This window comes from Enoplosus armatus, chromosome 14, assembly GCF_043641665.1.
Source record: "Enoplosus armatus isolate fEnoArm2 chromosome 14, fEnoArm2.hap1, whole genome shotgun sequence".
Classification (NCBI taxonomy): Eukaryota; Metazoa; Chordata; class Actinopteri; order Centrarchiformes; family Enoplosidae; genus Enoplosus; species Enoplosus armatus.
Window position 1 is genome coordinate 27,501 of NC_092193.1, and position 62,467 is coordinate 89,967.

The 62,467-nt window shown below is 41.5% G+C and overlaps 2 protein-coding genes across 3 annotated transcripts; one reads left to right on the plus strand and one right to left on the minus strand.

The window, feature by feature from the left end:
* Positions 1 to 8,551: 8,551 nt before the first annotated feature.
* On the minus strand, positions 8,552 to 28,548 carry amph (amphiphysin). The gene is made up of 23 exons (XM_070918276.1): positions 28,423 to 28,548; positions 26,405 to 26,485; positions 25,767 to 25,821; positions 25,238 to 25,332; positions 24,376 to 24,471; positions 24,186 to 24,293; positions 23,959 to 24,044; positions 23,427 to 23,502; positions 23,194 to 23,276; positions 21,825 to 21,963; positions 19,961 to 20,080; positions 19,759 to 19,842; positions 19,324 to 19,350; positions 19,021 to 19,044; positions 18,036 to 18,245; positions 16,000 to 16,029; positions 15,161 to 15,202; positions 13,982 to 14,332; positions 13,201 to 13,236; positions 12,245 to 12,295; positions 9,438 to 9,626; positions 9,200 to 9,301; positions 8,552 to 8,842 (listed from the first exon to the last, which is right to left on the minus strand). The coding sequence occupies exons 1-23, from the start codon at positions 28,489 to 28,491 to the stop codon at positions 8,738 to 8,740; spliced, it is 2,259 nt and encodes a 752-aa protein (XP_070774377.1). The 5' UTR covers positions 28,492 to 28,548; the 3' UTR covers positions 8,552 to 8,737.
* inhbab (inhibin subunit beta Ab) lies at positions 25,009 to 36,983 on the plus strand. Of its 2 annotated transcripts, XM_070918278.1 has the most exons (4): positions 25,009 to 25,063; positions 27,175 to 27,191; positions 32,287 to 32,596; positions 36,190 to 36,983. In XM_070918278.1, exons 3-4 carry the CDS (start codon positions 32,332 to 32,334, stop codon positions 36,981 to 36,983), a joined length of 1,059 nt encoding a protein of 352 aa, XP_070774379.1. In that variant the 5' UTR covers positions 25,009 to 25,063; positions 27,175 to 27,191; positions 32,287 to 32,331. The 2 variants fall into 2 exon arrangements, with proteins under 2 accessions (XP_070774379.1, XP_070774378.1); XM_070918277.1 differs by lacking the exons at positions 25,009 to 25,063; positions 27,175 to 27,191 and having other exon boundaries at positions 32,179 to 32,596.
* Positions 36,984 to 62,467: the final 25,484 nt, after the last annotated feature.

Below are 62,467 nucleotides of genomic sequence, written 5' to 3' on the forward strand. Positions count from 1 at the left end.
ATCAAATCCACTCCAAATTGCCTGAAACGTGCTCCTAACCACTTTCTGGGAACACCATTTAGTTAGGCATTTTTCACCTCCCTCCACACTTAGACAATTTTCGCTCCAAAATTCACTCCATTCATTCTCTATGGAGAATAGCACACACTTGTATCTCCGGACAGGAACGTCCTACAGACTCGTGGCTGCTACCGTTGGAACGGCAATAGTCCATATATGCTAGACGAATGAGGGTTGCAAGTCTCTAGCACCTTCCCTTCAAAAGTTATTCAACAAAAACCACTCGGCCAATCACAATCAATCACAAAACACACTTTGGCCAATATCTCCCGAACCGAACCTCGTACACTCTCCAAACCACCTTCCGTATACACTAATTACACCACGCTGAACACGTAGGAAGTGTCCCCAGCTCTCTACGACCTTCCCAAGCTGAGATACACACAATTTCCGGCCAAAAAATGACGTAGCTCCGCACCGGAAGCTCGTACAGACTCGGGGGTGCTACCGTTGGAACGGCCGTAGTCGATATAGGGGGGACGTATCTTGGTTTCAAGTGTCTACGACCTTCCTATCACAAGTTATTCAAGAATATATCATCCTCAAATATATCATCGTGGTTTTTACCCCTATTCCTAACCCTAACCCTAACCCTAACCCTAACCCCCTGACCTTCCGTTCAAAAGTTATTCACCAAAAAGTAAGTGAGCCCAGGCTCACTTTGGGTAAAACCCCCTAATCCTAACCCTAACCCTAACCCCTAACCCTAACCCTAACCCTAACCCTAACCCTAACCCTAACCAACCACCAACCCAAACACCAACCCAAACACTAACCCTCACCTCTCCTCTATCCTTACCCTAACCAACACAGGGGGAGGCAAGCTCAAGGTTGGGCTTAGGCAACACATCTCACACTGGTTAAGGTCAGGGAAAGGGGCCAGGCTAGTGCGTCGTCACCTACCAATCCACCAAAATGCTCAAAAGTACAGTCAAATCAAATCCACTCCAAATTGCCTGAAACGTGCTCCTAACCACTTTCTGGGAACACCATTTAGTTAGGCATTTTTCACCTCCCTCCATACTTAGAGAATTTTCGCTACAAAATTACCTCCATTCATTCTCTATGGAGAATAGCACACACTTGTATCTCCGGACAGGAACGTCCTACAGACTCGTGGCTGCTACCGTTGGAACGGCAATAGTCCATATATGCTAGACGAATGGGGGTTGCAAGTCTCTAGCACCTTCCCTTCAAAAGTTATTCAACAAAAACCACTCGGCCAATCACAATCAATCACAAAACACACTTTGGCGAATATCTCCCGAACCGAACCTCGTACACTCTCCAAACCACCTTCCGTATACACTAATTACACCACGCTGAACACGTAGCAAGTGTCCCCAGCTCTCTACGACCTTCCCAAGCTGAGATACACAAAATCATGACCAAAGGAAGTGACGTATCTCCGCAACGGAAGCTCGTACAGACTCGGGGGTGCTACCGTTGGAAAGGCCGGCCCACTATTTCAATTCAAGGACCTTGGTTTCAAGTCTCTACGACCTTCCGTTCAAAAGTTATTCACCAAAAAGTAAGTGAGCCCAGGCTCACTTTGGGTAAAACCCCCTAATCCTAACCCTAACCCTAACCCCTAACCCTAACCCTAACCCTAACCCTAACCCCAACCCTAACCCTAACCCCTAACCCTAACCCTAACCCTAACCCTAACCCTAACCCTAACCCCCTAACCCCTAACCCTAACCCAAACACTAACCCTCACCTCTCCTCTATCCTTACCCTAACCAACACAGGGGGAGGCAAGCTCAAGGTTGGGCTTAGGCAACACATCTCACACTGGTTAAGGTCAGGGAAAGGGGCCAGGCTAGTGCGTCGTCACCTACCAATCCACCAAAATGCTCAAAAGTACAGTCAAATCAAATCCACTCCAAATTGCCTGAAACGTGCTCCTAACCACTTTCTGGGAACACCATTTAGTTAGGCATTTTTCACCTCCCTCCACACTTAGGCATTTTTCCAGAAAAATTCACTCCATTCATTCTCTATGGAGAATAGCACACACTTGTATCTCCGGACAGGAACGTCCTACAGACTCGTGGCTGCTACCGTTGGAACGGCAATAGTCCATATATGCTAGACGAATGAGGGTTGCAAGTCTCTAGCACCTTCCCTTCAAAAGTTATTCAACAAAAACCACTCGGCCAATCACAATCAATCACAAAACACACTTTGGCCAATATCTCCCGAACCGAACCTCGTACACTCTCCAAACCACCTTCCGTATACACTAATTACACCACGCTGAACACGTAGCAAGTGTCCCCAGCTCTCTACGACCTTCCCAAGCTGAGATACACAAAATCATGACCAAAGGAAGTGACGTATCTCCGCAACGGAAGCTCGTACAGACTCGGGGGTGCTACCGTTGGAAAGGCCGGCCCACTATTTCAATTCAAGGACCTTGGTTTCAAGTCTCTACGACCTTCCGTTCAAAAGTTATTCACCAAAAAGTAAGTGAGCCCAGGCTCACTTTGGGTAAAACCCCCTAATCCTAGCTCGTACACACTCGGGGGTGCTACCGTTGGAAAGGCCGGCCCACTATTTCAATTCAAGGACCTTGGTTTCAAGTCTCTACGACCTTCCGTTCAAAAGTTATTCACCAAAAAGTAAGTGAGCCCAGGCTCACTTTGGGTAAAACCCCCTAATCCTAACCCTAACCCTAACCCTAACCCTAACCCTAACCCTAACCCCCCATCCTAACCCCTAACCCTAACCCACAACCAACAACCAACCACCAACCCAAACACCAACCCAAACACTAACCCTCACCTCTCCTCTATCCTTACCCTAACCAACACAGGGGGAGGCAAGCTCAAGGTTGGGCTTAGGCAACACATCTCACACTGGTTAAGGTCAGGGAAAGGGGCCAGGCTAGTGCGTCGTCACCTACCAATCCACCAAAATGCTCAAAAGTACAGTCAAATCAAATCCACTCCAAATTGCCTGAAACGTGCTCCTAACCACTTTCTGGGAACACCATTTAGTTAGGCATTTTTCACCTCCCTCCACACTTAGACAATTTTCGCTCCAAAATTCACTCCATTCATTCTCTATGGAGAATAGCACACACTTGTATCTCCGGACAGGAACGTCCTACAGACTCGTGGCTGCTACCGTTGGAACGGCAATAGTCCATATATGCTAGACGAATGAGGGTTGCAAGTCTCTAGCACCTTCCCTTCAAAAGTTATTCAACAAAAACCACTCGGCCAATCACAATCAATCACAAAACACACTTTGGCCAATATCTCCCGAACCGAACCTCGTACACTCTCCAAACCACCTTCCGTATACACTAATTACACCACGCTGAACACGTAGGAAGTGTCCCCAGCTCTCTACGACCTTCCCAAGCTGAGATACACAAAATCATGACCAAAGGAAGTGACGTATCTCCGCAACGGAAGCTCGTACAGACTCGGGGGTGCTACCGTTGGAAAGGCCGGCCCACTATTTCAATTCAAGGACCTTGGTTTCAAGTCTCTACGACCTTCCGTTCAAAAGTTATTCACCAAAAAGTAAGTGAGCCCAGGCTCACTTTGGGTAAAACCCCCTAATCCTAACCCTAACCCTAACCCTAACCCTAACCCTAACCCTAACCCTAACCCCTAACCCTAACCCTAACCCTAACCCTAACCCTAACCCTAACCCCTAACCCTAACCCTAACCCTAACCCTAACCCTAACCCTAACCCCCTAACCCCTAACCCTAACCCAAACACTAACCCTCACCTCTCCTCTATCCTTACCCTAACCAACACAGGGGGAGGCAAGCTCAAGGTTGGGCTTAGGCAACACATCTCACACTGGTTAAGGTCAGGGAAAGGGGCCAGGCTAGTGCGTCGTCACCTACCAATCCACCAAAATGCTCAAAAGTACAGTCAAATCAAATCCACTCCAAATTGCCTGAAACGTGCTCCTAACCACTTTCTGGGAACACCATTTAGTTAGGCATTTTTCACCTCCCTCCACACTTAGGCATTTTTCCAGAAAAATTCACTCCATTCATTCTCTATGGAGAATAGCACACACTTGTATCTCCGGACAGGAACGTCCTACAGACTCGTGGCTGCTACCGTTGGAACGGCAATAGTCCATATATGCTAGACGAATGAGGGTTGCAAGTCTCTAGCACCTTCCCTTCAAAAGTTATTCAACAAAAACCACTCGGCCAATCACAATCAATCACAAAACACACTTTGGCCAATATCTCCCGAACCGAACCTCGTACACTCTCCAAACCACCTTCCGTATACACTAATTACACCACGCTGAACACGTAGCAAGTGTCCCCAGCTCTCTACGACCTTCCCAAGCTGAGATACACAAAATCATGACCAAAGGAAGTGACGTATCTCCGCAACGGAAGCTCGTACAGACTCGGGGGTGCTACCGTTGGAAAGGCCGGCCCACTATTTCAATTCAAGGACCTTGGTTTCAAGTCTCTACGACCTTCCGTTCAAAAGTTATTCACCAAAAAGTAAGTGAGCCCAGGCTCACTTTGGGTAAAACCCCCTAATCCTAGCTCGTACACACTCGGGGGTGCTACCGTTGGAAAGGCCGGCCCACTATTTCAATTCAAGGACCTTGGTTTCAAGTCTCTACGACCTTCCGTTCAAAAGTTATTCACCAAAAAGTAAGTGAGCCCAGGCTCACTTTGGGTAAAACCCCCTAATCCTAACCCTAACCCTAACCCTAACCCTAACCCTAACCCTAACCCCCCATCCTAACCCCTAACCCTAACCCACAACCAACAACCAACCACCAACCCAAACACCAACCCAAACACTAACCCTCACCTCTCCTCTATCCTTACCCTAACCAACACAGGGGGAGGCAAGCTCAAGGTTGGGCTTAGGCAACACATCTCACACTGGTTAAGGTCAGGGAAAGGGGCCAGGCTAGTGCGTCGTCACCTACCAATCCACCAAAATGCTCAAAAGTACAGTCAAATCAAATCCACTCCAAATTGCCTGAAACGTGCTCCTAACCACTTTCTGGGAACACCATTTAGTTAGGCATTTTTCACCTCCCTCCACACTTAGACAATTTTCGCTCCAAAATTCACTCCATTCATTCTCTATGGAGAATAGCACACACTTGTATCTCCGGACAGGAACGTCCTACAGACTCGTGGCTGCTACCGTTGGAACGGCAATAGTCCATATATGCTAGACGAATGAGGGTTGCAAGTCTCTAGCACCTTCCCTTCAAAAGTTATTCAACAAAAACCACTCGGCCAATCACAATCAATCACAAAACACACTTTGGCCAATATCTCCCGAACCGAACCTCGTACACTCTCCAAACCACCTTCCGTATACACTAATTACACCACGCTGAACACGTAGGAAGTGTCCCCAGCTCTCTACGACCTTCCCAAGCTGAGATACACAAAATCATGACCAAAGGAAGTGACGTATCTCCGCAACGGAAGCTCGTACAGACTCGGGGGTGCTACCGTTGGAAAGGCCGGCCCACTATTTCAATTCAAGGACCTTGGTTTCAAGTCTCTACGACCTTCCGTTCAAAAGTTATTCACCAAAAAGTAAGTGAGCCCAGGCTCACTTTGGGTAAAACCCCCTAATCCTAACCTAACCCTAACCCTAACCCTAACCCCTAACCCTAACCCTAACCCTAACCCTAACCCTAACCCAACCAACAACCAACAACCAACAACCAACCACCAACCCAAACACCAACCCAAACACTAACCCTCACCTCTCCTCTATCCTTACCCTAACCAACACAGGGGGAGGCAAGCTCAAGGTTGGGCTTAGGCAACACATCTCACACTGGTTAAGGTCAGGGAAAGGGGCCAGGCTAGTGCGTCGTCACCTACCAATCCACCAAAATGCTCAAAAGTACAGTCAAATCAAATCCACTCCAAATTGCCTGAAACGTGCTCCTAACCACTTTCTGGGAACACCATTTAGTTAGGCATTTTTCACCTCCCTCCACACTTAGACAATTTTCGCTTGAATTTCACTCCATTCATTCTCTATGGAGAATAGCACACACTTGTATCTCCGGACAGGAACGTCCTACAGACTCGTGGCTGCTACCGTTGGAACGGCAATAGTCCATATATGCTAGACGAATGAGGGTTGCAAGTCTCTAGCACCTTCCCTTCAAAAGTTATGAACACAAAAACCACTCGGCCAATCACAATCAATCACAAAACACACTTTGGCGAATATCTCCCGAACCGAACCTCGTACACTCTCCAAACCACCTTCCGTATACACTAATTACACCACGCTGAACACGTAGGAAGTGTCCCCAGCGCTCTACGACCTACCGTTCCCGAGATACAGACAATTTCCGGCCAAAAAATGACGTAGCTCCGCACCGGAAGCTCGTACAGACTCGGGGGTGCTACCGTTGGAACGGCCGTAGTCGATATAGGGGGGACGTATCTTGGTTTCAAGTGTCTACGACCTTCCTATCACAAGTTATTCAAGAATAAGTCATCCTCAAATCAGTCATCGTGGTTTTTACCCCTATTCCCTCACTTGCACCTTCTTGCCAGGGTTAGGGTTGACAACCGGACATCATCGAGTTCATGGATTGTTCAGTTCCCCCAACCCGTTCCACCAGGATTAAACTTCTTCATTCCCTCACACATTTTTGTCACTGAAAGAGACAAACTGTGTACTCAACATTTTATTTCATTATTTGTAAGCAGGCTGAATAATAACAACAATAACGATACAGAAATTAATAAGTTTTTATATATCTAACAAGCAGTTCTGGGATCTTCATTGGAAACACTGAGGGCAGAGACCAAAATAATTATGACTTATGGCTCCCTGGTTTTTGACTTTGATTTACACTTTATTCACTGGAACAATAATAACTGTGTAGCTAAACTTATGTCTCCTTTGTGGATTTTAATTTAAAATTAAGCTGACAGTGAACACAAAACAACTGAACTGCTGCTGTTTACATCTTTTATCTTTTTCTTACTTTTGAAGGTGTGAAGTGCCTCCAAGTGCATCACGTAAAATCCAAGCTTAAAAACTTTTTCAGAGATTCAGTTAGACGTCTGGAAAGGTGGAAAGTTAGATCAAATGGATGACGGGAAGTTTTCTCAAGGATATTTATATTTCATTACCTTGTTCATGTTCTGTTTGTCTTTAGTAATAAAAACTGAATTTTCACTGAAGACATTTATGGCATTGTGTGGCTTTACACAAGAAAAAAAAACTACAGAAATGTAATGACTAACAAAATGTCAACATGTGACTGAAAGAACTAACAGCATCAGTAATGTGTTTATTTACATTTACTTTGTTAGGATATTATTACAGTGTAATGTATCATAGGCCCATGTGAGGCTGAAATTGACTGGTTCAAACACAAGTCCATCCCATCCCACCTAATTCCATCCCATCCCACCCAAATCCACCCCACACAAGTCCACCCCATCCCACCCAAGTTCATTCCATCCCTCACAAGCCCACTCCAATCAACACAAGTCCACCCACTTTGGACCATCACACCCTCCCACACTCAATTACACACCCCATCACCAAACCCAGACCAGTCATAATGTCATAATAAGTCTGAACTATAATTGGTCCAAATATGTTTAAATAAATGTTTATGGTATGTACATCACAGAAAGGTCTACATTGAGATTTAAAGTCACTGTTAAAAGGAAGTGACATCATAATTGTTAATCTGCAGAATATTTGTTGATCTGTAATACAGAGACCTGAAATATACAGACAACACATACTGAATATTGCATTTGTTAATACCTTCCCTGTGCTTGTACACAAGATTAAACTGTCTTCTTCCTGGCTCCGTTTCTTGCAAATATAATTTTCATAACACATGTGACTTATACAGCTATAGAATGCTACTTTTTATAGTGGGCAGATTCTTTTTTTTTCATCTTGGAATACTTACTTTGCTAAAAGATTTGACATTTTCATGCTGGATGTGCACTGCTTTGTTTGCCAATGCTAAGATAATTAATGTCAATGTTCTTTTGGCGATAACACAGCAACACTCATTAAAGAGTTAATTCATCATGACATATGCAAAAGAAAAGATCACCACACAAACTCAACCATGATATTACAGAAATACACTAACAGTGAATCGGAGGTAACGGTAATGACAGGTCTGAAAAAACTAAGAAACTCAGGAGTTTCGTGTTACACTCAAGAACATTTAAATAGATCACAACACTACAGATTCTGATATATTCCACAGCAGAGCAACAGAATCAGTACAACACACTTGGTGCAAAGAATATATAGTTTTTCTTTTTTTTTCTTCAGAAACAATTTTCCTGCTTTTTGAAGGTGTCAACATGTGGAGATTGCAACATTCCCAATAAATCTTACGTAATTTTTTTCTTTCAACAACAAAAACAAACATATCTCAATTCCAGAAAAGGATAGACCATACTATCACATCATGCTTATTAATATTCACTTATGCTGGGAATAGTACTAGTTTTTATTAAGATGAGATTTAGTTTCAGTAGAGTTTCATCTACCAGAGAAAGCCTTGTGTTGTCCAACAGACACCTGCAGCAGGTTATGGGTTAGGTTTTTTCAGGGGTTGGCTACATGCTGACTGGACGGCTTAGACACTAATGTCTCAAACATCCACTAATTCTTTCCACCAGCTGAAGAAACCTTTTACTCCAAACGCTGAGTAAAGTTGTCTGGGAAAAGTCCTTTCTGAGCACCAGCTCCAAGTGTTACCCAGTCATTTTCTTTGATCCCTGTAAGCCAGCCAGCATCCTGCAACAACAACCACAAAAAAATCAGCCTGAATTACTGTCGAGATTAAATTTCATTTCATTTCTGGACTTTAATGTAAATGATCCCAAATGGTAACTGGTACTGTACAATTTCCCCCCAGGGATCAATAAAGTATTTCTGATTCTGATTCTGATTCTGAAATAGTCTCACTTATATAGGGCTTTACAGCAAAGTCCCATTCACACATTCACACACCAATGACGACCTAGCTGCCATGCAAGGTGCTGGTCTCCATCGGGAGCAACTTGGGGTTCCGTGTCTTGCTCAAGGACACTTCCTACCCTGCTCTACCTCCCGTGCGACAGTGCTAACCACTGCGCCACCAGGTGTTCTCACCTGATCCTCTACTGAAGCAGTGGGCAGCACTAACACCACATCGCCTCTCTTCAGTTCAAGCTCATCTGAATTTGCAGCCTCAAAGTCATGCATCGTCTCCACCTGCAGAATGGAAAACACCATCAACACCTCTGCTGACAACAGCTTGAGCATGTTAACCATTTATGTAAAAAAAAACAAAATACAAATTCATTTGCAGCTTAAAAATTTACCAGTTAGTATCTGGAGGAAGTCTCACCTTATAGAGAAAGTCATCAGGAAATCCTGACATTCCACCAGATGGACTCATGTGTTTGATGGTCTGGTTTTCAGCTGTCACACCGTTGTCACTGATGGCAGTGGGAGACACGATGTCAGCATCGCGGTCATCATCACCTTCGTTACTGGAGGCAGGCTCAATCACCACAGAGGGGATGGGCATCTTTTCCTACAGTGGACCAGCAGAGCATTTGCCTCTCACACGAATAACCTTTTACTTTCTCTCACAAACACACAACAGAAATAAATGTATGCGCATACAGATAATTATTCAAGTAGTTCATAAATTTAAATTAATTTCATTCTCAGTTAAATTGAGTAAAGGAAAGATGGCGTGGCATGGAGAGGCGGTGGAAAAGGGTCAGGCAGCTCCAGATCAACATGGTTTTTGGGCCCCATGCTATGTGCTATCACTGTATTTGCTGTTTGACTGATTTTCTTACTCATTAAATTACTTTTTGAATGTTCATTTTATTGATTTTGACCATTTTTTTCATATTTATAACTGTCCTTGTAATACTTCCTTTGCTAAATGACACTTTGTCTTGTCTCCCCATGTCTTTTATTGCTTTGCTCTGTTTTATGTTTGTACAGCACTTTGTAACTCTGTAAACTTATTATTATTATCTCTCTTTTTAACATGCTAAAATCTGTGTTACAACATCAGCTAACCATCCAAACAAAGACATGGGAGTATAAGATGTGGAAAGCACCATCACCACAAACAAAGACTGTCCTCAAAAACAACTACTGTGTTTGAGGTAATGAAGTACGGTTAGCTCATCTAGGGTTTGGCAGTAAACATGATGGTACAACAACAAGTACAGGAATGAATATGAGGAAACATAATTTCTTCTCAGAACTGAATTGTGCTCCAGCAGTATTTATTGTTGCAACACTAAGTATTGCCATCAGTTTTCTGTCATTGACTCAATACTTGGAATATCACAAACTGGATCACACAGGAAGAAATGACGATTAATCGTCACAGGTAAGAAAATCCAAACTACAATGTGGTGCATGCTGAACTTGAACACTCCCTCTTTCCACACACACAACAAAACGCTTGCAAGTCACATACGTCATCTCCCATAGCCTACCTGGCGAACGAGAGTATTAAAGTGATAAATACCCAAAAATACACATATATATTTTTGTGGATTAGTGATTTTCCCGGTGGCATATATGCCGACAGCCTTCAAACACAGGCAACAAGTTAGGCTATGGATAGGCCTACTATATAATTAACGGGATGATGATCGTGGAAGTATTAACATTAGCTATAAAATCGACAGACAATATTCTCAAAGTGAAACGCACAAATGGGCTACAACATTTACTACTACTGTGCAAACTGATTGCTCACAGCAGATGGAGCCGGCTGTCAACGCAGCTTTTCGGATGTCGGATGAGGAACCCATACTAGTGAGAGTTGATCAAGGAAATGTGGCTGCCGGTCAGATGCCTGTGACAACTCCTGCTTCGTTGGGTGGGGAAAGGGAAGCCACACAGAGAACTCTGGCTGTCCCACAGTTCTCTCAAACAATTATCTCCAGAAGACGATGGGTGAGTAAACACAAACTTCCCCAAATTTTTACAACTGTGAATCATGCAAAAGTCTTATGGGACAGAGATACTGAACCGAAGACTATATTTGGTATATTTGGCAGAATGTTGATGTTCGCAATTTACTTCCTAAACATGATGAAATTAAAACACTGCTAATAGATTCACCCGAAGTTTTAATTTTTGGTGATTTTAACATTGATTGGTCAAATAAAATCAAGAGAAGATCACTTAAATTGTTGATGACAAAGTTTGACTTTAATCAAATTGTCAAAGGTGCTGCACGAATCTCAAACCTGACTGGCTCTGATCACAACATCATTTAACATCAAGGAAGTTGACTAGAATGTTTCCTAAACTGTCAGTCAATCTAAAACCTATACTACTATTCTAATATGTGATCTTCCAGTTCTGGAGAGTGATCTAAACAAAATGCAGTGGGACAAAGTCATGGATAATGATGATGTACATACTTGTGGTGAATTATTGGGATTATTGACAAATTTCTAAAAAAGCATAAGAACTTCAAAGAAAACCTTCTTTACCTTGGGTAAATGAGACATTTCGAAAACTTAAGAAACAAAGGCCTCTGACTCTACAAACTGCAATGAGAAGTCACTCAAATAATGATATGGCTGTACATAAAGATCTAAGAAATTGTTTTACTAAAGAATTAAGAAATCTAATAAAACCGACAAACCAACAACAATATGTGAACTTCAAAATGGCAGACAGTTGGTCTCTGGCGACAAACAAATTGCTCATGAATTCAATAGTTTTTTTGTTTCCTCTCTTGAGGAGCTTGCCAGTCATTTTAAAGTTCCCAGCGTGAGTTGTCTCTTGTGTATTTGTTGTTGACTTTTATGTATTTCAAAAGACCCATTTAGGAACAGGCATTGAAAATTAGCTTAGGTTATAAATGCTGTGGTATGTGGCCTTGGTTTAAAAAAATGTTTTACATTAAAATGTCAACTGTTATGAAACATTTCAGAATTATCAACAAAAAAGAAAACGATACTGGACATATCCACTGACAAATAATTTTGTGATACGACAGTCTATATGCAAACAAAAAATAATTCTTTAAAATTGTTTTTGAATAAGATATTTATGTATATGCTTAAGCTTAAGCCTTTAAGTGAATAACTGCCAACAAAATGTAACCCAACAACAAAGAAATCAGTGGTTTTGATTAAAGGTCATAATCAAAAAGATAGTTACCGATGAAGCTGCTTCACCTGGAGATGTTGTGGCTTCATCAGCAGGAGGAATCTGTGGACAGACAGAAATGATTTCATTAAACAGGAACAGAACGTTTTTTTTACACATACACACTAAGTTAACACATTCACATTCATGAATATTAGAGGTAAACCATCAGTGTATTTTGGCCAAACAAACAAAGTGTATTTGGGTCAGAAATAAACACAAGCTGTACAATTAATTTTATAAAACACAATTCCCATAGTTTGATGAAATATTGTCTAACTAACCCTAACCAAACTTTTACTCCCAGGGTTCATAAGGAATCTTTGAGCTCAACAATTGTAATAAATTCAGAAAGTCAGACTTCAGTTTTATATAGGGATGTTTTTGTTGTCTTAATTCTGACCTTTTCATCAAAGACTTTTCTTCACATTAATACATCTATAACAATGTTAAACATGTCAGTTATTTACTGATGACAGAGAATGACAACACTCAAATGACTAACCCAAACCCTCAAAGCATCAAACTACAAATTGCAAACAACACGAGTAAAATAATAATATGACTCGTGCAGGTTGCACCAATTAGGATAACTTAAGAAATAAAATGTTAAACTTTAAATTTCAACTTCAAATTTATCAGAACACATTTCTGCTTTTATTTGTGTAGCAGTCATTCTCAAGAGTTATTGTAATTAAACAGATGTATGGAATTTGAAAGTTACAAATGAATGAAACAAAAGTAAAACAGAAACACATGGAGTGGTTAAGGACAGATAGTTGATCAACAAAATCACATATTCACAACTATTTTATTGCTTAATTACTTTCTGTTTGGTCAAAATACAAATTACCAGCAGCATCTTTTCAATTTACTTGTAGGAAAAAAATCTGATCAGTATGAAAATTGTTGATTGATGACAAAGTAGAGAAAAGCCAACAACAAACAAAAACATCGCAGGTACATACCTCACCAAGTTCAGAGCCTGGAGATCCAACAGTCGACTTCAGAGAGAAAATCACAATTTCACAACATTATTCCTTCAAAATAATAAACTCACACTAAGATTAACTTTAAACCTAACCACTTAAACTTAAACCTAAACCTGATTCTAACTGTAATAAAGCTGATTTCAACAATTCATTAAAAATCTATGTGATTTCATGATTTACACTGCTAATGATGATGACGATGATGGTGGTGACAGTGATGGTGATATAATCATGGTGTTGATGGTGATAATGATGATGTGGTGGTGGTGATGATGCTGATGGTGGTGGTGATGGTGATGATGGTGATGATGATGATGGTGGTGATAGTAATGGTGATATAGTGATGTTGATGATGATTATGATGATAGTGATGGTGTTGGTGATGATTATGGTGGTGGTAATGATTAATAATGGTGATGTTGATGATAGTGATGGTGATGATGAAGAAGATGATGATGATGATGACAACGACGACAATGGTGGTGATGATGATGATGGAGGTGGTGATATACCGATGTTGATGATGGTGATGATTATGATGATCATTATGGTGTTGGTGATGACGGTGGTAATGATGATGATGGTGATATAGCGATGTTGGTGATGGTGATGTTGATGATGATGACGAAGATGATAGTGATGATGATGATGACGATGGTAGTGATAATAATGATGGTGATGATAGTGATGGTGATCAGGGGATTACAGATGGCAGCAGTGTCATTAGTGACTTATTGTGATGAACACGTCCACTCACAGCAGGCTTCTCCTCCTTCAGGCTGCCAGAACTTTCTGCTGCATATTCCTCACTAGCAGGGGGAGCTGGAGGTTCCTCATCAGCAGGCGGAGCTGGAGGTTCCTCCATCTCAGCAGCAGGGGGAGCTGGTCGTTCTTCGCCAGCAGGTGGAGCTGGAGGTTCCTCCATTTCAGCACCAAGGCAATCTGGAGGTTCATTGCCAGCAGGTGGTGCTTGAGGTTCCTTCATCTCAGCAGCAGAGCAAGCTAGATGTTCTTCAGCAGCAGGTGGAGCTGGAGGCTTGTTTTGTCCCTCAGCAGCTTCTGTCTCTGAGGTTTCAGGTGCCTCAGTTGATTCTGCATTAACTTCGTTCTTTTGCAAAGAAAGATGGTGGTCAACCCTTAAAGTGTTAAAATGTGGCGCATTGCTACTGACATTTTGCATGAAATTCAGAATTCTTCAGAAGAGCTTCAACATGCCTAAATGGACCATTCCTGAATATGAATCTAGTCTTCAGGTCTGCTCATTTTCCTCATCTCATATTTTATGAAAGTTAAAAGTACCTCCCATATGGTACACACCACACATCTGACGACCCCTCCCACTCTGCATCCCGGTTTGTCTTGCTCTGCTGCTTGTTTTGCAGATAATGGGAGTTGGCTGGTAGGTGGACCTGGAGAGGTTGTCTGCTTGTACCTGCCCATCTGCGTCTCTCTTACATACACGCCCCACCAGTTAGTGAGTATGTTTATTAGTCTGAGTTCCATAAATTACTTATTATATTTCTGTTTGGCCTCCCATTTTGTTGCCAGCCTTGAGCCAGGCAATAACACCGGTGTCAAAATATAAATTACATGGAAAACAAATGACAGCGGAGTGGAACACAGCTGAAATACATTATTAGATAAAAATAATGCAAACATAGAACATAAATGTATTATGTTTCAATACATACCAGCTTTAAATAGTTAGGGTTACAACTACCGAGGAAAACATGTCAGAATATATTATTGAGTTAAAAAAAACAATAGACATTAATAAATAAATATATAAATACAAATATTTACAAAAAGTATAAAACAAACTTAAAGGATAGAACTGTTCAACAGAAAAAGTAAATCAAAAATGAATACACCATTCCAAACATATACATATGTTACCTTCAATAAAATATAGCATATAAAGTACTTTATAACTCACCATCTTATCAAAATCAGCAAAAAATGATGGGGCAGTGGCATCCTTCAGAGTGCACGTGTTAAAAATAGAGAAGAAGAAGAGTCACAACTGAAAATCAGGACCAGAAAATACATTATTATTTAACATTAACCAAAGAAGAAGAATATATAGAGACATTAAGAGACAAGATGTTAAGAGACAGAATGTTAAGAGAAGAGACTTTAAGAGACAGGATGTTAAGAGAAGAGGCATCAAGAGACAGGATGTTAAGAGTACAGACATTAAGAGACAAGACGTTAAGAGGAGAGATATTAAGAGGAGAGACATTAAGAGACAGGATGTTAAGAGCAAAGACATTAAGAGACAGGATGTTAAGAGGAGAGACATTAAGAGGACAGAGATTAAGAGACAGGACATTAAGAGACAGGATGTTAAGAGAAGAGACATTAAGAGGACAGCGATTAAGAGACAGGATGTTAAGAGAAGAGACATTAGACACAATGATGTGGTAATTTATTTGCTTGTCATGTCTTTACTTTGTCTTTGGTTGGTTCAAAGATGAAATAGAAAACTCTTTATAGGTTTATAGGTAGGAAATTAAACTTTGACCAATGAGAGTTAACTCAGATCTGAAAGATTGAAACTTGCAGCTGGAAGGCTGAACAGTAAAATCAACAGCAAACAATGACAATTACATTGAACAAGATAAAATCAAACATCCCTGTGGACTGAATTAGAACGAAACAATCTGTAACTAAAAGATCACTGTACTCAGAACAGCAGATTTCATCTCTGCATACTGCATTTCCATGTTTCATCTGGACAATGGGTGCAAATTTTAGTTTAATTTGAAAAATTACCTGTGAAAATCCATTAAATGCATCGGTCACCTAAATTAAATTGCAAAGACACACATTACTATTAAAAAGCTTCATGTAAAATGAATCTAAATTAGTTGTAAAGATGGATTCAATGTGAAAATTAAAGTATGGAATGAACAAGCAGACAAAGCAAGCAAGAGGAGAGGTGGGAGGAGCTCAGGCTGGGATCCAGGTTTTAGGACAACTATTTTCACTTTTGTTTGTTTCTCAATCTGTGGGAGGGTAAACGGCAGGAAAGGGGTTTTCATTTATTTCTATGTCTACTCTATGCTAATCTACCACACAGAAGAGGGGAGGAAGACAAGTACCTCTTCCTTTTCTGTATCTAGCTCTTGGTACAACTTTCCAAATCTCCGGTTTGCAGCCTCATCTTCGGACATGTCCGAATTTTCTGGTTCTTTGTGTATTCTGGGAACGTTTACATCTTTAATTCCTTGTGCTGCTGTTCCAGAGACATAGGCAGAGTTTCGTTGAGTGACAGAAGAGTCGAGGCCACTGCTGTCACTAACTTCCTGCCAGGATGTAGTGTTGGAGGCAGGACCCTCAGTCCCTGAAGAGGCTGCTGAGAAACTGTTGGCAAAAGGGTCTGTATCCCATCCGCTTCTTCCATCCTCAGTGACCACAACCCCACCTTCTCCTGAGGTCTCAGCAAATGGATCAAATTCAAAACCACCCCCCTTGTCCCCAAACTGTGTGTCAACAAAAGGATCCGAATCAAACGCACCTCCTCTCTGTGTTTCAGCAAAAGGATCCAAATCAAACGCACCTCCTCTCTGTGTTTCAGCAAAAGAATCTGAATCAAACACACCTCCTCCCTGTGTTTCAGCTGAGGGATCTGAATCAAACACACCTCTTCCCTGTGTTTCAGTGAAAGGATCAGAATCAAATGCACCTCCTCCCAGTGTTTCAGCAAAAGGATCTGATTCAAACGTACCTCCTCCCTGTGTTTCAGCGAAGAGATCTGATTCAAACGCACCTCCTCCCTGTGTTTCAGTGAAAGGATCTGATTCAAACACACCTCCTCCCTGTGTCTCAGCTGAGAGATCTGAATCAAATGCACCTCCTTCCTGTGTTTCAGCAAAAGGATCTGAATCAAACAAACCTCCTCCCTGTGTTTCAGCTGGGGGAACTAAATCAAATGCACCTCCTCCCTGTGTTTCAGAAAAAGGATCTGAATCAAACACACCTCCTCCCTGTGTTTCAGCAGGGGGAACTAAATCAAACGCACCTCCTCCCTGTGTTTCAGAAAAAGGATCTGAATCAAACACACCTCCTCCCTGTGTTTCAGCTGGGGGAACTAAATCAAACGCTCCTCCTCCCTGTGTTTCAGCAAAAGGATCTGAATCAAACACACCTCCTCCCTGTGTTTTAGCTGAAAGATCTGAATCAAACGCACCTCCTCCCTGTGTTTGAGCTGAAAGATCTGAATCAAACACACCTCCTTCCTGTGTTTGAGCTGAAAGATCTGAATCAAACACACCTCCTTCCTGTGTTTTAGATGTAAAAACTCTTTTGTCTCCTTCCCCTGGAGTTTCAGAATGATCTATGTAAACTGATGTGAGATCAGTTTGTTCAACTTCAGCTGAATGGTTTCTGCCTGCTATGTCGCTCTCTGGTGAAACTTGTTCTACTCTTTGAGACCAGTCTGCCGCTACACCATCATATCCACCTTCCCTAACCTCTGAGGTGTTCACTGGGAAACGATCTTCATATGAAAGTTCATCATCAGCACTCGCCCAGCCTCCCCCCTGACCTCCATCACCCCACTCCTCAGCAGTCTCATATTCAGACCCAGACCCATCCGGAGACCTGGACCACTTGTCTCCTCTGTCCTCTGTCCTATCCTCAATCTGTTCACCATACTCATTGGTGAATATAAGTCCTGGGGTGGACTTTCTGCGGTCCTCCTGCCATGCTGTATCTTCCCCTAAATCTGCCTGCCTTGTTTCATCTTCATCACCTCTGACTGCAGAGGGATGAAGGTTGGGGTTAGTTTGAGAGTCCCAGCTGCTAACCTCGTCTTCAGCTGCTGTGGTCACTTCACTGTCCTGAGGAGGTGTAGTGTCTCCACCCGGCTGCCAGCCATCTGCCTGGGGCCAGCCCTGAGCCCCTCCCTGTGCCCCCTCGGGCCCTACAGCAGGGGCTTCAGCTCCTGGAGAAGCTTCTCCATTTGCTGAACCGAAGTCAGCAGACCAGTCCACGATGAAGCCGGTGTCTGCAGCCTGCTTGGGAAAGGCAGGCATTGTAGCGTTAAAGTTTGATCCCCCCTGCTCTATACCCACAGTACTGAGTCTGACTGGAGGGCCAGTGCACGAAAATACAGTTTTACAGTTCATGAGTGACAAACATCGTTGATAGGAATGATGTAAGAATCCAAAGACTGGTTCCACAAAGACAGACTGATCTAACAAACGGATGTGTCATGTTCATGTGTGTTTATGTATATTATTTTACTGTATATATTTCTTAGTTTCTACTACATGTTCACAAGCTGTGCACTGCATGTCTTTAATCTTGTTCTCACCTGTCCATAACCTGCCTACATTACAATTTATTCATTTTATCATTACTGTGCAACTGCCTACCACAATATTATATTTAATTGTATTTTATGTCTTAGATTCTCTTTTACTTGCTTACTTGATAATTAAGAATTTCATTGCCAATGACTGCTTCACTGTAATTGTTGTGCATATGACAATAAAGAACTGCTTAACAAACCTGTTCAGTAGGACCCATTCACTGTCACATATTAAAAGACAAAAACACCATCACAGGAAAATGTACTTGTTGATCAGTGTTATCTTTGTGCAAACAGTACTATTGATGTGGTACAGAGTGAACATTATCATTGTCAAATCAGAGTTTACATTAAAATTTCAAACAATTACACTTCTTTGTCTACTTAGTTATTGATCAGGTTGTAGTGACGATAAACAAAACAGATTCTGTGTAACTGTGTATAAGTGTGTGTATAAGTGTGTGACTGTGTGTACTTACAGGCTGAGCTGTTTGGGTGTTTGCCTTTAAAAAAATAAAAGGTGATAAAAGATGGTTCATATCTGCAGAGACAACCACACTGGTCTGTTGTGGTTATTCATTTTGTAAGTATTCATTTATTCATTCATTCATTCATTACTTGACCAACTTCACTTTTTCATTCATCACCTGATCTCCAAACAAGTGACGATTTACCGCCAATAATAATCTGACCATACATTTAGAAGATGAAGTAAATGTTTATGATTACTAACAGAGTAAAACTGTATCTTTAAACAGCTTTAGAGAGAAGACTTTACTCACCGCCCACATATCCCAAGGCACAGCTGTCTGAAAGGTCCAGAGCACATGTTGTTAATGTAAATAAACATATTGCATACAGATAACAGAAGAATATCAATAACAGTTTATAATGGGATTAACAGGGACAGACTTGGAATGATAAAGTGGACTTTTGATCTGACCAGACACTTGCAAATATTTAACAAATATTAATATATTCATGATTATTAAGTTTAACTTATTTTGTATTCTGGTAAAACACCAAGAGAGTACAAATTCAACTCTGAACAGTCACCTATCTACCTGTCAAACAGTTGTCAAACAACACCAATAAAATGTAGTTTTCAGGCGCTTCTTCATTCATTTCAATGAGACCAGTGTGTTGTGTGTGTGGTTTAAACTGCTGCAGGTGAATTGAAATGTTTTTGGTTACGCTTGTCAGTTAATAAAGACAACCTGTGGTATCGGTGAAACACTTTCATCTGCCTGAAAAGCATCAAAGTCCAGGTCGAGAAGAGATTCTCCTGGTCGTTCATTGGGCTGTGGACAACAACAAAACAGATAAGCAGGTTTACACAACACACTGTGCATATTAGTTTTCTCTGTTTGATTTAGGAATTGTTCATGAATACAGTAAATCTGTGAGGACTCCACTGACCTGTGACGGTGAAGGTGCTGGTAAAAATTCTCCTCCAAACAGGTCAATGATCTGCTCCTCTGCCACCTCCTTGGTAGGTGTGACCTTTGGTGGTGGAGGCACCGGCGGTCCCTTTTTAAGCTGCCAAAAAACATAATGAGCCCTTATCAAATCAGCTTAGAGAAGATTTAATTAAGCAGCAGTTCTTTACTTTTACTGATCCATTTTACAGTTTAATGTTGTAAAATGGATGGAGCCACAGAAACGATGACACAGTTCAACACCACACAGTTGGTCTGTTATTATCATAATTAACTATTATTATTTACAATGGTGACACTCGCATGGTTGCCATGGTAAGACCTCATAAAATCCAACAGACGTTCTCTTTTCTGCCACCAGAAGTCTCCCTCATCACTACTCTATGTGGATGCAACAAGGACTCCTGGTGCCAGAAAATAGAACAGCATGTTGAATCTTATGAGGTTGGAGGATACTGGCCGCTAATCTGGGTTTGGTAAGTGCCTATGAGTGTCTATGAGAAGTTACAGTAGCCTGTGTGCAAGAGTGTATAGTAGAAACATGAAGTATAATATATCACATTAATGTACTACACCTTTTTACTGACAGGAAACAGTAAAATTTTGAAACTCAACTTTCAGACATTGAATGAATCTTCATAGACAAGTTGATTACTTTTTACTTTTGATGTTGCAGAGCCATCTCACCACCATCCACATTTTGAGCACATTGTTTCTAGCTGTGAGTAGCTTCACTGTTTCTGCTGCATCATCGGATGACATGACTGGCTGACATTTGTAACTACTACTATTTTCAGTGTAAATCCACTAGACTTAGTCTATGAGTGTTAAACTCATCAACAGTTACCTAACATCAATAATAATATGTTATATTGTTACTACACCCTAATATTGTTAATATACAATAAGTTGAACTGATATAAAGCTGCTGGATGACTCTGTTACAGAAACAACTGGGAACCAGTGTATGACTTCATACACATTACATATGCACATACGTCACATATACACACATACATATACATATTTGTCCAAATTAATTTGACAAACATGTAGACGCTATCAAAGGCTAACACTGAAAGTCAGATCGCATGACCAGAACAGTCAGTCAATAGAAACAAGGTGATATTCTACTTCTCAGGTATCAACTATACTGTATATAACAACACTGGTGTTGTACATTCACTCAACACATACAGTAAAACAGAAAAATGAGAAAAACTGGTGTTACTTGTTCACTCACCAATTAACAGACAAAAGTGTGCAGCAAAGAAAAACAGTCACAGAAAGTTACTGTGAAGTCAACAGAAGCAACAAACAACAAAATATATAGAAAAACTTTGTCTGCTTGTACTAAAGTCCTTTCACTGTTATTTATCAATCACTATTACCTATTAATCACTATTATCTATCAATCACTATTATCTATTGATCACTATTATCTATTAATCCCTATTATATGATCTATCAATCATTATTATATGTTGTATTATATCATATTATATCATCTGAACATTTATATAAACTACTAATTAATTTTGTCCAGACCAATAGCATCTTACATCTTCCTGCAATGGAGATCTGGATCCAGTTTGGATAACATCTACTTGTGATGAGGAACTGGGTCCAGTTAGGGTCACGTCTACCTGTAATAGAGATCTGGATCCAGTTTGGATAACATCTACCTGTGATGAGGAACTGGGTCCAGTTAGGGTCACATCTACCTGTCATAGAGATCTGGATCCAGTTGGATAACATCTACCGTGATGGATATCAGAACCCAGTTCAGATTAGATATACCTCTGTTTTGGATCTGGAGTGATTTAGGATTAGATTAAATCTACCTGTGTAGGGGATTTGGGCCTTGGTGGTCCAGGCGAGACAGGGCGGAGCATGTGGTTGGAGCTGTTGTCTGGACTCTCAGGTGGGCTCTCATCTTCTGGTGGCGACGGGGTTCTAGCAAGTCGCAGTGGTCCTGAATCACTGAAGAACAGGACAAAAACCACCTGATCACAACACATCAGAGTCTTCTGATTAGCTGGCCAGTGTCAGAGGTTACAAACAAACACCTGTACCTCAAGTGTTTAACTTGATGACATAAAGTGGACTTGGTATAACTGGGCTTATTATCTATTTCTCCATTCTGTTGTTTGTGTCATTTCATTTTAATGAACAAATGAACTGGGGAAGGAATTTTTTAAAATCCCACAGAATCTTAACATTGTTTATGGAAACATGACAGAAAACCTTTCTGTGATTTTGTATGTGAGTTTTCAACAGTAAATCAGGCTGGACTCAGTAAATGGTGACTATATATTGTAACGGTCGCTGGCAGTTAGGTTGGGGTGCCAGTCAGAGTGTCAGTCTGACAAAATATAATTTATAAGTGAACAAGTATACTTGTTGTTTCCTGCCAGCAAACCCTACAAAGGATCGGGTTCAGCTACCAACCCTTCAACCCTTTCAGCATACATCCAGCACAAAATACATTGCAAGCAATAAACACACAGCCAAATTCAATGTCCCCATAGTGTATTATACAAAACAGTGATAATGTGACGAAATCCATATACAATGACCCACCCCAAAACTCAGTGTCCAAGACTCATTATTACTAGTCTCTGTCCTAGTCCAAAGGTTCTCTGCTCTATCAAATTGGTGTTTCCCGATTTTTGAAACAGAGTGAAACCTCTCAACGATGTTCCAGCTTTGCAAGGCTACTCCGGATATTCCCAGGGATAGACAGCCAGGGTGAGCCATAGGTTCATATGGAGTGATGAACAGGAGGACTGGGATCCGGACAGTAAGGACAAATGAGACTAACACACGGCTGACTTTATTGAGTGCTGCCAGGGGTTGGCAGACTAGCGGCAGTCACTCACAAACGGACTGACCTCTTCTTGTTGTGTCAGATCTTAAGTGCGCCATATTGCTTTTTTAAACTCATTCATTCCCGTCTAGGGGTGGATGTGTGTATGACGTAGGCGGTGTGTCCTTAAAGGTGCTGATCGCCACAATATACAAAACAACTAAAACTGGTCCCTTTATGACAAAGAAACAGATGAATAACAACATGGATTGGCAAACATAAATGTTTCATCCACACATCGGTGCCATCATTTCACATCATCTCTGATTATTGAACTAACTCTAACCCTAACCCTTTTTTAGATGTATTTAAGACCAATTCCCACAGTGAACATTCGTACTGACCTCGGTGCTCCTTGGATGGTAAACATTTTGTCAGAGTGCTGCTCACCCAGTTTGGTCATCACTTCATACAGCTGCCTACATACCTTGAGGGTTAGTAAGAAAATATTTTTTTAAAAAGTGCTTTTTCAGTTTTGTCATTCTATAATAAAAAATAACAACAACAATCACTCAGTTCACCTTTGTATGAAATGTGAGCTTCACACTTTGCCATCTGCCTCATGCCCTTTACTCACCAGAGAGATCTCACGGTGAAATTTGGCCTCCAGATTTGTGACACTCTTAAAGGTGCTGATGTAGAAGCCAACCCGGCTGAAGAGCAGAAAGAGAAAAGTTAGAGTTGGTGATTGCTGGTGATTCTGTGTCACTTTGTCATTGTTTTTCTCTAGATGATTACACCATTGTTAATAAACTCATCTGATTCTTGAACGTTTATCAGTGGGTCTCCACACTTTTTACAACAGATTAAGTGTCAATAGTATAGACAGAAGCAATGCTGGAAAATTTGTCTTTGGAAAGTCAGTCAGCTCATAAACATCTAACGACAACTAAACATTAAGAGAGAATAAGGAGCCAGAGAAAATGTCTATAGTCAGTATCTGAAGCTTCTGCAGGTTCTGTATATATGTATGTTTTTGTTAAAGAGTATTGGGACATGGGACATTCAGTTACACCCAGTAACACACAGTTGTGGTGATCACTTTCTGTTCAACAGTAACAAAGTGTAATATGCTGCTGTCAGACAGGTGTAGATATGATTGGACTCACCTGTCCCAGAGAGTTGGCAGTTCATCCTGCAAGCCGACATTCAGCTCATCAAACACTTTCTGAGCCTTTTTCAACTCTTCTTCAGCCTGCAAAAAACAAACAAGTCTGTTGAATCTGAACAGGTAACATATAACACCTGAACAGATAACATGTAAAACCCGAACATGTAACATATAACACCTGAACGTTTAACTTCATCATGTTTAATTACAGACATGTAGACTCACCTTCATCATCTTGCGGTCATTCTTCATCCCTGATATCTGCAGAGTTTCAACGTGATGTCGAGCACTGTCGTAGTCAATGAGTTTCCGACTTCTTTTGGCAACACGAGTCTGAAACAGCAGAAAGTTTCAGTTCTTAGTTTCTACATCAACAGTGTAAAATGTGTTTTCATCGAAAGAAAAATGTTTGTACTTTGAGATCTGGAAACTGTTGCAGGTACCCATCCAGGTTCAGCAGTGTTGAGTCCACCACTTTGTTATGGAAGTCTTCCCACATTGCATCACAATCCTGCAGGAAACACACAACAACTCATGTTGTCATTGAAACACATCAAAACTTTAATGGCCTTTGCCTGCCGTTTGGGTAACAATGCCTCAAACCAAAAACTTATCCCTGCAGGAGGTGGGCCCAAAGACCACCGGCTCCATGTAGTTTTATCAGGCTGTGCCCAACCAACCACCAGACACTCGCTGAGGAGCTCCATTCCCAGATCTGGCTCCAGGAGGGGGCTCCAGTCTCCCTATTGGGTTAGGCCTGAGAATCACTGACCCTCCACCACAATAAGTTGGTGATTCTCAGAGTGGAAAATTCTAAAATGTTAATAGTTTTTCATCAGTTAAAAACACAACTTTATTTAGAAATCATCATTTAATAACAGCTGTTCTCTCCCAGCAGTTCAAAAACAACTATCAAACAACAGTTCATCGTGAATGAGCCATGGCTACTGTTGGTGCAAATATGAAAACGTTTAATGTATGTTACCGCTGCAGAAATATCAACAAAATATTACTATGTTTGTGTGCTGTGTTCAGGTGTCATCCTGTCATGTTTGTATGATGCATTCTGTTGTCATCCTGTCATATTTGTGTGATTCGTTCAGGTGTCATCCTGTCATGTTTGTGTGATGAGTTCAAGTGTCATCCTGTCATGTTTGTATGATGTGTTCGGGTGTCCTCCTGTCATGTCTGTGTGATGTGTTCAGGTGTCTTCCTGTCGTGTTCATGTGGTGTGTTCAGGTGTCGTCCTGTCATGTGAGTGTTTTCATGGTTCTGACCTTCCCGATGATCATGACATCATCTTTTCCGTGCCAGTCTGGTTCGTAGACTTCATGCAGAGACTGTGTCAGGTTGATGGAGGCCTGCTGCATCCCTGCGGTAACAAAAACACAGTCAGCCCATTGACATTGGCATGATGACTTTTAATTTTTTTCATGCGTATTTAACCCTTTATCCGGCAAGGAACCATATATGGTAACATCATTGATCTTGATTTTCAACATAAAAACTGAATATTTTTAAAAATGTCACAAAAGTAAAAAAGTCACAAAAGTAAAAAAGTCTTGTTGTGTCTGCAATGACACTCTAGGGTTGAAATTTTGTATTGTAAGTATTTCAATGAGTGCCTGATAAAGGGTTAACCTTTATGAAACAGGTGAAAAATCTACTTTAAAGTACTTAAGAATACCAGCAGTATAAAGAGTTGTGACTCGAATGATATGTAGTTCAACTACATGTTGATGCTTTATATATTTGACGTATGTAGATATGTTTACATGAGACTGAACAATGAAAACTCTTTCTCACCTTTAATGGAAGCCATGTAGGACTTCATCTCTCTCTGCAGCCGAGAACCTTCAGACTGACACACACACAGTACTGGTTAGAAACACACATACACATGAAAATATTGTTCATCAGTTGTTTTACTTTTGTGAAACATGATGACTTCCTGTTGTCCATCTCTCTGATGTTCCTTTTTTAATATTTCTTGAGCAGACATTAACAGCAGTAGGACTATTGGATGGATTGTAAAGAAATGTGGTTAACACATACATGTTCCCCTCAGGAAGAATTGTAACTTTGGTGATCTTCTGACTTTTCATCTAGCGCCATCATCAGGTCAACATTTAATGTGTCCAATACTATGTGTATAATATTTGTAAATGGGTTGCATTATATTCAGTTGGTCAGATAATTGCCTGTCTGAGAGTGTACATGTTTTCCTATATTGGGAGGAAATGGGGACTCTCATTGTGAAAAAACAGGATGTGTCTTTGTTGTTGTTGTTGTTCTTGCAACAACAACAACAAGAGGAAGTGTGTTGTGAACGTGGCTGTCGCCTATGAAGCAGTTGTCAAATACCTTCAAAAGGTACCTTCTTCTTGTCGAGTAACAGTTTACAATAAAACAAACGTCACAGTTAGTCTGTAAACGTCTCTCACCTCTTGTCTCCTGAAGTTGATGACCACCTGTTCAAACTGCTCATCTTTGGTTTCGTCTGCTTTTCCTAGTTTCTGCAGCACCTGAGAAATTAAAAAGTGATAAAGACACATGATTAGACACATAAGACATCTATTTTCTAATTAGACATTTTAGTCACATTTTTACAATTCAATCATCATCATCAACATACATGTGACTGAGTGCAAGATTTAAAATAAAGTTTATTATTATTTCAGAATCAGAAATACTTTATTAATCCCCGGGGGGAAATTGTACAGTACTGGTGCGCCCATTCAAGATTAGAAAGCAGCATACATTTAGAAATAAAAGTATGTACAAAATACAAAAATAAGAAATAGAAAATAAAAATACACACATTTACAATATTTAAGTGAAAAATAGAAGTAAAAAATATATACAACAGCAATGTATATGTATGTCTATATATATATATATATATATATATATATATATATATATATATATATATATGTATGTATTGCATATACATGTGTGTCATTTAAGAATAAATAATAGTGAGGTAGTATATGTAGAAGATTTCCAGTCTGTTTATTGAGTTTTGAGTTGAGTTATTGAGTGTCTGACACTCAGAGGGAGGAGTTGAACAGTTTGATGGCCACAGGCAGGAATGATTTCCTCGCTGTCTAATCACAACCAACTAATGTTTCAGCACCGCGGACAGGTCTCACTGTCCAATCAGAACCAACTAGTGTTTCAGCACCTTGGACAGTCCTCACTGTCCAATCAGAACCAACTGATGGATCAGCACCATAGACAGTCCTTCCAGTCCAATCAGAACCAGGTAATGTTTCAGCACCATAGACAGGTCTCCCTGTCAAATCAGAACCAACTAGTGTTTCAGCACCAGGACAGATCTCACTGTCCAATCAGAACCAGCTAATGTTTAAGCACCGTGGAAAGTCCTCACTGTCCAATCAGAACCAACTAATTTTCAGCACCACTGACAGTGCTTACTGTCCAACCAGAACCAGGTGATGTTTCAGCACCACGGACAGTCCTTACTATCCAATCAGAACCAACTAATGTTTCATCACCATGGACAGTTGTAACTGTTTTTCAACTGAAATCATAATTTACCTTTACATTAAATAATAATATCAAATGATCACAATATTTGATAATAATAATCAAATTGGGTTGATTGGAGCGAGCACATTTTATTTTATTTTGAATTAAATTCTTTTTGATTTTAATTCACTTGATGAAATATGTAACATCAAAGGTTAATTTTTTCATTTCCTTCATTTCAAGGAGCTGTTTTAAGACACTCAAATGACTTCTTGGAAAAAAGAAAATACATATATAGATTATAGATAGACATAAATATTTGTGTGTGCATGTGTGTATTGCTACACAATATATATTCAGTATATCTGTATAAATATAGTTGTAGAGATATACATTATACGTGTATATGTACTGTATATCCTAACATTTATTGACTGCAGCCCTCTCCTATAAATAACGTGCAGGTAGCTGATCTGGCGTCAGAAGTTACGTCATCACGCCACAGACAGGGCATCCCCGCCTCCCCTTCTGTCGACCTTGGAGCAGGAAAACACCTCCTCGCCGTCATTTATTTGAAACATGAAATGCACGCGTGACATGTTTCACCGCACATGTGCCGCCACCACGAAGCGTTACAGTCACTGTTAATATATCGTCGGTCTGCATCAGCCAATGAAAACGCTCTCCTTCAGTTTCTGGTGATTTAACGGTTTTTATGTGCTTATTTTAACGGAAACATCATGACATCACTCGCTCTATGTGGATCAATATCTGATAATCAATAAATAACGGAAATAAAGGATAACACTTCAAAAATATCAGAAATAAAAGCTCCACAGGCCTGCAACCACCAACCAGTTACACATCCATATATCGCTGTCCTCCTCCATCTGTCCTCGACTGCCACCTCCTTCTTCCTCCCTCCATCATCATCATCAGCAGCAGCAGCAGCAATAGTAGCTCTTACCTTCTCCTGCGCTCGATTCAGCCGTTTCTGCACGTTTTTAGCGAATATTCCCGTTTTGATTTCCGCCATGATGACTGCAGGGAGAGAGAGAGAGAGAGAGGCGGATTAACAACGAGGGAGAGAGAGACAGACGTGCTGACAGGAGGGGGAGGTGTGTGTGTGTGTGTGTGTGTGTGTGTGTGTGTGTAGAGGGGGGCGGGGCTTAAAGCGACAACACTCATCAGTCAGCTGATTGGATTGTTTCTGTCAACCTCCTAGGTTCTATCGTTTTAATGAAACAGTATTTAGATCAGTTTCACTATGAATACATGCAGTCTGTAGGCTTACATTCAGTTTACATATAAATATATTCCTCATTTTGTCTCGTTGTGTTTCAGCAGTTAATCTGAAGGTGTTTGTGTGCAGGTGGAGCAGATTATACATGTGCTATTTTTGGGTTCACTTTTTGACTGTGATGTCCAGTAAACAACAGGAAGTGATGTAAAAACTGCTGGATGATCAGATTAACTTCAAATACAAGGAATCAGATAATTAAAGTTGTTTTAGTTTTGAATAAGTTTTGAATAAAGTATGAAATGAAAATTAAAAATCACTTGAAGCTTGGACTTGGACTTTAACACTAGTTACAGGTGACTTCACTTGGACTTTAACCCCTTGACTTGGGATGACCTGATATCCTACCCAAGTCCAAACATTAAGATTAGTGTTATAAAAAAGTGCAACAAATCAACTCCTGGATACAACAAATCAACCCAACAGCAGTTAATCACACTGCACCAGCAGGAGGGAAAGGTGTGTGCGGCACACATTATCACATTAAAACATCCAGGTGTAAGCAGTCCTCTCATTTGTATCTTTCGCCCCTTTGAATGACAAACCTGATGGCACATTATATCAGCTGTATCAGGGCACTCACAGGGAACAGACTAGACTCTGACTAAACTATGTTAATGTTGTTTTCTGGGCCAACACAAAAACAGACCCATTTGCCTTGATGTAAGAGGAACAGATGACAAAAAGCATAACAGCTCCATCAGTAACAAAAACTACAAATTTTCACTTGATGGCTATTAAAACTTTACTAAAGACGAACTGTCAGTTGGTTGTCTGTTGTTGGTCTCAACTTGACATCAGAATCAGAATCAGAAATACTTTATTGATCCCCAAGGGGAAATTGCACAGTTACAGGTGCTCCCATTCAAGAGTAGAAAGTAGCATACATTTAGAAATTAGAAGTATGTAGAATAAGATGTAAAACATAAGAAATATACACATTTACAATATTTAAGTGAAGAATAAAGGTAAAAAAAATATATACAATAACAATGTATATGTATGTATATATATACGTATTGCACTGGTGAGTATATATATAGAATAAAGAATAAATAACGAGGTAAGGACATAGGACTTGATCCTGACCTGGACTTTTCGGACTTGACTTGGGACTTGTTGGTCTTGACTCAGGACATGCTGAACTTAATTGGTGACTTGTTGGTCTTGACTCGAGATTTGACTCGAGACTTATTGTTTTTGATCAGGACTTGCTGATCTTGACTCGGGCCCTGTTGGACTTGAATCGGGACTTGACACAAGACTTGATTCAGGACTTCATTTTTCATTTGGGACCAGTTGAACTTGACTCAAAATTTGTTGTTCCTGACTCAGGGCCTGTTGGACTTGATTCAAGACTTGTTGGTCCTGACTCTGGACCTGTTGGTCTTGACTTGGGACTTGACTTGAGACTTGTTGGTCTTCACTCTGGACTCATTGGACTTGACTTGTTAATGTCTGGTTTCATTCTAAAAAGTGTTTATTTAATTCAACTTTGTTTGAACATTTAAACTGAGCAGCAGAGGAAAATTCCTTTAACTCATTCAGAGTTCTTGAATGCTGGAGGTTGAATGAAGTTGTTGCTGTTTCCAAAAATATTCACCAGAGAGCAGCAGAGCTCCAAACTGTAACTGCAGCTCAAACAGTACGGACATAAAAATACTGCAGACGGACGTGATAACAGTGCAGTACAGACGCGAAAACACTGCAGTACAGAAGAAAGAAACCATCCTTGATCCATCATTCCTTTAAATAAAGATACTTACAGATACAATACAAAATCGTCAACTTGTTTTTTCCATTTCCATCTTCAGTCTGACATTGCCTCCACTCTAACCTATTTACATGGGGTTAGGGTTAGGTTAGGTTATTCGATTTTCCCTAACCAATCACTAGGGACCAACGTATCCACCTGAATCTTGACAATGCTTGACAATGGCGTCAGTTCCGCCCGTGGCACTGATTGGCTAATCGTTAGCTCCCCTGCAGCGCTCATTGGATCGATCACTTTTCAACTGAAAAACCCCTGTTTCATGTTTGACCTTGGTGGAGTGAGCGGATTCAAAGGTCTGGACCCAGGCAATTTCACTACATTCACAGCAGTGAGTGGTTATTAAGGTGAAAAAAAAGGTCTGAGGATGAATTTATTTATGTATATTAATTCATATTGTATTTTCTAATAAATCATCAGGGGGTCTGATTATATCAGATGAACCAGTTTGTCATAATGGGAACTAATAAGTGTCTTCATGTTACTGGGACAGACATGTGACATGATTTGTAGGCTTCATTTACAATGCTTCATTTATAATGGCATGTTGTGACACATTTTAACTTCATCAAAAAATTGCAGCTCCTGCAATTTGGATATTGCCTTTAGTCATTTTGCGATTTTGATAATATTTTTGATTAACTGTTCAGTCCTAGACAGACAGAGAGACAAAAAGTGAGTCAGAGGACACAGCTCAGGTGAGGATACTGAAACACCTTACTCCCACCAGCAGAGGGCGTGCTGAAGTCACAGTGTGTGTGTGTGTGTGTGTGTGTGTGTGTGTGTGACGGTCTGTTCTGAGTGCGCTCCATCTGCTGTGTGCAGGATTATTATAACAAACTCTTTTTTCAGTCTAAAAATTTATTTCACACCGACTGAGTTTCTCCTCCACGTGAGGTGATGATGACGCTGTGCTGAGTCACCAGTGTGTGTGTGTGTGTGTGTGTGTGTGTGTGTGTGTGTGTGGTATAAATGAATCAGGGACACTCTCTCTTCCTCCTCTTCCCTCCTTCCTCCTCCTCTTCTGTCGTGACGTTCATTCAGGAGGAAACACCACAAACAGTCCTGAGATATTCTGAGAGACTTTACTCACAGTGTGTGTGTGTGTGTGTGTGTGTGTGTGTGACTCAGGGAAATACCTCTGTGGATGGAGGGAGGGATTAAACAGGCAGAGAGGTATAATTACAGTAACAGAGCAGAGAGGGAGAGTAGAGTGACCCTGCACACAGTGTTCATACAGCTCAGACCACCAAACCAGCAGGACCAGAGAGGACCAGAACCATCAGGACTGGATCCTTCGGGACCAGACCTACAACACTAATTTGGACCAGATTCAAAGACCAGACTGAGGACCAGACAACCAACCTGCTCTGCGGTCCTCTGTAAACTCTGCTGACAGTCTTTGAGGATTTGCAACTTCTATTGTTTGACTCTACTGACTCCACTGCTGGACTATACTGAGTCTTTGAGGCCTTGATCTGAAGGATCTTGAACTGTTCACCAGCTGCTTCCTGTTTCTGCATCAAGACCTGCTGCATTTATGCTGAGTGTGAGAGACTGACTACTCTACTGAAACTCTACTGTACTGATATTGACTCTACTGTCAGATTCTACTGTCAGTGTTGGAGCATCAGTGTCAGTCAGAACTCAACATGTCCTCTCTGTTTGCTGTGTTTTTCTTCGTGGCTGTCAGTCTTCTCGTTGACGCCTCTCCAACAGTCTCTCCGGCTCCGGTGGTCGACATGTCGTCTCGGCTCCAGGAGGGGGCGCCGGCCTCGGACTGTCCGTCCTGCTCTCTGTCTCAGATGAGAAGGAACTCATCTTCCTTGGGAGGACAGAGCGACATGGTGGAGGCAGTGAAGCGTCATATTCTCAACATGTTGCACCTGAGCACTCGGCCCAACCTGACGCACCCAGTCCCTCGTGCCGCACTGCTCAATGCCATCAAGAAGCTGCACGTCGGCCGTGTGGCCGAAGATGGCAGTGTGGAGATCCAGGAGGAGGGCCAGGGCCCTGGGGTCCCAGCGCCACCTGAACCACCATCTGAAATCATCACTTTTGCAGAGCCAGGTGAGTCTGCCAATCAGAAACATCCACTTTAGTTTTAGTTTCACCAGCTCAGAGTTCATCACAGAGTTACAGTCACAATTACAAGGTTAAAGGGTTACAATTACAGAGATACAGATACAGAGATACAATTAGAGTTACAGAATTACACTTAGAGTTACACAGTTACAGTGTTAGAGTGTTACAGTTACAGTGTAACCGTTACAAGGTCACAGAGCTACAGAGTTACAGAGCTACGGAGTTACAGTTTCAGAATTACACTTATGGAGTTACAGTTAAAAGGTTACAGAGTTACAGTTGCAGTAACAGTTACAGTTACATTGTAACAGTTACATTGTAACAGTCACATAGTTACAGTGTTAGTGTTACAGTTACAGAGTTACAGTTACAGAGATACAATTAGAGTTACAGAATTACAGTTACAAGGTTACGTGGTTACGGTTGCAGTTACAGTTTTCGTTACAGAGTTACAGTTAGTTTCCGTTACAGTGTTACAGAGTTAGTTATAGTGGCAGTTGCAGTTACAGTTACAGAGTAACATAGTCACTGTTACAGAGTAACAGTTACATGGTTACAGTTACAGTTAGAAGGCTACAAGGTCACAGAGTTAGAGTTACAGAATTACAGTTATGGAGTTACAGTTACAGTGTTACAGTTACAGAGATACAATTACAGTTACAAGGTTATATAGTTACAGTGTTACAGTTACAGAGTTGCTAAGTTACAGTTACAATTAGTTACAGTTACAGAGTCACAGAAATACATGGTTACATAGTTATATAGTTCCATAGTTACAGTTACAGTTACAGAGTTACTGAATTACAGTTACAATTAGTTACAGTTACAATTAGTAACAGTTACAGAGTTACAGAAGTACATAGTTACATAGTTACATAGTTACACTTACAGTAACAGAGTTACAGTGTTACAGTATTTCAGAGGTACAGAGTTACAGTTACAGTTACAGAGTTGCTGAGTTACAGTTACAATTAGTTACAGTTATATGGTTACATAGTTATATAGTTCCATAGTTACAGTTACAGTAACAGAGTTACAGTGTTACAGTGTTACAGAGTTACAGTTACAATTAGTTGCAGTTACAGAGTTACAGAAGTACATAGTTGCATAGTTACACTTTTCAGGTAACAGGTTACAGGGTTTCAGAGGTACAGAGTTACAGTTATAGTTACGTGGTTACAGTTTCAGTTACAGTAGTACATAGTTACAGTGTTAGTGATACAGTGTTACAGTTACAGTTAGGTACAGTTACAGAGAGACATAGTTACAGTGTTACAGAGTTATAGTTACAGAGTTGCAGTTATGGAGTTACAGTTAAAAGGTTACAGAGCTACAGAGTTCACTGAGGCTGGACTTATTCTTCTGCTCAGATACATGTTAACGTCTCTATGAACCTGCAGAGGGATATTATGGGTGACTAGATCACAGAGAAGGTGATGCTCTCACCTCCCAAATCTCAGCATTAAGCAATCTGATTGGTTGATCCAACACCTGTGAGGAGGCATGTTTGACACAGAAAACACATCACACACACACACAAACACACACATACACAGTTTTACACCAAATCTCTAAAAAATAGAAAAACAGACACATGAATGTCTCTGGGCTGTTTATCTACAGACAGCCTGAATAAACATGTTCCTGCCTCAACACTGTTCGTATACCTAGTGCATCTCTCCTGGATGTAAATCTGAACACATAAAGTCAGTAGACTCAGACTCTACTGAGGTTAACTGACCATCAGCTGCACTGGAGACAGCTGTCTCTCTGTGTTCTCTGTTATGAGCTCATTCACAAAAATCCCAAAAGTTCAAAGTTTGTTTACAGATTTCCACAGTCAGAATCTATCAGCAGCCACACATACGGATTCTATTGATTCTATTCACCCTGTCTGAGGTGAAGTGAAGTCTGTTTTCTGGTTGTATTTTTCTCTATTTTCTCACACACAGTAAGTCTGGAAGTGAATTACAGACAGATAAAATTATGAGCTGCACTGACAGAAAAAAGTTGTTGGAAATTATCGGAAGATCAAGTATTCTGAATGGGAGTTCAGCTTCATTCACTCATTCATTCATTCATTCATTTATTCATTAATCCATACATGTATTCATGTGTTAATTTATTAATTCATTCATTCATTCATTAATTGATGAATGGTCAGAAATATATGGATCCACAGTATAAGATCCTACTGCAGAAATATTAGAGCAAACTGACTACAGTTTTTAACAACATATGAAATACTATTACTGTGTAAACTAATCGAAATATACAAACTTGTTTATAGATCAGATGATGAGTTACATGTTTGGACATCAGTAAGATGAAGTTGTTGTCTAATATTTGTTTTTCATCACAATGTGCTGAATTATTTTTAATCTACAACTCTGATTTGTTGACAAGAATAGATTTTCTACATAAGGGTCTGTTGGGTCAGTTAAACTTTGCATCATGACAGTTTGTTAAAATGTGTTATTCTAATAACTGAAGTCTGAAGTTTAACAACAACAATATGAAATATGTTCTAGTCAGTTCTAGTCATATATTTAGTCAGTTATAAAATATGTCGATGATAACAAACTGTTTCTGTGAACATGAACCAGCTCGTGATCAGTGTCATTGTCCCGTCGCCTGTTTGCTTACATAAATGTACAGAATGTCTTTGTGCTATAAATAGTTTATTCTTTGAGAGGAATCTTTAATTAAAAATGTCCCTCAAAGGCTTGAAATTAGAGGACAGTAATGGGGGGGGGGGCATACCGAGTGGTCTCAGGCCGTAAATAATCTCCTCATTCACACAAATCTGGGCCTCATTAATTATTCTGCAGCAAAGACAAAGAGTTTGTGTGTGTGTGTGTGTGTGTGTGTGTGTGTGTGTGTGGCCTTATTAACAGCATTCCCCGAAACCAGGCCTTTTCTTTTTTTAGTGTCTCTGCTCATATTGGGTATATTTAGAGGCAGCGGCTCCATTCATGCTTTCATTATTGATGACATTTCCTTTGTTCATTCATTCAAATGACAGGAAGACAAAAGCAAGGGGGCAGTTCAGACATCAGGGTCACAGTTTCTTTATGCTGATAATCATTTACTTCAGTGAAAAAACCATCAGGATCAAATAAAAACGTTTTTCTTCAGATGTTCTACATGTTGTTCTTCAAATTGTTTCCACAAACATCTCCATCATTTATTATCAACCTGTCAGTAAAATGGTTCTCACTATTACTACTACTACTACTAAACATGTGACTAAACACTTCATTTGTACAAAAACTGTTTCTCAGTGAGTGACAAAGAAAAGCTGAAGATCTTTATGTCCTTTATCTTTTCCTGAAGTAAAAAGGTTACAGTTTGTTATCAGGTTTGATTTACACTAATACATCAAAGAGAAATAAAGTCAGAAGAACCTAGAATAGAAGAAAACGTCCAGAGACATTCTGTCAGGTGATGTGTTGACAACAACATTAATGTAAATGTTTCTGTTTATCAACACAGCTGTTCATACTGTTAATACGATAATACAATATGTACAATTTGGCAAAATCCTGCTAACATGCTAAATGTGCTCTCTGCTGCAGGAGCCTCTCTGAACACAGTGACCTTTGACATCTCGAAGGAGAGCGGCAGCTTGTCGGTGGTGGAACAGGCAAACATCTGGATCTTCCTGAAGGTGTCAAAGGGAAACCGAGTGAAAAGCAAAGTGATGCTGCGGCTACTGCTGCTTCATCATGAGGATGATGATGATGAGGAGGAGGAGTGTGTTTCAGAGAAGATGGTGGACACTCGTCGCAGCGGCTGGCACACCCTCATCGTCTCTCGCAGTGTTCAGACTCTGCTGGACTTCGGTGGTAACTCACTCAGCCTGCGGGTTTCCTGCCTGCAATGCACCGAGGCCGGAGCCTCACCCATCCTGGTGCCTGCCGACGGCGAGCGAGTCAGAGAACGAGATCAGTCTCACCGACCATTCCTCATGGTGGTGCTGCGAGCTCTGGAGGAAGCGAGTCAGCGACGAGTCAAACGAGGTCTTGAGTGTGACGGAAAAATACGCATCTGCTGTAAACGACAGTTTTACGTGAACTTCAAAGACATCGGCTGGAACGACTGGATTATTGCTCCGTCCGGTTACCATGCCAACTACTGCGAGGGTGACTGTCCGAGCCACATGGCGAGCATCAGTGGCTCGTCCCTCTCCTTCCATTCAACAGTCATAAATCATTATCGTATGAGGGGCTACAGCCCATTTCAAAACATCAAGTCGTGCTGCGTGCCGACAAGGCTGCGTGCTATGTCCATGCTCTACTACAACGAAGAGCAGAAGATCATCAAGAAAGACATCCAGAATATGATCGTGGAGGAGTGTGGCTGCTCGTAAACCCTCTTAAAGACATTAGAAACACTTTATGCTTCCTGCAGGAAAAACATCAGATCAGCATTTTCCCAGTAAAGATAAAGTATTTATGTTTAGTGACGAAGCATCGTGTTTCTTATTGGGAGAGACTCTTTTCCACATTGGAACAACCTGAGAATACTATGCAACAGCTCCTGCAAAGTGAAATTTTATGTGTCTGTTTCATTTATATGTGTAGTTTGTTTGTTGTATTCCATTGTTTGTCTATTGTTTCTATTGTTATAGAAAACATGAGGGGATCATTTTTGATTATGTTCTACTGTTTACTGAAGATTCAATCCATGTAAAAATCTCTGATGTCAACATACTTGAAAGAAATTAGTTCAACCGGCCGCTGGAGCCAAACATTATTATTATTATCAAATAAGTTTAATGTTGATATTTGCACAACATTCCTGGAAGAGATTTAGATTCAAAAGAAAGCCAAAGACAGTCAACACTGATGATGAAAGTTTGGTTCACTGAAGAATAAACAAGCAGTGAGTAAATTAACTGGAAAAAGTGTTAACTAGCGTAAGTAAATTAACTAGTTGAAGGGTCAGTTAACGAGGAGTCAGTAAATTAACTGCACAAAGTGTCTGTGTGAGTATTATTAGTATAAATTATTGAACTGGTGAAACAAAAACACAGTAAAATCATGTTTCATAAGTTTGTGGTTGTTGCTTCATTGTTAAAAACATAAGAAATATTGTTGAACTTTACATAATTTATTTGCTCCTTTGCTTTTTTTAGCTTCATCAATAAACAATGTTTGTCTAAATTTTATCATTTAGTCTCTTTATTTTGTAAAAACAGACACCTTCAGAACACAAACAGATTTCCAAACATTTAAACATGAAACCTGTAGATTTGAATGACTTCTTGATCTTTCCTCTAGCGCTACCATCAGGATAAACTTTACATGTTTAGCTTCACTACTGGTAAGACTGGTGCACTCTGCAGCCTGCATTAGACGCTAACTGGAGTTAACAGTTAATGTTGTACTTTTTGTGTAAGAATCTGAAAAATTCATAATTCTGAAAGTCAGATCAGAACGTGTTTTCTTATGCAGATTAATTGTTTTCCTGGGGTTTTTGTGTTTTTATGATCCTGACTGACTGATGGCCTCTCTCTGCCTCCTGTTCAGGTGACTTTTGTTTTCAGAGATCAGCATCAGGTCTGAGCTCCGCTCTGCTTTCACACTTCCACAAAGGCAGTCAGAGTGATGTTGAAACCTGACACTCGGCTCTTTGTTTGCAGGTAAAAACTGGAGCGATGGCTGGCAGACTGAGAGGCTCCTCCACTTCCTCCTCTGTCCTGCTATGCCGTCTGACTGCTGGACCGAGAAGCCAGTGATGTTGGTAAAATTAAACCTTCGCAGGTTGAGGAGAAGCAGGGCAGTCACAGCCGGTTGGCACGGCGACGCTCTGTTTGTTCACTGACCTACAAACTCATTGCTGAGTTGACAAGTTGATTTAAGAAACACAAAGACAGCTGCTGAGGCAAACACAAAACACTCTGGGTACTGGAGCATTAAAAACATTTGTCAAAACTGATCTCAGAGCTGTACTCTGAAGAAAAAAAAACCCTGCTGCATGTGTTTACTCTCTGAAGGATTAATCCATAACACCATCTCCTCCAATTTCCACCAGACTTCAGCCTCATGACTTCACACACAAACATAAAATGAACAACACAACAAAAAGATCTACACACTGAGCCTCCTCCGCTGTCAGCAGCTGCTGTAAGTGTCTGTGATACAGACTTAAGAGACTGATTCAAATACCGTCAGTTAACAGGGCACTTTGTGATTTGACAGTTGAAAGTTTATGGAAACACAAATGAAGTCTCTGATATTTCAATCAGGAGAGACTTAAATGAGTGAACAATTATTTATTGACACATGTATAATAAAGATAAGAAACGTGAAAGTCCCTATCGTGGTCGAACTGGTATCAAAGTAAGACTGAACTGATGAACTGTCTGGGAGCTTCACCACTCACATCTTAAACCTGCTTTACTGAAGCTGTTAAAATGTGCCTTATACTTTTAACATGTGTCAATAGTTGGTATATTATTTAAAGTTTTATTGATTATTGATTAGCTATTATATTTATGTTCTTCTGTGTTTAACTGTCTCACTGGAGATACATGAAGTCATTGACTTGAAACAGTAAAAACAACCCATCCTGCGTTTTTATTTAGAACAAGGCAAATATACAAAACAAGACAGGGAATAGTTATAAAAACAAGTATAAAATTAAATCGACAATGGTGGAAATGATTTTACAGCACAGTCAAACACCAACAGCAAACAAAATTAAATATCATATACCGAAAAACAAGATAGAAATATTTTTTGTTTAAAACAGAAAAAAAGAAAAACATTTGAGTAAAGAGACGAAGAGCACAAAAGAGCAAGCTAGGAGACATCAAAAAAGCAAGGACAGAGAAATAGATGTATATAATTTTGTGGCCTTTCTATTAATCTTTTCCAAATATTTCAGCAACTTAAACACAGTGAAAAGAGGGAGTATTGCCTTTCCACTTACAAGTATGTATATGATATTTACCCAAAATAATCACAAGATTAACAGTATCTGAAATGTTTGCATCTAAGTTGTCCATAAAATAAATTATATCAAAGTAAGTAAATAAAAGTATGTTATCCATTTTTAATGACAGCCAATTATGAATATCAGACCAGAACAAATTAGTGTATGAACATTTGGAAAATAAATGGTCAATGGTTTCAACCTCTGAGGAACAGAAGATCCAAGAGCGCACATCAAATTTAAGTATTTTATGTAGGAAATCACTAACAGGGTATATTGCTGATACAATTTTAAAATAGTTTTCTTTGACTTGCAATAGGACATGACAGGTAAAAAGAAAAGGACTGTCTCATTAGGGGGGGGCTCTAAATTATCCCGTGCAAAGCATGAGTTGAAATCCCCCGATTTTTTTTGGTTCAAAAACCAGACTAATTGTTCTGTTAGCACACCTTTTATCCAACAAATTGATTGTAGTAAAGGAATAGGAACTGCATTACAGATTTTGTCATACCCTTTTCTTGAAATAGTAGTCTTATACTTTCTGGTAACATCTTCAAAGGGTAACAAGTGACCATCTGAAGTCAATAAATCATAGACAAATGTTTAGCCATTTTCATGCCAATCAGCTTTAAAAATTGATTTTCTATTTATGGTAATAACCCTGTTATTCCACAGTAAGGAATTGTGAGGTAAAAGATTGTGGGTAAATATAATTTTTCAAAAATTTGTTTGTGGAAGTTAGATAGCTTCATAGGAATTTTGGACACTTCAAAATCACATTTAAGCAAGAAGTCAATCCCTCCAACCTTAATTTGTTAGGGATATGGTACCATATAGATTGAGACTGAGAAATATATTCTTTTAACCATTTGATTCTAAAGACCACAATTATAGCTTCATATTCCATGGCTGTTAAACATTAACATAATCCCTGAAGTCTCGCGTGAGCCAATAATTTAAAGATTTCTGTACAGCTTTCAGTCTGGGAATAATGTTCAAATCTTCTCTGTTTTGTTTTTTACGAAACTAAAATATTTTACCCCATTTTTGACAGGGATATTGGCTATGCTACTTAGATCACTACTATGAACTGCCAAAAATTTTCCAAGGTTTAAAGTAAGGCCAGATACTCTTGAGAACAAACTAATTTTATCAATTGCTTTTGAAACCATATCTTTAAAAAAAACAAAAAAACAATGCTGTATTGTATTGTATCAGCAAATTGTGAATTCCCTGCCCAATAATTCAATATCGTGAATGTCTGAAATTTTTTAAAAGTATATCGCGATGATGGGGCACCCCTGTCGAATACCTCGTTTAACTGTGAATCTCAAGTATATCCAAGACTAGTATGATTATGAATATGTCTTTGATAAATGCTGACTGAGATTCATTAATTATTCTATTTAGCACTTTCTTAAATCTATTAGCATAAACATGTGCTAAGTGCTTATAATCACCATAAAGGAGTGTAATAGGCCTCCAATTGTCCATGGATAATTTATCTTTATTTGGTTTTGGTATAAGTGTGATTAGACATTGTTTCATAGTTGGTGACAAAGTAGAGTTGTCTATACACTCTTTAAAGGCATCATAATTCAGATCTTTAATTTCAGTCCAGAAGAGTTTATAAAATTCTGTAGTAAGACCATCTGGGCCCGGTGACTTTCCATTAGGCATCTGTGAAATGGCAGTGTCCAACTCTGCTATAGAAATTTCTGCTTCGAATAGACCTTGAAATTCTCATCTATTTTTGGAGTCCAGTCCTTCAACAAACTCTGTTCAAGTCTGTTGAATAAACATTCTTCCAACCATCAATCATGGTACCTAAATTGCAAATCAATCTCTTATTTTTGGCTCGATTATTAAATCCATATATATATTCACCAGAATATACTTACAGTCGTTAAGTTCAATGATAATCATAACCCAGTGGCCCTTATTATCAATTTTATGATCAATAACCTTGCCATCCAGTCGGTTAAATAAAATTGCCACACCTGCTGAATGAGAAGTCTGTGGGAGAGAAATATTCAATTCAACTGTATTTATATAGCACCAAATCACAACAAAAGTCATCTCATGACACTTACAATAGACACACACTAGACCGACTCTTTAAAATGTTATTACAGAGATCCAACACTTCCCACCACAAGCAAGCACTTTGGCAACAGTGGCAAGGAAAAACTTCCTTTAAGAGGCAGAAACCTTGAGCAGAACCAGACTCTAGGTGGGCGGTCATCTGCTTTGACCGGTTGGGTTGGAGAGAGAGAGAGAAAGAGAAAGGGGGGGGGGGGACGCAGGCAGACAGGCAGAGATGTATAGCAGCACTAGCAGTAGCCATAGCGACTATAATTATAATAACAATGGAAAAATTACTAATGACTAATAGTAGTTACAGCTGTAATAATAATTGAAATACTTACCCTAACCCTATTAATAGCAATAACAACTTTAATAGTAACAGAACTATGACTAAAAATAATAACTGTAGTGATGAGAGTCACGCAGGTCCATGGCAGCAGCAGCCAGGTGCACCAGGACCACAATCCACAGGAACCTGCGAGACGAGAAAGCACAAAGAAACTCTGGGAAGATATAAAGTTAGTAAAATGCATTGGAGGGACATGAATGTGTAAAGATGGAGAGGGAGAGGAGGAAAGCTCAGTGCATCATGGGAAGTCCCCCAGCAGTCTAGGCCTACAGCATCATAACTAGGGGCTGGTCCAGGCAGGCCTGAGCCAGCCCTAACTATAAGCGTTATCAAAAAGTTTTAAGCATGAGTGTGTCTGCCTCCCGGACCCACACTGGGAGCTGATTCCACAGGAGAGGAGCTTGATAGCTGAAGGCTCTGGCTCCTGGCTCTGGCTCCGCAACTTTTGGAGACTCTAGGAACCACAAGCAACCCTAACCCTAATAGGGTACTATGAGCTCTTTAAGATATGATGGTGCCAGACCAGGAAGAGCTTTGTAAGTGAGGAGAAGGATTTTAAACTCTATTCTGGATTTTACAGGGAGCCAGTTCAGAGAAGCTAGTACAGGAGAAATATGATCTCTTTTCCTGGTTCCTGTCAGTACACGTGCCACAGCAGCAGGATCAGAGTCTTCAGGGACTTATTGGGACAACCTGATAATAAGGAATTGCAATAATCCAGCCTAGATGTAACAAATGCATGGGCTCATTTATCTGCATCTGTTTGAGACAGGATCTTCCTGATTTTTGCAATGTTACGGAGGTGAAAGAAGGCAGTCCTTGAAGTTTGTTTTATGTGGGAGTTAAAGGACATGTCCTGATCAAAGACAACTCCGAAATTCCTCATGGTGACACTAGAGGCCAGAGCAATGCCATCTAGAGTAACAATATCCTTAGATACTGTGTTTCTGAGGTGTTCAGGGCCAAGAACAATAACTTCTGTCTTGTCCGAGTTCAACATGAGATGATTGCAGGTCATCCAGGTCTTTATGTCCTTGAGGCATGCTTGGAGCTTTGCTAACTGATGAGGTTCTTCTGGCTTGATCGATAGATACAACTGGGTATCATCCGCATAGCAATGAACATTTATGGAGTGTTTTCTAATAATATCTCCTAAAGGAAGCATATATAAGGTGAATAGTATTGGTCCAAGCACAGAACCTTGTGGAACTCCACGACTGACTTTGGCGTACATGGAGGATTCATCGTTAATGTGTACTGAGATCGATCTGATAAATATGACTTAAACGAGTTTAGTGCGGTTCCTTTAATGCCAATTAAATGTTCCAGTCTCTGTAATAGGATATGATGGTCAATGATGCCGAATGCAGCACTAAGATCTAAAAAAAACAAGTACAGAGACAAGTCCTTTGTCTGATGCAATTAGAAGGTAATTTGTAACTTTCACCAGTACTGTCTCTGTGCTATGATGACCTCTGAAACCTGACTGAAGGTCCTCAAGTAACTTATTGTCATGTAGAAAGTCACACAGCTGGTTGGCGACTGCTTTCTCATGAATCTCGATGGTCGATGGGAGAAAAGCAAAATAAAAATGTATTCAGTAAAACTTGAATGCGTTCACTAACTCAACGCAGGGTTAAAGTAAACAATAGCCTTCCAGAATCATGTTAGCATCAACGAGCGGTCAAACATACCAGCCAGACATAACAAGCCACATTAGTTGGCTATGAGGAACGTAGTTTAGAACAAAATAATTGTTGTGAATAGAAAAGACAATTAACATATGCTTAGCATACAACGCCATTCACTTTAGCCCCCCTTGTCACGTAGGTGTAGGTACATAAACTCCAAAAATTTGTATCAGTCACAATGTATACCACACAACAGTTGGTGACAAGGATGCTCTTTTTCTGTCAAGCCATTCTGCAGATACGCTTTAAGTCCCTTTTTCTTCTCCGCCTCCACCTTGGGCCAAAGGCAAACATGGGCTTCTCTGTCCTCTTTACAGAAGTCTTCTCTGAAGTGGATTTTCATCTTGTTGCAAAACTTGGCATTTTTGGACATCTTCCAAATTTGATTGCAGACAATTCTCATAGAAAATTGCAAGATGATCTGCCTGGGTCTGTCAGCTCTCATTTTCTGCCCCAGCCTGTGCACAGTATCCACCGTGTTTCACAGTTGCTCGGCAGAAAGGGAAACAATATTGGTTAGGATTCTAATCACTTCTTCTCTGGTGTTTTCCCCCTCTCTCTCTGGGACGCCACTCAGCCATAACGACCATCTCCACTTGTATCTAGCAGGCTCCAGACATGATTCATGTAGTGCAGCATTCTCTTTCTGTAGTGTAACCACCTGCTTCTTCAACTTATCCACGTCAACTATTATTCCTTTCAAAGCTAGCGTATTTGCGTCAACCAACTCTTTGATTATGTCGGCCGCCTCGGTATTTTCCTTCAATTGCCACTCAAAAGCTTGGATGTGGTCACCTTGTGTATCGAATTTAAGAGTAAGACTAGGCATTGAAGAGGACACTATTTGAGACGTCTTCCTCCTTAACCAAAGACCTCTTCATTTTAACGCCGTATGTTGTCTGTCTGGCCGTGTGTCAAGAGGTTCTGGGAGACTTCATCGTCTTCTTCTTGTTCCATCCAAGCAATATCCTCTTCATCACTTGAAGAGCAGATAAAGAGTAGCCATGATCTTTGCTAGCTCCAGCCATACTGGGTTAGGGTTAGCCCCCTCCTTTGTTCACTGTTGTTGGCTACAATGTCTTTATTCATACTAACAATGGGGGTGCCAGAGGGGGAAATTGTCAAGTGCTGTAGTAGTTTTAAATATGCAACAGCATCATCATCATCATCATCATCATCACTACCACCTCCAACTTTTAAAACAGAGGTGAATGAATTTATGAATTGCAGTGTTTCTGTATCATTAAATTGTCTGTGAACGGAGATGAACCTGACCACAGATCAGCTTCAAAACACGCAGAGTTCATCACAGGTCTGAGTTAAAACCAGATCAGTGTGTACTGAGAGGACAGAGAGAGTGAGTGACTGATAATCGAATAGACTAAACAAACAGTCAGAGTTCATCCACCCGACTGCAGCCGGAAACATTCAAAGACTGCCAAACACTAAAGCAATGTTTGAACAACACATCAGGGACTGAAACACTGAAGAAGGTCACTGCACTGGTTTAACTGGAGGACAGACTGAATGACTGCACTGGTTTAGTTGGAGGAGAGAGAGGGTTACTGCACTGGTTTGACTAGAGGACAGACTGGAAAACCGCACCGGTTTAACTGGAGGAGAGTCACTGTACTGGTTTAACTGGAGGACAGACTTAGTCACTGCACTCAATTAGCTGGAGGAGAGAGAGAGAGTCACTGCACTGGTTCAACTGGAGGACAGGCAAAATAATTGCACTGGTTTAAGTGGAGGAGCGAAACCAGTCATTGAACTGGTTTTAACTGTGTATGCCTCCAGTAAACCTTCAATCTGAACCCAGTGCTTCAAGTACACCTTCTGCCAGAACCCAGTGCTTCCAGGAAACCTTCTCTCTGAACCCAGTGTTTCCAGTAAACCTTCAGTCTGAACCCAGCACTTCAAATACACCTTCAGTCAGAACCCAGTGCTTCAAGTATCAGAATCAGAAACTGTTTATTGCCAAGTAACATACATTACAAGGAATTTGCTGTGGTCTGAAGGTGCTATTGTTTTGATAACAAATAAGTAGAATATAAAAGCTAAAATAAGAATAAGAATAAAAATAAAAATAAGATAAGATAAATAACAACAGTGCAGTGACCAGAATAAAGTAAAGTGTCCAGATAAAGTGTCCAGTAGGGGGGTGAGTGCGTTAATGTAACGCAGTGGGGACAGGGGTGATGTACGTTAATAGAACGTATAGCTTGTGTTTGTGTTCTGGGGGGGGGGGGGGTCAGTGAGAGTTTGTCAGGTTGACTGCAGAGGGGAAGAAACTGCTTTTGTGGCGGGAGGTTTTGGTCCCGATGGACCGCAGCCTCCTGCCAGAGGGGAGGGGGTCGAACAGATGGTGTCCGGGGTGGGAGGGGTCGGCAGCGATCTTCCCTGCTCTCCTCAGGGTCCTGGAGGAGTACAGGTCCTGAAGAGATGGGAGGTTGCAGCCGATCACCCTCTCTGCAGAGCGGATGATCCGCTGCAGTCTGCGTCTGTCCTTGGTGGAGGCAGCAGCATACCAGACGGTGATGGAGGAGGTGAGGATGGACTCTATGATGGCAGTGTAGAAGTGAACCAGCATTTTTTGTGGCAGGTTAAACTTCCTCAGCTGCCTCAGGAAGTACATCCTCTGTTGGGCTTTCTTGATGAGGGAGCTGATGTTCAGCTCCCACCGGAGGTCCTGGCTGATGATGGAGCCCAGGAAACGGAAGGACTCCACAGTGTCCACTGGAGAGTCACACAGGGTGATGGGGGCGGGTGGTGCTGCGCTCTTCCTAAAGTCAACAACCATCTCCACTGTCTTTGAAGCGTTAAGCTCCAGGTTGTTGCTGTTGCACCAAGTCACCAGGTGGTCAATCTCCCACCTGTAGGCAGACTCATCCTCTCCAGAGATGAGTCCGATGAGGGTGGTGTCGTCCGCGAACTTCAGGAGCTTGACGGACTGGTGACTGGAGGTGCAGCTGTTGGTGTACAGGGAGAAGAGTAGAGGAGAAAGAACGCAGCCTTGAGGGGAGCCGGTGCTGATCGTCCGCGAATCTGAGACATGTTTCCCCAGCTTCATGTGCTGCTTCCTGTCAGACAGGAAATCTGTGATCCACCTGCAGGTGGGGTCAGGCACGTTGAGCTGGGAGAGCTTGTCCTGAAGAAGAGCCGGGACGATCGTGTTGAAGGCAGAGCTGAAGTCCACAAACAGGATCCTGGCATAGGATCCTGCGGAGTCCAGGTGCTGGAGGATGAAGTGTAGAGCCAGGTTGACGGCGTCGTCTACAGACCTGTTGGCTCTGTAGGCGAACTGCAGGGGGTCCAGCAGAGAGTCTGTGATGGATTTGAGGTGGGACAGGACCAGGCGTTCAAATGATTTCATGACCACAGAGGTCAGGGCGACGGGTCTGTAGTCATTTAATCCTGTGGGCCCTGGTTTTTTGGGGACAGGGATGATGGTGGAGGCCTTGAAGCAGGCTGGCACATGGCATGTCTCCAGTGAGGTGTTGAAGATGTCCGTGAACACCGGAGACAGCTGATCGGCGCAGCGCTTCAGGCAGGATGGGGAGATGGAGTCTGGTCCAGCAGCTTTACGCGGGTTTTGTCTCTTGAAGAGTCTGTTCACATCTCTTTCAAGAACAGACAGAGGTGTCGATGCTGGAGGAGTGGGGGGCGCTGTGGGGGGCAGCTGTGGTGGTAGGAGGTGTGAGAGTTCAGCCCCAGGTGTGATGAGGGGGTTGGGGCTGTTGGGCTGGAGCTGGTGGGTGATGGTGTCAGGACTGTCCCATTGACTTTCAAAGCGACAGTAGAAGTCGTTGAGGCTGTTGGCGAGGCGTCGGTCGTTAGCAGAGTTGGGGGCTCTTGGCTTGTAGTTGGTGATCTGCCTGAGCCCCCTCCACACAGAAGCAGAGTCGTTGGAGGAGAACTGGTCTTGTAGTCTCTCTGAGTACAGTCGTTTAGCTTCCCTCACCGCCTTGCTAAACTTGTACTTGGCTTCCTTAAACTCTGCTCTGTTGCCACTCTTAAACGCCTCTTCCTTTTCCAACCTCAGCTGTCGCAGTCTTGCAGTGAACCAGGGTTTGTCGTTGTTATAACTCACCCTGGTCCGAGTTGGCACGCAGCAGTCCTCACAGAAGCTGATATATGAAGTCACAGCCTCTGTGTACTCATCCAGACTGTTGGTAGCAGTCCTGAAAACATCCCAGTCAGTACAGTCCAAACACGCCTTCAGGTCCTCTGCAGCTTCACTGGTCCACTTCTTCGAAGTTCTCACAACAGGCTTAGAAAGTTTTAATTTCTGCCTGTATGCAGGAATCAGGTGGACCATGTCGTGGTCAGAGTGTCCCAGTGCAGCGCGGGTGACGGCGTGAAAAGCGTTACTGACTGTGGTGTAACAGTGATCCAGAGTGTTCCCCTCCCTGGTGGGGCATTTAATAAACTGTTTGTATTTGGGGAGTTCGTGTCTGAGGTTACCTTTGTTAAAGTCACCGAGGACAATAACTAAGGAGTCCGGGTTGGTCCGCTCCAGGGAAGGAGAGCAATGCCGTCGCATCACTGTCACATCTTTACACCAGCTGCTGTTGATGTAGAAACAAATACCTCCACCCTTTGTTTCCGCTCGGAGAAGCTGGAATCCGTCCAGCTGCAGCGCCGCGTCAGGAGTTCTTTCCCCCAGCCATGTCTCCGTGAAGCACAAAACAGCAGATGAATAAAAGTCCTTGTTTCTCCTCATCAGCAGCTGGAGTTCGTCCATCTTATTCCCCAGTGAGCGCACGTTAGAGAGAAATATTCCGGGTGGCGGTGTGCGTTGTCCTCGCCGGCGAAGACGCACGAGCGCACCGGCACGTTTCCCTCTACGTCGACGTAGAGCTGCAAAGGTGAGAGCACCTTTGACCAGAATGTCCCATAAAACAGTTAAAGGTGAAAGAAATTCGGGAAACAAATCCACTGGAGATGTTCCCCTGATGTTCATGAGCTCTTCTCTCGTGAAAGAGCTCCGTGAACCAAAACAAAAAACACTGTTTACAAACAAAACAAGACAAAACAATGCGCTCCAACAGACCGAGGCAGCCATCCACGGCGCCATCTTGTGAATGAAGTACACCGACACCCTGAACCCAGTGCTTCCAGTAAACCTTCAGTCTGAACCCAGACTTGATTAAATTATTTCTATAAAGTTACTACTTTATCCAGTCTTTTTGCATCTAATACAGGGCTGCCGTGTTTACTAGTTACATCTCATGTTTCACTTTGATTTAAATTAGTATCTCTACAGTGCAGTACAGCTGTAGTTTGCTGAGACCTTTTGGCAAATATGGGGCATTTTTACTGTGCATGCATGTAAATGTCAGATTAAACTGATGCAGTCTAAATTAAGTAAAATGTGAGAATTGAGTCTGTCTGGTTGTTGCTGTATGTGCTTTCATGTTGTTTGCCTTTTATAAGACAATTTAACATGGGGATGAAAATTAAGTCTAACCCTAACCCATATTTTTGTGAAAGTGATGTTGATTAATGTTTATATTTCCCTCATGAATAAACTAATTAGACCACACCACCAGTTGGCCAGGCACACCAGAATGGACAATCCACTCTTGCAATATGTCTGATTGTATAATAAATGGTGCAATATCTACATCTCTCATATGTGCAATAGAGTATAAGTCCTTTACCTTTATTTCTTTCGTTCTGTGAATTTGTAAATTATAGTTGTTTTTTAGTTTTAGTAGCTTAACAGCCTTTATTGTTTTTATTTATTATATCTTGATTTTCTACTTATGTCTCTGCTATTGCACTATCCTATATGCTGCTGCAACAATGCAAATTTTGAGGGATTAATAAAGGACTATCTTATTTTATCTTAAATTAAATAAAGTAATTACTGTGACCCAATCAAAGTCTCCTGTGAGGAAGAATCACGTAATGCCACCTAGCTGAGCAGACGAGCTCCTTAACGCATCCATTTATTTGGCTTAAAAACAATGCTAAACTGATTTTGTCCATGGCAACTAAAATATTTTGTATACTTTTGAGAGATGTACCTCAGACCAAGACAAAAGTTGACACTCACACAGAAAATGTCAGGATCATGGTAAAGCTCCGCTAACTTACGGTCAGCAAATGATTCAGAACCACAGACTTCTGCCAGCCTTCTAACTGTACTGCTTAGAGAGATTCAGGAAGGCAAAAAAGCCCTCTCACAACACATCAAGATGGCCAAACTTCAATTGAAAGTATACAGTTTACCCTTGATGGACTGCTTATGAGAGTAATAGAGGCTGAGCGGAGTGTATTAGCAACACTGAGGACACAGTGAACTAGCTTGATCTAATGAGTAAACAACTACAGAGGGACAATGATTTTTTAAGTGGATCATCTGGAAAACTACAGGAGGCGAAACAACATTGTGTGCTAGGATTAAAAGAGGAGGACAGTGAGTGCAGCGACACTCTTAATTTTTTCCAGAAATGGATAGCGAAAAAAACATGCCATTGCTGTTAAGCTCACAGAAATCTTATTACTTACTGCCAAAAAATGTGTAACAGTAAAACAGAAATTTGAAGGACCTGTGCCAGTTGGAATGTGGATTGCTGAATTTATTATTCCTAATAACCATAGAAAATTTAATATTAGTTGAGAAACAAGAGTAAAACCTTTTATTGATTATCTGAATAACATTCTTCTGAACCAGATTGTGCTTCTAATTTTATCATAATACATTTTATCATACTGCACTATAACAGGTCAAATTCCCCGTTAACACTCACCAACAGCTCTACTGTTACTCTCATCTAAATTTCTAGTCTTTTTGTCTTTACTTTTTCCCCTCCTTAGTTATATTTGGTGTTCTGTATTTCTTTATGTGTTATTGTTTTAGATGTAAATGTTGAATTTTGATAAAGCAAAATGAAATATAGAAAAAAGTCACCACAAACAGACTTTGTGAATCTATCCTTTAAAGTGATAATACAAAGAACCAATCTTGCGGCTCCTGTGACATCACTGTGAAGAACAGTTTGTAACGATCATGTTTATTTTTACAGGTGAGGTGTTTTTCTGTGTGATGATGAAACATTGGAAGTGATCTAACGGAGGCAGTGATGGTGTGAACGTGCAGACGGACTGCGAGGAGGGAAGACGTCCAGAGAAACGTGATGAGAGGTGGCGGATCGTCATGTGAGTCAAACTGAAGGATCTATTTTTTGTGTGTGGGCAGGCTGCGGGACACGTCAGTGCTGTTAGCTGAGGGAAGGCCTGATAACCTCGACACCACCTCCACTACAAACTGCTACTCCATCACTGAGAACAGACTCACTGCTGCTATTCAAAGACATTCACCCCCACAGCTTCACTCACACTCTGCTGCTTCTAAATTAGACCAGAGTTCAGTCGTCAGGACACCAGCAGACGTGTGTCTGTAATAACTGATGTGACAAAATTAAAACAGGAAAAAGAATCTTTTTATTTTCATTCATATCTGAAAATACTATTTCCTCTGGGGAGAAATTCAGCAGTTTCTGATGCAAATCAACTTGTTTCAAGACATTTCAAATAATCAATAAAATTCCATGACATAAAAAACAATGAGACATAAGTCTAAAAAAGATTCTTTAAATAAGTTGATTTGTAATGATAACAGGTGAAATAATCTTTATGCACAATTGCCTGGTTCTGCGAATTACAATTAAATAAACTTGAACTTGAACTTGATTTTTTTTTTACTTCTTAAAGGACCAGTGTGTAGGATTTAGTGGCATCTAGTGTTGAGCTTGCAGATGTAGGAGACACATAGTTATGAATATTATATTCCATTACTGCCAATAGATCCCTCTAAATCCTACACACTGGTCCTTTAAGTAAACACAAGTTTCTGGACATAATAAAAGATCAAATAGATTAAATGATCAGTTTATTGTTTCTGTTTAAGGTGATGTAAACTCTCAGGTTTAAGTTTCCTCCAATAAGGACATGATCACATGATGTTGGTCTACACATCCAGTCAATCATCTAAAAAATAACCCTAACCCTCCTCTGCTCCTCACTGGACTGTTACAGTGCATAACCTTCGTCTCCTCTTCCTCACAGCATCATATGAGGTTCTATGTAGTGTTATGCATGGAGTAGTGGCATGGAGCCCTTATTATTTCATCTGGTGAAGTGTGTTTGTGTTTGTGGTACTGGATGGACTCAGTGAGGGTATACATAGACAACTGCTGCACCTTTATCCCACTAGTGATAGCCTTAGAGGGTGAAGCCTATACGATATAGAGTGTTAGTTACTACTGTAACTCCAGGTTGTATGAGTATAGGCGCAGGCCTCTGAGCTTCACTGTTTCCTTAAATAGAAGAAGAAAAAAATGTTTTTGGGAGTTGATTGTCTGTCTCAGTCTAATTTATACACAAGGTGAGACCGAGGTGAGGTCCACACAACAGGAGGGCATGGACACATTTTTTTTCAGTGCTATACTATTCATATCTATACAGCCAATGTGTTTATGATTCAAGTGTTTCTTCGGGGGGAACATGCCTTGAGGTTCACCCACCACAGACTCATAAAATCCTGTTGGAAACACTGCACAGCCCCCACCACATAACAAATTGTAATTTAACCCTTGCTAACACAGACAAATTGCTAGCTAGCTAATGTAGTAAAATTAAAATTGGCTGATTGATAGCTAACTTTATCGCTAGTAAAATACTGTCTGAATGGATGTGTTAGTTGGCTAGCTTGCCAAATAACTTAACCAGCTACCAGCTAATTTATCAGACTTAATCATCAAGTCCCAAATTCCTCTCCAAAACCACTCACAACTTCTGCCTCACCATCGATAACTTCACTCTGTCTCCCTCCCCACACATCCGCAACCTCTGAGTTATTTTTAACGACAACCTCTCCTTTGAACACCACGTCAATCAAATCATCAGAGCTGCCTTTTTCCACCTAAAAAACATTACTCGTCTCCGCCCATCCCTCTCCTTCGCTGCCATCGAAACTTTGATCCATGCCTTCTTCACATCCAGAATTAACTACTGCAAAAGCATTCTTTATGGGACATCATCCAAAGTCCTAAATAAACTCCAGTATATCCAGAACTCTGCTGCTGGCCTGCTCACCCACTCCCACTCCTGTGACAACATTACCCCTGTCCTCCAGAACCTTCACTGGCTCCCCCGCCAACAAAGAATCCAATTCGAAGTCCTTCTCCTCATTCATAAAGCCCTCCATAACCAGGCCCCCTCCTACCTCACCAATCTGCTCCACCACCACACTCCTTCCCGCAGCCTCCACTCCTCTGATGCCAACCGCCTGTCTCCACCACTCGGGACTAAGCACCGGACCTTGGGTGACAGAGCCTTTTCCATCCGAGACTGCACCGAACTGCCCACATTCAAATCACTAATCAAAACTCACCTTTTCAGAACTGCTTGTGTGGTTAATGTTGTGTGGGTTATGTTTTCAGTTTGTTGCTTTTTATGGCCATTTTAATTTCTGTAAAATGTCTGAGTATCCTGAAAAGCGCTCTATAAATAAAATGTATTATTATTATTGTTATTATTATGTGAAAGACAGCACATTTTTAAAAAAGGAAAGTGTCACAGTATGCAAATATTGAGTATGAAGATATTGGTCATTTTGAGTCTTTTTTCTTTGAAAACAAGTCACATCTGTTCATGTTTGTAACAACAGCAGCAGATGATGGAAGCACCGATCTGAACTAGATGCAGAGGACTGGTTGCAAAGGTCTGGGGACTAGTTGCAGAGGTCTGACAACTAATTGCAGAGGTTTCTCCTCTCATTCATTCTTGACTCTCTGCTCAGATCAGAGAGTTTTCATTCAGATGGTCAGAATCTTTTTTCTCACTTTTTTTTTGGCTTCAGGAGCCAGTCAGTTGGTTCAAACGCCCACAGAGCAGAGTGACAGATGACTCATTTTCATCAGGAGGAGGAGAGGAGCAGTTTAAACAGCAGATGTCATACAGTAAATGTTTTTCAATTCAGCAGAATGCTCCTTTAATCTGCTATAGATGGGAGAAGCAACAAAAACACACGTTGACACGCAACAAATTCAGGTGTTTTTAGGAAGGAGCTGCTCAATGTTCTGAATAAGATCACACTGATCAGGTTTAATCGGTCACTGTGTATGTGTGTGTGTGGTAAACTATGCTGTCTGTCATCATTAAAGCTGTGGCAGTTCAAACATGTTTTTAGACTTTAATCATTTTCTTCTGTAGTGCTGGCCAAACATTTATGAGCAATTATTCTCTACTGATCTCTACTTTTTCCAAGTTTTTTGTACCGGATCTTTACTGATACATGCTGCCTCCAGGAAATGGCCATATGCAAGCTGTATGGATTTTATTGGTTGTATGGAACCATTACATCCGTAAACAGTGTTACAAAGTCACTCAGTACTGTGTCACAAAGTTTAGCTTTAACCAGTGCAGGTGGTGACTGACTGATACATGTTTTCCCCTCTGGGCTTGCTGTAGCTAAATGCACTCGCTGACTTGACTTGATCTGACTCGACATGACCTGACACAACCTTATCTGACTCGACTTGGCTCCACTTAACACGACCTGACCTGACCTAACTTGACTCGATCTGACCTGACGCAACCTTATCTGACTCAACATGGCTCCACTTGACTTGGCCTGACTCACTTGGCCTGACTCACAACCTTACCTGAGTCGACTTGGCTCTACTTGACTCGACCTGACTTGACTATATGCAGGTAATTCTACATGTATTAATCATGTCAGGTTGTATATTATGACCATGCTCTTTTTCTCTCATCAGTGCAGTAGTTTTAATGTCAGACACACCTGCACAGGTATATGTACGTACTGTATGTGGGTTTATATTGCTGTGTTAACACTGTGATGGTGTTTGTGTAGTGGAGGCTGAGAAGGAAGTCAACACATCAACAACACACACTATGCAGATATAATACATGGCAATATAATATATAGGGTTAGGACTGATACATGTTTTCCCCTCTGGGGGACCTGACTTAACCCAACATGACCTTAACTGACTCAATTTGACCTGACTCGACTTCACCTGATTGAACTTGACCTGAATTGACCTTACCTAACTCAACTCAACATCACCTAACCCGCCGCAACCATACCTGACTTGACCTGACCTGACTCGACCTGACCCGCCGCAACCATACATAACTTGATTTGACCTGACTCAACTTGGCTCGCCCTGACCTGACCTGACTTGACTCAGCCTGACTCAACCTGACTTGACGCGACCTTACCTGACTCGACTTGGATCCACTTGACACAACCAGACCTGATCCAACTTGACTCGACCTGACCCGACCTGACTTGACTGAACCTGACGCGACGCAACCTAACCTGACTCAACATGGCTCGCAACCTTACTTGAGTCGACTTGGTTCTACTTGACTCGACCTGACTTGGGTATATGCAGGTAATTCTACATGTATTAATCATGTCAGGTTGTATATTATGACCATGCTCTTCCCAGTGCAGTAGTTTTGATTTCAGACACACCTGCACAGGTATATGTACATACTGTATGTGGGTTTATAACACTGTGATGGTGTTTGTGTAGTGGAGGCAATATAATATATAGAAATATATATTGGCAATATAATATATAGAAATATATAGAAATGTAATATAGAGAAATATAATATATAGAAATGTAATATATGAAAATATAATATATTAACAAATATAATGCTCAATGTCACTTTCATTGAATTGATTCACATTCAGTTTTCCATCTGGAGCTTTTTCACATAAAACAGCAGCAGTGCCTCCCTCAGGACAAACTGATTCATTACATAAATATCAAACAGCTGCAGAGAAATAACTGTTGCTGTTTTAACATAACTTATTAACTTAATTAATTCTCTCAATACAGTTAAGTCCTGCTCACTGTAAACCAGAAAACCACTGCATCTCTTAAACCCTTCTCTCAATTCAATTCAATTAAAAAGGCTTCATCGGCCTGAACGTTTCAAAAACAGTAATAACAGTAATATGAACATTAACACAACATTAAAATTATTATATTAATCATATATATACAAAATCTCCTGTGCATGTATTTGTGAGTGTGCGTGCTGATGAACGGATTATGATGAGGAAGGATGGAGTACAGTAGTCTCTCTTGCTCTCTCTCTCTCTCAAATTCAAATGAGCTTTATTGGCATGACAGATCAGAAGTCTATATTGCCAAAGCAGTACAGAAAATGATTAACATTGATTGGTTGAACATGTGATTAGAAATAAATATACAATAACATGCATATCAACAGTCATATGATACTGATGACACTACAAACATTCACTGCAGAGCTTGTTTCTCTCACTGTGTGACAACAGTCAACATATTGTGCAGCTAATAGAGCACACTGACCTCTCTCTTCACATAGAAATAGCACTTTCTGGGGATCAGGGAGATAAACTCAGGATATATATGATTTATTCACATCTTTATATTTGTCACAGTAAAGTGAGAAGTAAGAGTCTGTCTCAACCTCTCTTTGGGGACAGAGTGTCCACTCAGTCTGTACATTGTCAACGTCTTCCTGAGTTTTCTGTTGGTCGTGGTGGTCAGGTATTCTGCCACAGTGTACTCTCTGTTTAGGGTCAAATAGAATTCTAGTTAGGGGTTGGGGTTGGGGTCAGGGTCAGGGTTAGGTTAGGTTAAAAGCGCAGCGTTCCGTAGGGTTGGGGTTGGGGTCAGGGACAGGGTCAGGGTTAGGTTAAAAGCGCAGCATTCCGTAGGAGCAGCCTGATAATAAGGAATTGCAATAATCCAGCCTAGACATGACAAATGCATGGACTAATTTTTCTGCATCTGTTTGAGACAGGATCTTCCTGATGTTTCAATGTAACGGAGGTGAAAGAAGGCAGTCCTTGAAGTTTGTTATACGTGAGAGTTAAAGGACATGTCCTGATCAAAGACAACTCTGAGATTCCTCACGGTGGCGCTGGAGGCCAGGGCAATGCCATCTAGAGTAACAATATCCTTAGATACTGTGTTTCTGAGGTGTTCAGGGCCAAGAACAATAACTTCTGTCTTGTCCGAGTTCAACATCAGATTATTGCAGGTCATCCAGGTCTTTATGTCCTTAAGGCATGCTTGGAGCCTAGCTAACTGATGAGGTTCTTCTGGCTTGATCGATAGATATAACTGGGTATTGTTTCAGTAATATATTTCAAGATGTATTATTTTAGATAGGCATATAAAGGTAAAGTCCTTCTTTCCACAGAAAAGGTCTCAGTTTTCACTCCAAAACAGGAATGGGAAGCTTACCAGTGCTTTGTTTTTCAGACTTATTTCAGTTGTTAAGAAAAGACCACTGAGACTGATCCAAGCTGTCAGATGGTCGACTAGCTTTAGCTAGCTTGTAGTTCTAGATTTAGATTTAGAGGTTTCCTTTTGTCCACATCTATGTACCTTCAGACACCCATTTATCAAATTATTTCAATGTTTTGCTTTAGTTCTTTCATCAAAAGTTGAAGTATTATTAGGAGCTCATTTTTGTGCAGCTGCTCTCTCTTAGAATATCTCTCTCTCTGTCTCATTCAATTCAATAGTCTTTATTGGTATGACATTTTACATGTGTTGCCAAAGCACAATTACATCGTTATAAACGACAACATTAAGGAATGAAATTAACATAAATAATGTCAATAACAATATTAATTAATAGAATAAAATAGATAATGAAATAAACAAATGAAATACAATTATATATATATATGTATAAATTTATTTCATTTGTTTTTTTCAGAATCAGAATCAGAAATTAAAAATTTATTGCCAAGTAACATACATTACAAGGAATTTGCTATGGTCTGAAGGTGCTATTGTTTTGATAACAAATAAGTAGAACATAAAAGCTAAAATAAGAATAAGAATAAAAATAAAAATAAAAATAAGATAAGATAAATAACAACAGTGCAACGACCAGAATAAAGTAAAGTGTCCAGGTAAAGTGTCCAGTAGGGGGTGGGTGCGTTAATGTAACGCAGGGGGGGCGAGGGGTGATGTACGTTAATAAAACGTATAAGTAGTGTTTGTGTTGGGGGGGGGGGGGGTCAATGTAAGGTTGACTGCAGAGGGGAAGAAACTGTTTTTGTGGTGGGAGGTTTTGGTCCTGATGGACCGCAGCCTCCTGCCAGAGGGGAGGGGGTCGAACAGATGGTGTCCGGGGTGGGAGGGGTCGGCAGCGATCTTCCATGCTCTCCTCAGGGTCCTGGAGGAGTACAGGTCCTGAAGAGATGGGAGGTTGCAGCCGATCACCCTCTCTGCAGAGCGGATGATACGCTGCAGTCTGCGTCTGTCCTTGGTGGAGGCAGCAGCGTACCAGACGGTGATGGAGGAGGTGAGGATGGACTCTATGATGGCAGTGTAGAAGTGAACCAGCATTGTTTGTGGCAGGTTAAACTTCCTCAGCTGCCTCAGGAAGTACATCCTCTGCTGGGCTTTCTTGATGAGGGAGCTGATGTTCAGCTCCCACCGGAGGTCCTGGCTGATGATGGAGCCCAGGAAACGGAAGGACTCCACAGTGTCCACTGGAGAGTCACACAGGGTGATGGGGGCGGGTGGGGCTGCGCTCTTCCTGAAGTCTACAACCATCTCCACTGTCTTTGAAGCGTTAAGCTCCAGGTTGTTGTTGTTGCACCAGGTCACCAGATGGTCAATCTCCCACCTGTAGGCAGACTCATCTTCTCCAGAGATGAGTCCGATGAGGGTGGTGTCGTCCGCGAACTTCAGGAGCTTGACGGACTGGTGGCTGGAGGTGCAGCTGTTGGTGTACAGGGAGAAGAGTAGAGGAGAAAGAACACAGCCTTGAGGGGAGCCGGTGCTGATCGTCCGCGAGTCTGAGACGTGTTTCCCCAGCTTCACGTGCTGCTTCCTGTCAGACAGGAAATCTGTGATCCACATGCAGGTGGGGTCAGGCACCTTCAGCTGGGAGAGCTTGTCCTGAAGAAGAGCCAGGACGATCGTGTTGAAGGCAGAGCTGAAGTCCACAAACAGGATCCTGGCATAGGATCCTGCGGAGTCCAGGTGCTGGAGGATGAAGTGTAGAGCCAGGTTGACGGTGATGGTGGAGGCCTTGAAGCAGGCTGGCACGTGGCATGTCTCCAGTGAGGTGTTGAAGATGTCCGTGAACACCAGAGACAGCTGATCGGCGCAGCGCTTCAGGCAGGATGGGGAGATGGAGTCTGGTCCAGCAGCTTTTCGCGGGTTTTGTCTCTTGAATAGTCTGTTCACATCTCTTTCAAGGACAGACAGAGGTGTCGATGCTGGAGGAGTGGGGGGCACTGTGGGGGGCAGCTGTGGTGGTAAGAGGTGTGAGAGTTCAGCCCCAGGTGTGATGAGGGGGTTGGGGCTGTTGGGCTGTTGCTGGTGGGTGATGGTGTGGGGGATGGTGTCAGGACTGTCCCATTGTCTTTCAAAGCGACAGTAGAAGTCGTTGAGGCTGTTGGCGAAGCGTTGGTCGTTAGCAGAGTTGGGGGCTCTTGGCTTGTAGTTGGTGATCTGCCTGAGCCCCCTCCACACAGAAGCAGAGTCGTTGGAGGAGAACTGGTCTTGTAGTCTCTCTGAGTACAGTCGTTTAGCTTCCCTCACCGCCTTGCTAAACTTGTACTTGGCTTCCTTAAACTCTGCTCTGTGGCCACTCTTAAACACCTCTTCCTTTTCCAACCTCAGCTGTCGCAGTCTTGCTGTGAACCAGGGTTTGTCGTTGTTGTAACTCACCCTGGTCCGAGTTGGTACACAGCAGTCCTCACAGAAGCTGATATATGAAGTCACAGCCTCTGTGTACTCATCCAGACTGTTGGTAGCAGTCCTGAAAACATCCCAGTCAGTACAGTCCAAACACGCCTTCAGGTCCTCTGCAGCTTCACTGGTCCACTTCTTCAAAGTTCTCACAACAGGCTTAGAAAGTTTTAATTTCTGCCTGTATGCGGGAATCAGGTGGACCATGTCGTGGTCAGAGTTTCCCAGTGCAGCGCGGGTGACAGCGTGAAAAGCGTTACTGACTGTGGTGTAACAGTGATCCAGAGTGTTCCCCTCCCTGGTGGGGCATTTAATAAACTGTTTGTATTTGGGGAGTTCATGTCTGAGGTTACCTTTGTTAAAGTCACCGAGGACAATAACTAAGGAGTCCGGGTTGGTCTGCTCCATTTCCAGTATCTGGTCGGCGAGTGCGCGCTGTGCGTCCTGCACGTTGGCCTCTGGTGGAATGTAAACACCGACCAGAATGAATGAAGCGAACTCACGGGGGGGTAGTAGGGTTTACAGTTAATGAAAAAGGTTTCCAGGGAAGGAGAGCAATGCCATCGGATCACTGTCACGTCGTTACACCAGCTGCTGTTGATGTTAAAACAAATACCTCCACCCTTTGTTTTGCCGGAGAGGTGCGCGTCGCGGTCCGCTCGGAGTAGCTGGAATCCGTCCAGCTGCAGCGCTGCGTCGGGAGTTCTTTCCCCCAGCCATGTCTCCGTGAAGCACAAAACAGCAGATGAATAAAAGTCCTTGTTTCTCCTCATCAGCAGCTGGAGTTCGTACATCTTATTCCCCAGTGAGCGCACGTTAGAGAGAAATATTCCGGGTAGAGGTGTGCGTTGTCCTCGCCGGCGAAGACGCAAGAGCGCACCGGCACGTTTCCCTCTACGTCGACGTAGAGCTGCAAAGGTGAGAGCACCTTTGACCAGAATGTCCCATAAAACAGTTAAAGGTGCAAAAAATTCGGTAAACAAATCCACTGAAGTTGTTCCCCTGATGTTCATGAGCTCTTCTCTGGTGAAAGAGCTCCATGAACAAAAACAAAAAACACTGTTTACAAACACAACAAGGCAAAACAATGCGCTCCAACAGACCGAGGCAGCCATCCGCGGTGCCATCTTGGAATTGAATGTGGGACAGTTTCAAGTAATATCAAGTCATTTGTTTCAAGTAATATTCAATTCAATTCAATTCAAATTTATTTATATAGCGCCAAATCACAACAAAGTCATCTCATGACACTTTACAAAATAGAGCAGGTCTAGACTGCCTCTTTATAATGTTATTACAGAGACCCAACAGTTCCCACCATGAGCAAGCACTTTGGCGACAGTGGCAAGGAAAAACTTCCTTTTAAGAGGCAGAAACCTCGAGCAGAACCAGACTCTAGGTGGGCGGTCATCTGCTTTGACCGGTTGGGTTTGAGAGAGAGAGAGAGAGAGAGAGAGAGAGAGAGAGAGAAAGAGAGGGAGAGACAGAGACAGAGACAGAGAGATAGACGTAGAGACACAGATAGACAGATAGACAGGCAGACAGGTAGGCAAAGATGTATGGCAGCACTAACAGTAGAAATAGCTGTAATATTAGCTGAGATTAATAATAGCAGCTTTAATAGTAACAGAACTACGACTAAACATAATAACTGTAGTGATGAGAGTCAGGCAGGCCCATGGCGGCAGCAGCACCCAGGCATACCAGGACCACGATCCACAGCGACCTACGAGTCGACAAAGCACAAAGAAACTCCGGAGAAGAAATAAAGTTAGTAACATGCATTGGACTGTGATGAATGTGCAAAGATGAGGAGGGAGAGGAGGAAAGCTCAGTGCATCATGGGAAGTCCCCCAGCAGTGTAGGCCTATAGCAGCATAACTAGGGGGCTGGTCCAGGCAGGCCTGAGCCAGCCCTTAACTATAAGCGTTATCAAAAAGCAAAGTTTTAAGCCTACTCTTAAAAGTAGAGAGTGTGTCTGCCTCCCGGACCCAAACTGGGAGCCGATTCCACAGGAGAGGAGCTTGATAGCTGAAGGCTCTGGCTCCTGTTCTGTTTTTGGAGACTCTAGGAACCACAAGCAGCCCTGCAGTCTGGGAGTGGAGTGCTCTAGAGGGGTAATAGGGTACTATGAGCTCTTTAAGATATGATGGTGCCTGACCAGTAAGAGCTTTGTACTTACTGGACTTATTGGGACAGCCTGATAATAAGGAATTGCAATAATCCAGCCTAGACGTGACAAATGCATGGACTAATTTTTCTGCATCTGTTTGAGACCGGATCTTCCTGATTTTTGCAATGTTACGGAGGTGAAAGAAGGTAGTCCTTGAAGTTTGTTTAACGTGGGAGTTAAAGGACATGTCCTGATCAAAGACAACTCCAAGATTCCTCACGGTGGCGCTGGAGGCCAGGGCAATGCCATCTAGGGTAACAATGTCCTTAGATACTGTGTTTCTGAGGTGTTCAGGGCCAAGAACAATAACTTCTGTCTTGTCTGAGTTCAACATCAGATAATTACAGGTCATCCAGGTCTTTATGTCCTTAAGGCATGCTTGAAGCTTGGCTAACTGATGAGGTTCTTCTGGCTTGATCGATAAATATACCTGGGTATCATCCGCATAGCAATGAAAATGTATGGAGTGTTTTCTAATAATATCCCCTAAAGGAAGCATATATAAGGTGAATAGTATTGGTCCAAGCACAGAACCTTGTGGAACTCCATGACTGACTTTGGCGTACATGGAGGATTCATTGTTAACATGTACAAATTGAGATCGATCTGATAAATACGACTTAAACCAGCTTAGTGCGGTTCCTTTGATGCCAATTAAATGTTCCAGTCTCTGTAATAGGATATGATGGTCAATGGTGTCGAATGCAGCACTAAGATCTAACAAAACAAGTATAGAGACCTTTATCTGATGCAGTTAGAAGGTAATTTGTAACTTTCACCAGTGCTGTCTCTGTGCTATGATGAGCTCTGAAACCTGACTGAAAGTCCTCAAGCAACCTATTG

Excerpts from the sequence above, each read along its gene's own strand:
- amph (XM_070918276.1), bottom strand. The coding sequence starts at position 28,491 with ATGGCGGAAATCAAAACGGGAATATTCGCTAAAAACGTGCAGAAACGG. Across the intron at positions 24,294-24,375 it reads AACAGTTTCCAGATCTCAAA|ACTCGTGTTGCCAAAAGAAG; the intron begins GTACAAACATTT and ends CTGCTGTTTCAG. Across the intron at positions 15,203-15,999 it reads CATTTAATGGATTTTCACAG|GATGCCACTGCCCCATCATT; the intron begins GTAATTTTTCAA and ends TGCACTCTGAAG.
- inhbab (XM_070918277.1), top strand. The coding sequence starts at position 32,179 with ATGTCCTCTCTGTTTGCTGTGTTTTTCTTCGTGGCTGTCAGTCTTCTC. Across the intron at positions 32,597-36,189 it reads CATCACTTTTGCAGAGCCAG|GAGCCTCTCTGAACACAGTG; the intron begins GTGAGTCTGCCA and ends TCTCTGCTGCAG.